The sequence below is a fragment of the Miscanthus floridulus genome, chromosome 17 (assembly GCF_019320115.1).
Source record: "Miscanthus floridulus cultivar M001 chromosome 17, ASM1932011v1, whole genome shotgun sequence".
Classification (NCBI taxonomy): Eukaryota; Viridiplantae; Streptophyta; class Magnoliopsida; order Poales; family Poaceae; genus Miscanthus; species Miscanthus floridulus.
Genome location: NC_089596.1, coordinates 95445764 through 95506711, shown reverse-complemented (window position 1 = coordinate 95506711; position 60948 = coordinate 95445764). Strand labels below are relative to the sequence as shown.

Sequence of the window (60948 nt, the reverse complement as noted above, 5' to 3'; positions counted from 1 at the left end):
GGGCGACGCTGCTGGCACGGCGTGCGAGCGTGACACGTCCGATGGTGGCGTGCGGGACGCGGCACGGGCAGCGCAAAGCCGAGGGCGTGGGCGCGCTCGGGTGCGAGGAGGAGCTAGGCATCAGTGCCCACGCTGAGACCCAGCGAGGGAAAAGGGGTGAGTGCCCGTGCATGCGGTCGGTGGCAAAGAAAAGCAGAGCGAGCAGCAACTCGCTGTCATCAAGAAGCAAGGTAGGCAGCAGCAGCGGCATGGAGTGGCCTGGCCTGCTCGGTATGGTCACGTCGGCGAAATTGACACGAGTTGACTCGGAAGCAGGACCACTTGGAAAATCAATCGGAGACAGAGACAAATAGAGCAGAGAAGGACGGGGAGGATTTGGCACTCACCCGGAGAGGAACACAGGACACTGCAGAGGTACAGCATGCAGACAGGGACAAGCCGAGGCAGGCACGACGTGGTTGCATGTGAGGCAGCGGGGCCAGCACAAACGGGCACAGGCGTGCGCGGGCAAGCGGCAGCGCGCCAGTGACCAGCAGCGCCACCCCACTCAAGTTCGCAGGAGCTGCCTGTGGCCGGACCAAATAGGCAGCTGGAGTGCACGGCTACTGGTGGTGTGCATGTGTTCTACCAAAATATATAAATAATTATGTAATTACAAATATGTCATTATTTCTTTATCACTAACATCCATACACATATGTATATATATTTATTGTATATCTAAACGTATACTTATCTATAGAGATACACCCGGAAAGAAATAAGTTTGTATACTACTTTTAATTAATATAGCAAAATGCTTATCAAAACGAAATACATGTGTACATATACCCATGTATATATATATTGTTCTATTTGATAATGTATTCTATTTCATTTATAAAAGTTAGATTTTCATGCTTAATCTAACCGAAACAAACCGTTCGCTATTTATTTGCTAGAATCGTTATCGGACACTCTAAATATTTCTACGCACTACGTAATTTAACTTGAGCGTTGATTTGAGTCCACGAACTAAGTCGCACAGGATTCGCTTATCGCCTCAAGTACGTTTTAAATTAAAAATCTGAGAAACTCGTTTCGAAAGTTTTACTTAGGTCTAAATCGCGGTGCTAAACAAGCTTGTAATACCAGGGGTGTTACACTGCGGCGGAGCCCTACCAAACGTTTTCCTGGAGGAGCCGTTTTTTAGTAAAAAAAGGCTCTGGCTCCTCTAGAGGAGCCTCTCAAGAGGAGCAGTGCCAAACATCCCTTTAGGCCTTGTTTGGATGCGCATGTATTCACCTCAATCCACATATGTTGAAGTGGAATTAAATTAAGTTCAATTCCAATCCACTTCAACACGTGTGGATTAAAGTGAATACACATACATTCAAACAAGGCCTTGGTATTGTCCAGAATGGTAGAAACTTTTAAACTTACCGATTGGAGTATAAAATGGTAAACCGGATCCTTGACCAACACTACGGGAATCATGAGATTTGTCGAGTGCCCTTGGCACTCGGCAAAGCCTAAAAGACACTCGGCAAAGGGTTTGCCGAGTGTCACACTCGGCAAAAGACACTCGGCAAATTTTTATCGACAAACAGACTTTGCCGAGTGTTTTTGTCAGACACTCGGTAAATACTTCGCCGAGTGCCCAAAATACACTCAGCAAACATTTTTTTCAAAAAATAAAAAAAAAGACACCACAAAAAAAGCCACAAAAAAGCCACCTGGATCCGACGGCCATGAGCCACCACCGGCCAGCACCACCATGCCACCACCGGCCACCACCACCACGCCACCGCCACCCACCACCTGCCACCACTACCACGCCAACGCCGCCCACCACCACCACGCCACCACTAGCCACGCCGGGGAAGAGAGGGAGAGGAGGGCGCGACCGCTGGATCCGGGGAAGAGAGGGGGGGAGGGGGTGGCCTGGCCGGATCTGCCACCGGAAAAGAGAGAGGAGGGAGAGGAGGGGGAGGGGCGTCGGCGGTGGGAAGAGAGGGAGAGGATGGGGCGGCCATGCTGGGGATGGATACGGGGAAGAAAGAGGAGGGGGCGGCCGCGCTAGATCTGCCGCCGGGGAAGAGAGAGGAGGGAGAGGAGGGGGAGGGGCGCCGGCGGTGGGAAGAGAGGGAGGGGAGGGGGCGGCCGTGCCAGGGCCGGATCCAGCCTCCTCGTGCGCCACCGTCGCCGGATCCGCCCGTGCGGGGGCCGGATCTGGTGGATGCGGTGGAGGAGGGAGGGTGGTGCGCCGGCGAGGGAGGAGGGGAGGGCAGGCCGCGTCGACGCCGAAGATGGAGGAGGAGAGGGCGGGGCCACGCCGGGGCCGAGAGGGAGGAGGGGGCGGCGTGAGGGAGGTGCGCGGAGAAGGGGAGAGGGCGTGCAGACGGCGCGGGGAGAAGGGGAGCCCGCGGCGCTAGGGTTAAAAAAGAATTTTTTTTTGTTTGCCGAGTGTCCCAGATGTGGGCACTCGGTAAAGATTTTTATTTTTTTCTTCTCTTTCTTTCCCAAGAAAAAATATTTTTTTTACTTTGCCGAGTGTCCTAGATCTGGGCACTCGGCAAAGTTTTTTTTCATTTTTTTTCTTCTCTTTCTTTCCTTGAAAAAAATATTGTTTTACTTTGCCGAGTGTCCTAGATCTGGGCACTTGGCAAAAAAAAATTCATTTTTTTTCTTCTCTTTCTTTCCCAGAAAAAATATATTTTTTTACTTTGCCGAGTGTAAAAAAAAACACTCGGCAAACCCCATCTTTGCCGAGTGTTTTTTTGACACTCGGCAAACCACATCTTTACCGAGTGTTTTTTTGCCGAGTGTTTTTATGGCAGCACTCGGCAAAGAACTTGTTTGCCGAGTGCCCCAGAGAAAACATTCGGCAAACACAAAAACACTCGGCAAATTTGACGTTTCCGGTAGTGCAAACTGTCGATTTTCCGATCCCAGACTAGTTGAACATACAATAAATCTCTCAATTGTTTGTTTGTAACTTTTCAGTTTGCACACAACAAAAGAACGCCCAAACTCTTTCATGTGTCCAAAGACAGGATCGACTAATAAGAAACGGTTGCACAGACGAGCAAATTAACCACTCCAGACTCAACAAACAGCAACAGTTAACAGATCAGATACTCCATCGAGCATCGACTAAAACGATGACACGATTCGTGACAACAATCACTACATACTACTTCTCCTTATTTTTTTGCCTCTGACAACGTCCGGCCTCTTGACCAACGAGCATCCATCCACGCTGCCCATGCATGCACCAGTGAACACCCCCCGGCCCGATGCGTCCATGTCCATAGCTCATGACGCCGCTCCGATCCCGACCACGTACACCATCGGTCATCAGTACGGCGGGCACTTGCCGGCGGTGTCCGGCGCGTACATGAGTGGGGTCTTGGGGTGGAAGATGCCGCGCGCGCCCCTGGGCGCCGTGGCCGCCCGGTCCCTCACGAGGGTGAGCCCCACTCCCCAGCTTGGGGTTGGACGGGACGAAGGGCGCGGCGCAGAGCGGCGTCGGCGACGAGCGGAGGTACAGCCTGCAGCTGTGCCGGTCGAACATGTCCACGTCGTACACCATCACGAGGAAGTAGCCGTTCTTGTCCGTGGCCGTGCTCGTCTGGTTCAGCACCCGGTACTTGCTCTCCTCGTCGCCGTAGCACACCAGGCTCGCCGTCGCATCTGCCACACGGTATATATTTGCAATTGATGTCAGCTTCAGTTCTGTCAGCGAGTGGAAACGAATAATGAACTACAGTTTTTTCAGGACTCACTGGGGAGAGGGGACGCGTCCATGCCGCTGTTGTAGCCCCTGAGCTTGCAGGACTTGCAGTAGATGACACCTTGGACGACGATCACCGGCTGCACCACCGGCCGCGGCGGCGGCGGCGAGGCGTGCGATACAGGGGACGGTGCCGGCGCCGTGGGCTTATACTTAGCCGGCTCATCGACCGCCGTCGACGCATGAGAAGGGAGGACGGTGGCGAGGAAGACCACCGCTACCATTGCCACCACGGCACCATGGTCCTTGAAAGAGGCCATCGATCGATCCTTACCGTTGAAATTGGAAAGCAATGAGTGTGATGATGCGTTGTACGAACAAGCATGCGCTATTTTATAGAGAGAGAGAGAGCTAGGGTTTCTCTCCCGGCCGTTTGCTTTCTCATCAAACAAACTGAACCAGCTAGAGATAGCTAGTGCAGTCAGATAGATTCCGTTTGAAGTTAATGCAATTTTTGTCTGGCATACATACTGGCAACAGATTGCGTTAATTACACTACTACATAAAAGAAGGTTTGTAGGACGGCTCAAAACCATTTGTAAGGATGGTTTGACCAGCTGCCCCTACCAAACCGTCTCTATAAATCATGTATTTGTATGAGCGGTTCTCAGACCGCTTCTATAAATCGATTTATAGGCGGCTCAGCCGCCCTATAATATCTGTTTGTAGGGGCAGTTCAATCTAGAACCGCCCCTACGGTACATTTTCTTGCAAAAAAAAATTCAAATTTACAATTCAAATTCGACCAGAACATACATATGGCCCTGTTTGTTTCCGCGTATTCCCGCGTTCGCGTTGCGAGTGAGCGAGGAAAGCGAGATAATCCCGCCGAACGCCCCGCGACCAACGTTCCGAACCACGTTCGCTCAAGAGTATTATATAAACTACAAGCACAAGAGTATTATATAAACTACAATTACAAGTCTAATTCACAAGAATATAACAATCCATCATTAAATAGACATAATTCATAAGGTAAAACCAATGTCAAATTCCATATACATTGTTATCAACGTCCTAGAGCTAGCCTTTCAGTCTCAAGAAGGTGTTGGTACTGAGGATTTCTACCTAAGTCAGACTCTCGGTCATGGTAGGTGCCTTTGACATGTACAATCTGGTCCAATATGAAGTTGCAAAGGTCGCCGACGAGTTCTAAGAGTTGGTCATCCTTGTATGGGTCTCTTTTCATTTCTTTCTCTTTTTTTCACTATAAAAGAACAAGTGTCGGTTTAGTATTTCATATCATGTACGAAGTTTTTATACTACGGGTGAAGAGGTTCAAACTTACCCTTAAGGGGTGTCTTCTGTAGGCACCGGTGTTACTCATCATAGAACATACATTGTATCCACAATGTACACTCCTAGGTTTCTGCTTGGGGCACTGTGTGTTTTGCATATGGAAATGTTAAGTAATGTTTTTGACAGTTATGTAATGGAGTGCTGAAGAAGTAAGTTACACTTACCGCATATACTGTTTTTATAGCCAGCTTTTTCTTCCTTACTGGATAATGCCTTCCGTGATGTTTAGTGACATAGAACCTAAATGTCATGTTCGAATTATTTTTGCAAATACAACTTGTTAGTATCCAAAAGTGAACGTTACAAGTATATATACAAACATATAAGCTAATGAGGATTGTCGATATGTATACGTCTTGAGAATCGATATGAAGTCTTTGTATGTCACCGGGTCCCTATCTATTGAATCAAAGACCCATGCCATGCTCCTCCCGACATCGACGCCTATACAAATTCAGTGGTTGTTGCATGGATTTAATCATAGAACTAGATAAAGTTCTTTTGCATCGATTAAAATATATCGAACAAAGCTTTAAGTATAGAGTTGAACTTACTCGAAGTTGTATGGTAGCCATATAGTAGAGTGCTGTTGGAGAATTTTAAAAGCTAGTGCAATGTATGCAGAAACCTTAAGGGACTCTTCCCTTAGTTTCTTCGTATGGATGTGCTCTTTCTCCCAAAGGATCTTTTCAGCAGCTAGCTTTTTGTCATCCAGTTTCTACTGTTTAGGGTAATTAAAATTTGTTTGTGCTATAGTTTGAGGGTCTATATACTCGGCTTTCACACTTGGCATTTGTTTTACAATGTGCACTTGCATTCTATAAATCACGGCGTGGGTTAGTTACAACAAAATTCAAAGATTACATTCATATCATATCGAGAGGACAAGGACTTATAGGCACCATGTGCGAATTAGATTCATCTCCATTGCTCCGAGGTGAAAGCATGTCTGCATGTCATTGAAGTCAAAGATAATTTTCCTGGCTGGGCTTCCAAATGTGCCAGTGGGGAAGCATCCTTGTACGAGGTCTATGCTCGTTGGGAGAACACGCAAGAACCAATCATGGAACCTTCTCATTCTAAGTGGTAGGCGCTGGATGTTCCGGTTTGGTAGGAAGGGCTTGCCTCTTTCATATATATTTCGGGTAATCCTTTGACCATTTGATGGCATCAACATTTTATACTACTTTGTTGTTTGGTGAAGTTTGCTAGTGACGGCCTCCTCAGAAGCCCGTGATGTGACTTTTTAAACTTGATTCTCAGGGTTGAACTGGTCATGGGAATACCACTTGTGCACCAACGAGACGTCTTTCGTCAGAACATAAATTGGTCTTATGGTGATTGGATGCTTCTTTTGAAGTTTCCATTTAGGCATGTCCTCTTCTTCTTGTGCATCACCTTCTTCAGGAGGCACTCATTGTTCATATATCGGCTGTGCTTATTGAGAAGACTGTGGCATCTCATCATGCACTTGCTCGGTACGAGTTGGAGAAGGTTGTGGCTTATCAGGCACATGCTCGCTAGGAGGCGAGGAAGAATGTGGCATCTCAGGAATGTGGTGGTCACGAGATAGTGAAAATATCTCCCTGGCCTCAACAACTCACTCCAAATTTGGGAGAGGGGGATGCAGCGAAGAAGCAGTCAATATAATGTCCCATTTGTGCCAGAGGATGAACTGCCCCATCACGTCTCCGAGTAACACCAGCCCCTTGGGAGTTGCGTAGTCTATTCTCCACTGCATGAACTCGGGCTTCACGGTATGCACCTCGACCCTAGTGTAATCTGGCGGTATCTTATTATTATGGTGTAAGCCACCGAGAGGATGTGCCACACCCGTTGCCACCTCCATTATAATGTTCTGTCGGCTACTGAGAAACACCAAGGTGCAACTAGTTGGTTCCCATATGCGATCGATGGGGGTTGTAGCTGCAGCGGAACCTTGGTTGCTAGGAACTTTCGTAGGGCTGCCAACTAATGCCAGTTCTCTTGGCGGCGTCATTAATATCCATGGCTCCGTAGACAGTCCTTGCTCCTCCAGCGCCTTCGCAACTGGAGCCTTCACTTAAAGCTCAAGATTAGTCTCCCTATCTCTGCTATGTTTTTTGTACATGTGCCTGTCCTCTTTGAATCCTTGCTTCCAAGTCATCCTTTTCCCTAGCCCCCTGGTGCGGCCTATGTGCTCCTTGTTTTCCAAGCCAAGGCTAAGCTCATCCCTCTCTCTAGAAGGATTGAATGAGCCCTTCTCATTGTCTTCAACATATTTCAGTATCCTTGATACTGTCTCTTGGGTCTCCGGCTTATCAAACTTAAGATTACTGCCGGATGATTCTGTACTCCTCACATATATCTAATTCCTTGAGCGTACCTACAAATTCGTCACATCGATATTTCCAGCAGTTGTGGCCTCTTCGTCCATCTTCCACAACTGCTCTTCCTTGGCATAGTAGCCACCGAGGCCTAGATGATGGTGGTGTTTGTTCCTCTTCGCCAGCTCGGTGTTACGAGCACTGAGCTCCAATGTCTCCAGTGAAGTCTTCTGAGCCACGAGCTCCTCCCATTGACTAGGAGTTATGTTGCCGAACTTGTTGAAGTGAGTTAACCCCTTTTTGATATACTTCTTGTTGAGCTCCGACCTCCAACGTCGGAATGACTCTCCCATCATCCTAAAAGCATTTTTTTACCAGTTCATGCTTACCCTCCGAAAATCTAAAATTAAGCTTTAGCTGCCTATCCCATAGTTCATCATTTTTCTTCTCTGTTACCTCTTTTTAGTTAGGGATTGCTAGGTTTAATTTATCTCTTACTAGGGCCCTGATCGCATTACAGAATCATCCTCTTAATTCCTTTGGCTCAAGGATCTCCCCTGCTGGCCCGACCTCCGTTATCACATAGCATGCCTTATCTGGATATTGATTTGCTTTTCTATCCCCTCATTTTCTCTTAGGCTTGGTAGTCATGGTTGTGTCTTGAGGTTGTGGAGCAGAGGCCTCAATGTCCATCTCTGTGGCTGTTGCCTCTGCTCTCCTTTCCTCTACCCCGTCTTGTCCAGCGAGATGTCGCGGACATCGACGTCGTCTTTTCCGAGTTTCAGGAGGGACTTGTATATATGATAGGTCAAAGTGTTAGCAGAGGTAACACAGCCAAAGCTTTAGCAAAATTTACAAGCTAAGGCTTTTTTCCTACCTCCTCGTTCGAATCAAAATCCTTGTCTAAATCTTCCTCCGTTGGCCTCCTTCTGGCTTCACATGGGAAAGGATCCTCAGGACTTACATATCCCTCTTCTGAGTCCTCATCATCATCATCATCATCTTCTTCTTCTTCGCCTTTAACAGCCTCTCCTGCTCTTCCTTCTGCTCCCCTTCCTCCTCGCCACACTACTCCTAAGTAAGCATCACTTCTAGATCATTTTCTAACTCATTATCGAACTACTCCTGAGTAAGCTAGTCCTCTAGTGCTTGCTCCTCATAGGTTGGCTGCTCATCATGCTCGGGGCATCAGGCTGCACTGTCTGGTGTCCGTCACATTATTTCGTGCTTTGTTCTAATAGATGCAAGAAAATATGCTTTAGGTACACGAGAAGGTATAAGAAATCAAAAAGGTCTATAAACCAAAGTAGTCTTATAAAACAACAATTTATCAAAAAATGAGTAGTAGCAGTAGTAGAGGCCTTAGAAACATGTCAATCATCATCTGATCATGAACTTGGAGCATCAAGGCATCATAATAGAGAAGAGAGGAGAAGGTAATATAGGGGCAGCTGCTAATGATGCCAAGTTCCTCACAAGTTCTTGATCATCAGCTCATATTTCATATAATGTATGGACTTGGACAATTTCATCATCGGCAAAACAAAGGAGAGGAGAGATTTGGCAAAAAAAGCAACAGCTGCTTAGCAAACATAGAGCAGCAGCTGATGGCAAAAGACAGGACAAGTCCTGGGCGAGTCCTGGGAGATTTAGCAAAAAAAGCAACAGCTGCTTAGCAAACATAGAGCAAGTAAATACATAGGGAATAGTAATGCATAGTACCAAGGATTTAACACTGGAAAAATAGCAACCAGTAGTACTAGTAGTAGGACAATAGTAGTATTAGTAGTAGGACAACAATAGTAAGTAGTAGAAGTAGTTGGAGTAGTAGTAAGACAACAATAGTACTAGCAGTAGTACCAACAGTAAGCCAGTAACTTGCAAGTAATTGGAACTGAGTAGGAATTGAAAGTAATTGCCAAAGAATAGCTACTAATGATGAAATGTGTTTTTCACAGCTACTAACATGGAACAGTGAAAACTTCCTAATAATAATATTGTAGGAATCACTTGATAGATGAAGCCAACTACATGATGTTTTATGAAAATGACAAAGCTGGTGTACAGCTTTTAAAGTGCTCAAACCCTAAGGCTATCAAACAAGCATCCATTATTCTTCATTTCATTTTATCCGAGAACTACAACCAAAAAATAGTTGAGCTGATAGTGGTGCTGCAAAATTTGAATTTGAGCAATGGGCCCGGGAGTGCAAACGGTAGAAGCAGAAATTTAGAACAATTTACAGTTCATGTAAACCACAATTTAGAACAAACATTATAATATCTATTTTGGAACTACTCAATGCATTTCTGGAGGACCTAAGCAATGTGTCAACTTCAAAAATTCTAAAAATCATAGAGCAGATCAGACAGTGTGCTCTTCACAGGTATTTTCCAGGCAAGCATGTGAGGTGGTGATTTGGTCAAGGAGTATAATGTTTGGAATTTAGTCCCAAGTTGTAGCTTAACAATTGCATACAAAACTAATTGTGTCATCAGATTACTAAGCACTGGTAAAATTTCATATCCAGAACTAGAATACCCTAATATTACTACAGCACTGCAAGCCATTGGTTGTTACCTTCTATCATCATAGGATAGAGGTATTGTCAGCAAAAGTATGTAAAACAAAGTGGTCAACTCTAGTCATGATATTAAGGTCAACTGCAAGGTTATCGAACAAGCCATGTCTCACATATGACAGACACCAAATGAGGCAATTGGCTATACAACAACGCAAGTTATCACCTTAGAATGAAGCATAGCAATAGAAAGGTAAATCATTTCTCCAGCTCATGCAATATAAATAGATACACTACTTTGAACTGTCCTAAAGCAAGCTTATTCCAGCAATTGTATTGCTTTAAACTAGGATTTGCTTCTATAGTATTAAGGTAAAGTGCAGCTGGTAATGAGCCAGTTCCATCGCCTGATTGGACTTGTGCCCGGACGGTCACTAAAAACCAATAGCATGCACGTTGCATCAAAATAATTGGATCGGACTAGTATAGTGCCAGGCAAGTACAGAAATAGCTGAGGAGGATTATTGGCCTTATTGTTTAGCTTTCATGACATTCCACAAAGCATGCAAATATTTAACTTCGATACTATATCACCTGTGTGCCCGTATTTGTTCCCTACTATTTATCAAACAATTGTGTTTTGATGTAGTAATGCACTTGCTGCTTGTAATTCTAATTCTGGCATAACAAGCGAACTAACACATACCTCAAATGCTAAAGCAAAATCGCTGGTCTCAGGGATAAAAAGCCTAATTCTTAGCAGGTATATGTCTTACATGTAAGAATGCATGCACCATGAGAAAACTGCCAAAACAATAGTCACATTGCATCAACAAAAAATGGCCACCAATATATATAGTGTTGTTGGTGTTACAAGAAATTAAAAAAAATGCCAGCTCACCAGTAGTCAGTAGACTAGAGGAACCAGGGCACTATGGAATGATGTGGCTGAAACATGGCTTCACTATTGAATAGGAGGCAAAAAAGGAAGTCCCAATTTGATATTCTTGAAATGAAGGAACAAAACATTACAGTAGCACAATCCATTGGTAGGGGTGGCAGCTATAGCTAACTCCATGAACACTTTCTGGTCATGTTTGAAATTTTTTGCCATAGTAGGCAAAAATGACATATGCTCAGTTGAAACATAATAGAGGCATCATAGGCAGTAACAATCATAGAAAATGACATATGCTCAGTGTTTAGGTTAAAAAATGGCATCATAGGCAGTGGTACATGCTGCTAGGGTACATCACAAGCATCATAGGCAGCTAGGGTGGTTCATCATAGGCAGCACAGATAACAAGAAGATGGGACACAAAAAACTATTGTAGGCATCACACGAAGTTGCTGTGAAATATCTCTCAATGCAAGGGCTGGCCTGTAGGCTAGCTGCATCTGTGGGCTAGATGGATGGATTGAAGATAGATAGATAGATGCAAATCGATGAAAGCAAGTATAAGATGTTGATAAGATAAGGGTTAGTTTAATCAATTTGCCTCAGATTTAATTATCTTTTCATTTGACCTTGAACTTGGAGCTTAAGAAACATAGACAGCAACAAACCTCAAACAGATAGTAGAAAACCAAGATCATAACAGGCATGAAACCATGAGAGACATCCAGCTAGCCATCAGATTATCACAACCACCCAGTTGTTGCTTGGGCATGGATGTCTCACATGGTTTGATGATAGCCATGAGAAGCATAAGCAGAAGGTAGAAGAAATAATGCTCTAGTACCTCACAAGTCCAAGGTCATCAATGTGCATAATCTATTACTCAACTAGCACTGTTATCTTCATAGGCATGAAAAGGATCTCACAATTGTATCAGCCTCAGTCAAAAAAATAGTGGACATCATAGGCATAAAAAAATACAGGCCTCAGCTAACTACAAACTAACTTATGATCATCTTGCAAGCTAACTGCAATCATCCCAGGTGGCAAATAAGAACATAAATTGCTGAGGTAAGTTCATGGCTCCCATGGAAGCGTGGGACACGTCCATCCTAGCCATTAGGTAGGCATGCCTACAACAGTTACCTGGGAATGGACGTATCCCATGGTTTGATGAAAGACATGAGATAACATAAGAAGACAAAAAAGCACCAATAGGAAGAATACCCACAACCACCTTAGATTGCTATAGTTTGCATCATCGGCCGACGGAACCAGAGAAGCAACAGCGGAGGACGAACCAAATGGGTGTGTGGAAGCAAGTGATCATACCAATCTAGAAAGCAATTTAAGACTGAAGCACCATAATAATATAGTGTTGGTGATGCAGAAACAATGGTAGAAGTAAAAAAATCTTTGTTGTGGAATGACATTTTCTATCTAAAGGATGAAGTTAATCTAAATTTCTTGGTTGTCACTTTGTCAGGTCCAGAACAATGAAGAGCTAGTAAATTTTTGGCATTCTATTGTCATCATATCTTTTTGCTGGTAGTATGCACTGATTTCTGTCATTGTGCTAAGGGAAAAGACCATCTCATTAATCATTATATAGTAGTGTACTTGTGTGCCTACATTCATTAGTAAACAGTGCTCCTTTGTGGTTACCAGTGGCATGAAATCATTTCTTCTCTGTGTTTTGTGCTAGACAATTATCTATATAATTATCGGATAGTCAATGCTTTTCTATTATTTATATTAAGTTCACCTTTTGTACATATCAGTGAGCTTTGTTCATTGCATTTCCTCATTAAGTTTACAATTAGGGGTCATGGTTCTTACCTTAAACTGGTTTTGGTGAATACAGGTTTCATGTTGATAAGATGTCATATGCATATGTATATGTGAAATTGAATAAAGGTCAAACAATGGATGACATGAGTGAGGGTTTGCTGGAAGACTGTGCATAGCTTGTCAAAGCTAATTCCATTCAAGGTTGGACAAACTACAAAGAGACAATATTATATCATAGATTTTGGCATTATCTTTTCTTGTAAGAATGTGGAATATTATACAAGCTATAGTCTGACACATGTAATGATTTCTTTATTTTGGTGTAGGTAATAAAGTCAATAACATTGATGTAGTTTATACTCCATGGTACAATTCGAAGAAGACCTCTTCAATGGATGTGGGTCAAGTTTGTTTTCACAACCCTAAATTGGTGAGAGCTCATCAACTTTTTTTCTGTTCACTATTTTTACAGTAGGATTATGTGCATATGCTTTTGGCTGTGGATCAAAATGTGTAATACATGCTTCTGATAAGGTTCCTTAGTCTAATCTTATGTACTAAAATAGTACCGCTGCATCGTCGAATTCAATTTCTCATCAGCCGTTTATATTTAATCATGGACAGTGCATTAGAACTTAAGAAATTAAACACCGTTCTAAACAAACAACTAAAGTGGTGGATAATAAACACTAAACATCCCATGCACAATAGCATGTTGTTCTCCTCCTCTAAATTGCTACGAGCATACACTACTCACTCCATCAAAACAAATCTCATTTGTTCTATGAATCTAAACAAAACATGCAAAAGTGTGGAGCATGGATCGAGCGAAGGTCTAAGTCGAGTTATTAAAATTCAAAATGGTTGCCATAAATCTAAACAAATAGTAGGAAAGCATAGACCATGGATCGAGTCAGGTCGAGTTATTAAAATTGAAAACGAAATTGAGGAGCATGACGTGGTATGTATGATACGAAAGCGAGGAGCAGTACATACCAGATCCGATGAGGACTCGACTCAAGAGAGAAGACGCAAGCCGAGACCAGGACAGAGTTCCTTCCCTTCCCTTGCTGCTGCCACCGGCAAAAGATGTCGATGAAGGCAAAGACGGTGGCAGGAGTCGGTGCTGCAGGCTGACAAACAGTGGGCGCTCACGACGGCGATGAGGCTGAGATCCAAAAGCAGAGCTGTTGTGGTGGGTGTGGACCTCTCCTCGATTGCTCAGTTGGAGGTGGATCAGGGGAGGTATGGCATGACGGAGGTAGGGCATGGAGGCGGTAGAGGTAGGGTACAGAGGCAACGGAGGGAGAGCGCATGGGCACCAGGGCACTAGGGCCGTCGGGTGGAGAGAGCACGTGCACTGACAACGGAAACTCTAGTTGTCGTGGGAAGGGGAATGACGGTGGAAACCCTAGCTGCCGGGGGGAACGGTGGCACGTAGGGCAGGAGACGGACTGGGGGTTGGAGGTGGATCGGGGGAGGTACGGTGCGATGGAGGTAGGGCACGGAAGCGGTGGAGGTAGGGCACAGAGGCGGCGGTGGTAGGGCACAGAGCCGGCAGCCTGCTGGTGTCATGGAGGAGAAGAGCGTCCAGACTTAAAAAAAATTCTACCTGCTTGCGGGCTCTGGTTTATATATCGGAGTTCATTTGTAGGGGCGGCTCCTGAGTTAGCTGCCCCTACAAATCGATTCGTAGGGGTGGCTCCTGAGTTAGCCGCCCCTACAAATATTTTTCAATTTATTTTAATTACTAATTCAGTAATTCATTCATATATAAATAACACAATGTAAATTTATATATTAGTTTTTTTATTATTCTATATATATAAATATATGTATATATAAATAATTTTATTATATATATAGATATAATTCTATATTTTCTTCATTACAAAAACAGTGTTTTAAAAATTGAAATTTTGAATTTCAAAACTACTAATAGAATTTTAGCACATGAAATGACCTCAAATGAAAATTTTGTAAACATCAAAGTTGTAGAACCCATCAAGATGTACAACTTATATTTTGGTCATATTTTCATTTGACAAAATTTAAAAAGTTTAAATTTTGAATTTCAATAAATGGCAACTTCAAACAAGATTTTAAAACCTTAAATGATTTTAAATAAGAAAGTCATGAACATAAAAGTTGTTTAACACAACACTATCTACAACTTTTATTTTGATCATCTTTTCATTTGACTAAATTTAAATAGTTCAAATTTTGAATTTTAATAAATGATAACTTCAAATAAGATTTTGAAACCTTAAATGATTTCAACTAGAAAAGTCATGAACATAAAGTTGTTAAACTCATCACTATCTACAACTTTTATTTTGATCATTTCTTCATTTAACAAAGTGTTAGTAAACATTGTTCACAAATCCGCATATAACTCATAATTTCATAAACTATACGAGAGACATGTTAATTTGTGAATAATGTTTACTATCACTTTGTCAGATAAAAAAATAACCAAAATAAAAGTTGTAGATCTTGATGAGTTATACAACTTTGATATTCATCACTTTTTCAGCTGAAATCATTTGGTGTTTCAAATCTTGTTAGAACTTGTTATTTTTTTAAATTTGAAAATTTAAATTGTTCAAACTTTGTCAAACGAAAAGAATGACCAAATCAACACAGTAACTTGATAGGGCATGATTTTAAAAAAAAATTAAGAAAAAACCATCACATTTAGAGTTAGTATGACGGAGAAAGACTTGTTATAAATTTTACCTAGAGATTAAAAAATCACAACTGTTCATGATGATCAATGATGAAAAAGTATGATTTCTCTTTTTAATCTGTGGCTAAAACTTGTAACTAATTTTTCTTCCTCATACTAACTCCAAATGTGATGGTTTTTTTAAAAAAAATTCTAAAATCATGCTCTATCATTTTAGTCTAGTCATCTATCTTTGTCACTAATTTCGAACAATTCAAATTTTGAATTTCATAAAATGATATCTTCAAACCTGATTTTGAACGAATAAATGATTCCAGCTGTAAAGGTGATGAATATAAAAGTTGTTGAACACATCACTATCTACAACTTTTACTTTGGTCATCTTTTTATTTGATAAAATTTGAACAGTTCAAATTTTAAATTTCAGAAAATAACAGTTTCAAATCTAATTTTCAACCACTAAATGATTTCAGGTATAAAGGTGATGAATATAAAAGTTGTTGAACACGTCACTATCTACAACTTTTATTTTGGTCATATTTTTATTTGATAAATTTTGAATAGTTCAAATTTTGAATTTTAGAAAATGACAGCTTCAAACCTGATTTTCAACCACTAAATAATTTCAGCTGTAAAGATGATGAATATAAAAGTTGCATAACTCATCAAGATTTTCTATTTTTATTTTAGCCATTTCTTCATTTCATAAAGTGTTAAGTGATTTCATAAAATTTTAGTAGTACTAGAGTGGATGTTGAAATAAATTCATCTGGATATTGCAAAGGGTAGTCTCACACACATGTATAAATGTAGTCTCACACACATACATAAATATATAGTCTTAAACATATACATAAATATATAATCTCACACGCATACATAAATGAAGTCTTACAAACGCACACTTACACAAACACTCCACGTTTAACAAATAGCTAGCCCGCTGTAACGACTTTTCCCTTGACACCTTTTTGTTTCCATGGCAATATGTCTTTGGACATGTTCTTTTCCACAACACTGATCATCTTAGTAAAATCTGTGAATAGCAACATCTCATATTAGTTATTGTAAGCTTCAACATCATCCACGCCATCAACTCCGATAATGTGTTGTTTCTCGGAGGCAACCACGTGTTTTGTCTTCTTCTTCGGGGGGGAGGTTACTTTGTGGGCTAGACATATAGAAAACTTATGTGACACGTGAAGCGAGCACCCAAGGGTCATCTTGGTAGCCTAGATTCTCAAGGTCAATGACTCTCAATCTGATCTCGTTCAGTTGGTGTTGTTTGATCCAGCGGCATCGAAATAGGGCCACCATTATATCCCTTCCATAGTCAAATTTTCATATCTCTTCGATGATGCCAAAGTATTGGATCTTTTACCCCAATCCATCAAGAGCCTCTATTTGAATGTTGTTGTTTTGGTTTACATATTTACTATCCTTTGTGTGGGTATAGTATGTATACCCATTGATGTCATAAGTATTCCAAGATGTCACTTGTCTCGATGGCCCCTCTGTCAACCTACTGATGGTAATAGAGTCTATGGTTTCTCTAGACGGTATGTTTTGGTCATTCAACCATGTAGTTAGTCGTTGCTTGTGCTGTTTCATGACCCAATCATCCGAACGACCATTCTCTCCGCCATAATGATAACCAAGTGTTCATCAATGTACGGTTGCATCAGTTGTGTATTCTACAAGACACTATAATGTGTCTAACTTATTTCTTTGTAATCATGGTCGATGAACACTTTTCTACCACCGGTGCCCTTCCTAGCCAGCCTACCTTTGTGATGAGAATCGGGTCTACCAATCTCTTTTTGTACTTTTAGGTACTCTTGATAGCACTCGACGACTTCTTCAGTACTATAACCCTCTATCATGGAGCCCTTTGGGTATGCTTGATTATGCACGTATCGACTTAGAACCGATATGAAATGCTCGTAGGACCATATTTCATGCAAGTAGCAAGGGCCCAATGCCTGTATCTGATGAACCATGTGAATCATGAGATATGGCATTATATTAAAAAAGCAGGAGGTAAACATATCTCTAGTTGGTTTTGTGTCTCCACCATAAATTCATGTAGGTCACTCAGCTCTTGCTTGCCAATCGTCTTCTATGAGATCTTCGAAAAGAAGTAGCACATGCGGGTGATGGTCATTTTCAAGAACTCTGGCTTTATAGCCCTAATTGCAATAGGTAGAAACACAGTCAGCATCACATGACAATCGTGAGCCTTGCAGTACGTTGTTGACAAGTCCTTCATTGACACTAGCTTCTTCACATTCGCTAAAAACCCAATCGGAACTTTGACCCCCTCAGGAAAGTGCATATAGCTCTCTTCTCGTCTGGTGTTAGCTTGAAGCATGCCATGGGTAGAGTGTATTTTCCATTAGCCTCACGTACTGGGTGAAGCTGTGGCATCATGTTTAGCTGCACCATGTATTTTCGTGATTTCAGACTATCCTTTGACTTGCCTATGTCCATCAAGGTAGCAATGAGACTCTCAAAGACATTCTTCTGCACGTGCATAGCATCAATGGCCTGAGGGACCTCCAAGTCTAGCCAATAAGGCAGATACTGAAAGAAGATCGATTGTTTCTTAAAAGGTACACCTTCGATAGGAAGTGTGCTTCTATCTCTGTTCGTCTCATCCGGATTCTTCTTTCCATAAACGACGTGTATGTTTTTCACCATTCTGTACACGTGTTCTTCGTTATAACGTCTCTTCGGAGGGGATTCAATCTCTGGGGTGTTGTTATAAAATCTAAAGAATAATTTGATATGGTACTTGTGACTTGTCTTTAAGAAGCATCGGTTCCTTAGGTAAACTATCTTTTTGGATGCATCCTGGTACACCCATGTAGTATCATCCAATCCAAACCTAGTTGTTTAGGGCCAGAAATAAGAATAGTGAGGAGAATGTACTTTCTCTTCTAACACAACCACGTTGGGATATTGTACATGGTCAAGATCACTGGTCAAGTGCTGTGGTCGCTCATCCTTTTATTGAAGGGATTCATTCCATCGGTGATCAAGCCAAACCGTATATTCCTTGGGTCATTGTTGAATTCTTTGTGCTTCCCATCGAACCTTTGTCACTGACTACAATCAGTTGGGTGTGTAATATTATCATCATCTGCCTTGCGCTCATCATCCCACCATGTCTTGACTATGGCTTCTTTAGGGTTTAGGAAGATACGTCTCAAGCGGGCGGTCACTGGCAGGTACCACATTACCAAGGCAGGAATTCTTCTCTGCTTTATATCGTTGCCTAATGGAGTGTCCTCTAGGGGCTGAGATTCTTGTACCACCTTTTTTGTACCCTTCTTATTCCTCTTTTTCCCTGTGGCGGCTTTGTCCCCACTGTAAAGGTCATTGTTCTTGTACCGGCTAGCCCCACACCGGGGACATTTATCCAGTGACTTGAACATTTTGCCATGAAAAAGTATACAGTGATTGGGGCATGTTTGGATTTTTTCAACCCACATTGTCAATGGACTTATGACCTTCTTCGTTTGGTATGTGTTGGCAGGAACTGAGTTTGGTTGTGGCAGCACCCATGATAGGAGACGTAATAGATCATTGAAACTACAGTCTGAGCAGCCGTACTTAGCCTTTAGGATGAGTAGCTCAAGCACAAAACATAGCAATGTCCAATGTGTCGGACAACCCTTTTCAACACCATACACAGTCTTCTTCGATGCTTTTGTCACCCTTTTCTAAATTTTCTAGACATTTCGGACTCTTTAGTAAAATCTGTGGTTCAAGGGCTCGAATCATGTCCTCCAAATCATCTTTATCCCTGACACGTGCTCCACCATCATTATTGGCACCACCTTCGTTGTTACCATCCCAACCACCAGTATCACCACCTTATTCATTACCAAACTCAGGATCCATTCGTGCATCAAGCTCTGCTGAATATTAGGACAAGGATTCTAGGGTTTCGTCGTTGTATTCCTCCTCATCCTCATCGTTAACAATAACCGTTTCACCATGATAAATCCACACTATGTAGTCCTCAATAAATCCTCGCATAATCAAATGTGATCTGATGATATTCACATCTGTCCATGCCATACGGTTCTTGTAATCTTTATAAAGACAAATAATTATATCCTTATTCTCTATCAACGTCGTTGCATGTTTCTTTGTGGCTTCAGTAAATTTATCCACCTCTTCACGGAAACCTGCCTTGAACCTTAACGAACCATACATCCAAGAGTTCATGTACTCCATCTTTTACAACAACAACAAAACAAATATTAAAGGACTACTTATTCATATATATATAAATGAATCAAATTAATTATTACTTGAGAATAATTGTATATACTTCAGATATATATATATATGAATATAAATCAAATATAATTACATGAAGCATACAAACACACCATGGTAGAGGAAAATTAATTAATGCCCTATTTATCCATAAATAATTAAAATACATATTTGTTGATTACAATAAACAATTTCAAAGACAATAATTAGCAACAATTATATTTTACCCAATATCTTTCATGCAAACCCTAGTCCAATTTCATCAAACATAAATTTACAAAAACAAAATTAATAAAAAAAACAAACCCTAGATCTAGATCTACATGCACATAAAATATCCATAAAACTAACTAATTGTTCACTAAAATCAAGAAACATGGATCAAATAAGGGTATGATCTTGTTCCCCTACCTAATTTATCCAAGTACATTCAAAACTTGAGTCTAATTTGTTTTATAAGTAGCTCAAGCACCATAGAAGAGAGAGAAAAGCAAAACTCTAATTACTCACTAATCAACTATTAAAACTTTAAAAAAATGTGGAATAACATTTTCTTATCTTCTACAACCTCTCCATTAAAGAATTTGAGACCAAACCTTTCTCCCTTAGTAGAGTAATTTTTTAGAGATGCCCAAGGTCTCTCCACCTTTCTTTTATGGACTGGAGTGATTGACCCGAGAAAAAAGAAGGTGCTGCAGTTTGTTTTATATGTGGATCATTTATAGGGACGGCTGGTGATTGAGCCGCCCTATAAATCGCAGATATTTATATGCATGGCATTTGTAGGGGCGACTCAATCACCAGCCGTCCCTACAAATAGCAACACTGGAGGTGGCTGGTGAGTGAGCAGTCCCTATAAATCCAACTCATTTGTAGGGGCGGCTCGTATCACCAGTCGCCCCTGCTGTTTTATTTGTAGGGACGGCTGGTCTCGTGGCTCCCGAGCACGTCACTGTAGGGGCGGCTCCATCATCAAACGCCCCTACAAAGAATTTCTTCCGTTGCTACAAATCATTTTTCACGTACTGTTAGGCTTGTATGGCCCTGTTCGGCTTACCTTAAAGCCCGCTTGTTCGGCTTTTTTTTTAGCCGGAACAATATTTTTCTCTCACAACAATTCAATCAGAACAGTGTTTTTTAACCAGTTTCAATCAAGTTTCAATAAGCCGAACTGGGCCTATATTTAAAGAAACGTAGGGCAGGAAGCTGCATGTTATTTTCAGAAGCATGTCTTTGACGACTGCTTCAAAATATACAGTGAACAAAGGAACAATGACTGCGTACCAGAACTGGATCCATGCATTTGTTGCCATCTATGATCTATCGCCACAGTCTGCAGCATCCGAGCACCAGCGGAGGGACAAAAGGGCAGTAGACCTGTCTGAAAGTTTACTCCCAGCACATTCAGGACTTTTAACCATCTGAGTTTAATCTTAACGCCCATGTGCATGTAATTAACCGTTTTGTTTTTACGGTGCCGTAGTAGTAGTCGTCATATAGTAGCACTACTCGGCTGGACATGTTTTTTACCCTGAAATTGAACGGTAGAACTACTATTGAGAGATGGTAGCTGAGTCTGAAAGTTTTGGGGGCATCGGGGAGCGTGGCTGGGAGATTTGTCCGGAACGGCGACCGTTGTTGCTCTAATTCGGTTGGCGGGGAAAACGGTTGATACTGATTTATTATGAGAAAAAAATATTATTATTTTACTGAAACGGTATAACTGATAAGTTTAACCGAACACGGCCAACAACTCATCCAGACAGACGACATGGGATTAATTTCTGCAGTGGTATGTGTGCGGCGTTACCGCTACGACAAGCAAGCCGGTCGCCCTGGCTCCCTGGATTTCCGGCCTCGGAAGCGTCCGTCCATCAATTGTTTTTTGGCAAAGCAATCCATTTTGCATTAATTAATCGGTATGTTCAGTTTTTTCCCCTCTTCTCTCCGTGGGGGATATCGCTTTTGTTTCAGTTTTCTTCACGGACCTGCAGTGGAGCAACGCGCGAGCGCGGGAAGTGGTATTTTGTTTCAGTGTTCTTCACTTCTGGCAAAGTGGGCTAGGCCCAGCACTCGCAATAAAGGCCATGCGGCCACGTAACTTCAACATTGGCCACGTCCTGGGCCTAGCCCACGATGCCGCAGGCCGATGACCGCCCAAATTTGCATGGGAATGTTACCGATTTTTTTTTTATTTTTAGCCCTTATTTTGAAAAATATTCACAATTAAACCCCTGAGGATTTTAATTCTATTTTTGGGTCCACAGGTTCTGCGCCATGACCCACGGCGCCGAGATAACATGTTTCGGCGTCATGACCTTTGGCGCCGAGGTTCGAACCAGTTGTGACGTGGCAACAGATATGGCGCTGACGTGGCTGAATCTCGACGCCAGAACACATGGCGCCGAGGCGGATCAGATACGGATGGATATCACTTATATTACATTTATTTTTCATATTTTTGTCCGGATTCAGATTCGAATACGGATAGTGTCAACCATGGCGGATAGGATATCATTGGATATCGACATAATAAATATGTGATTTGAGTATTCGGATACGTATACGGTATCGGATGTTGAATAATCGGACTTAGATACGGACAGATCTGAACTCCTCTAAATGAATTCGGTCTCGAATACAGTCAGAAAATATCCGTAACATTTTCACCGGTTCCAAAAATAATAAACGCACCCAGTAATAAAGCCTCTGCTCTAGCATACTCCTATATGCTATGCGACTCTAGCTAAGTACTCTTGATGGCCTCCATGCAGCGGCACAGTGCGCCAGCGAGAGGAGGGCCGACGCCTGCTGCCTCGGTGATCCTCCCTGCGCGCAGTGTGAGCCAGTGACTCATTTTGTTGGTGGACCAACTGCCAACTGTATGCATGCATACTCCAACTAAATAGGCCTTATTTAGTTGGCAAAATTTTCTGGAAAACGGTACTGTAGTACTTTCATTGTTATTTAACAATTAGTGTCTAATTATAGTCTAATTAGGCTTAAAAGATTCGTCTCGTGAATTTCGTCTAAACTGTGTAATTAGTTTTATTTTTTATTTATATTTAATGCTTCATGCATGCGTCCAAAGATTCGATGTGACGGAAAATCTTGAAAAAATTTGCAAAATGGGAAGAACTAAACAGGCACATAGTGCATTTACTCCTACAACATACACTCATCTTTTCATTCTTTAGAGTATTATTAATTTACATTGCAAAAATAAAATATACTATCTCCATCCAAAATAAATATATAATTTTAGTCTTAAAAGTTTATAAGGTATTTTGTATATAATTTACAGAGGAATAGTTTATAAGGTATTTTGTATATAGCAATAATCATTTTTTTTAATTTTTTATCAATAATTTGACCAATATTTTTTAACTAAATAAACCTTTTGATGCAACCGCATTCATGGTGATCAATTGTATACCAACATTTTGTAAATTGACTTGAATGTTGACCAGGACTATATAGTGCACAACTATAGATGAATGTGAAAGATTTCTACTCACTTTAATCAACCTCGGGTGAAAAAGCATGCACTTCTTTTAAAGATGGAGGCAGGAGACATGCATGCTGCCTGCGTGTCAGGTTGCGTGCATGCTAGGAGGGTAGCTGCCAAAATGCTAGTGTTTGATGCATGCCTACGCTAGGGGTTAACGATGTACACTGCAAATGTGTAAACTTGATCAATTACATAACATACTCCTGGTATCTAGTGACAACTACTTTAACATAACCTAAAGCTATAATTTATTTATGTTTTTACCCTTTTATCGAATTTATAAAGCTATAAATTTTTTTTGAGATTTTTTTCTTTCTGCTGTAAAGCACAACAGTATTACTCACAAATGCTAAGTGGTTGTACGGGTCTATAAAAACAGCCTTTTAACAACTTTCTCCGTTCCTTTTTTTAGTATCGTATTATATATCAAGGGATCAAACATACTTGGACTTTAATAAAATATACAAGAGATTATCTCTGTCTCAAAAAGAATACAACTACATGTTGCATGGCAATTAAAGTGGTTCACGTTTGATCAAGTTTCTAGTGAATATTATTCTATTCACGACTCTAAATCGATATATTATAAAAATATATTTTGTAATTGATCTGATACTATTTATTTAATATCATAAATATCGGTATTTATTTATTTATATTTAGTTAAATTTAAGATAATAAAATATAATATTATATTAGAACTGTATTCTTTAATAAACGGACAAACACTTTGTGCTAGTAGGCCATCAGAGCTAGCTATTGCATGCACGCTGTTCTTAGGCTACGAGCTAGTGCTCGAACTAGCATCTACGGATGAGGCTTTTGACTCCTTGGGGTTCGTTCGCAGAGAGGATGAGAGCCCACGAAAACATGCTATGACATGTCTTTTTCCTCATATGTTACGTGCCGGACTTCGGCGTCAAGATCTACCGCTACCAGGCTGTTCGCCTGGTGCTCGTAGAATTGTATACAAATGTGGATTATTATTGTTGTCTGATTTGATATGAGAGAAAAATAATGTTTTGATTGAAAATTTACGATTATTTACGACCAAACGAACAGGCTGTATAGCGTCGAGGCCGGCGTCATAATTGGTGACGCCGAGGTGCCACGTCTGCGTCCCGCCATCTGCCACGGCAACCCGGAGTTTGATGCTCGGCGCCATGGCTCGGGGTGCCGAAACATGTTACCTCGGCGCCCTTAAGTCACGGCGCAGAGCTCTGGGTCTACAAACGAAGATAAAGGCTCGGGAGCCTAGATGTGAATATTTTTCAAAAAAAAAAGACTAAAAAACAAAAAAATCTGATTACCATGTTGCTGCGTGTGCGTGTAACAGCAGCTCGTGTGTGTGAGTGTGACAGCAGCTCGTACAATTCTGTTTAAAAAGATTAAGCCTTATTCCAAAAAAGAAAGGAAAAAAAACTCATGCATCCGTACGAGTTCATGGCGTGATGACATCTACAAATTCCCATTCCTATGGAAGCGCATGCGTGGCCGGTTGCTATCGGAGCCCTGACCTTTTCCTCCGGGCTCGCGGAAATGCATTCCTTCAATCCATCCATCACTGGTGCCTCTTGGACACGCAAGCTGCCTAGCTTGGCTGCCCAAGTGCCCAAAGACCAAGAGAGACCCCCAAATTATCAGCCAACCGCAAATTGGAGAGAAGGGATTGCTGGAAAGGAATTGCACGTTTGTTGTTGTTGCACGTCTGATGACTACCTCCTCCGTCTTGAGATACAATGATTTTTTCGGTCATCCGCAATCAAACCATCTAAGCTTAACCAAATTTGCTGAAAAAGTCTCAACATCTATCAGATAATAAAAGTGGTAAATTAAACTTGGTCAAGCTTAGAATAATTTGGCTTAGGAGTTAGGACAACTGCAAAAAACCGAGTATATTCTAGGTTAGAGGGAGTAGCTGTGCAGATACTCTAAGCAGGAAATTTTCTAGCGTAAGAATTATAAGAGGCCATTCATTAACTAAAATATCTTAAGTTATCAGTACACTTTGTATCTTCTCATTTTGGATATCAACCCGGTTCACAAATACTAGTTTTACTACTAATATTTTGTTATGATATATTTGTAATCAATGTATTAAATATCAGGCTAAACTATATATAAACTATAGCAGGATATAACGACGTCTATTTTATTTAACTGTTTTTACATAAAACATGAAGATTCTTAATTAAAAATTAATTATGAAGACATGGAACTAATTAATTTCATGAAAATAAATACTCAAATCAATGGCGGAACCAGCGATTTTGATTAGGGGGGGCTGGACAAATATGATGACATCTTTAAGTGTGATAAAATATACACAAGTGTATCTCTCAACAACTTTTTATATATTTTTACACTATTTTAATAAAAATGAGTGAATAGTTACTTTGTTGTGCTGTAAATTCAAATATCTATAGGGGTATTAAACAAAATCTACTGTGCTAGGGGGGCGGCAGGGCCCTGCTGGCCCCTCCCTGGTTCCGCCACTGACTCAAATACATGTTTAGGTCCTATTCATCACTTCACATTTGTTCAGTCAATCAACATACTCGTGAATATAACCAACACTCAACAGTAAACAAACTAATTAACTATTCAATGTTTCAATACACCATGCGTTAAGTAAAAAACACAATGGATAGGCATATAATGTAGTTATCTATTGTAGTGAGTGAATATTTGTCTCGGTCATAGAGGCGCTAAATAAATTCATGGCTAAATAGCAGTGTTTAGCAATGCTAAAGTTTTCTTAGCTATAATAGTGAAAACAATTGGCAATATTGGCATGCCTTTAAAGAAGGTACAGGGACCTATTCAGATCCACATCTGAAACAAATGTATTTGTATTAGTTTTAGCAACCCGCTCGAAAAGAAGACTCAAAATCTTGAATTCGAAACTGTTGACTTAATTAAGACCACAAAAATGAAATGATTTATGTAGGAGGGAGTAGCCAATCAAGCGTAGCTGTGCCATTTGAGTGTAGCTCAACTGGCTAGATTTTTTGTGGTGGAACTACGTACATGTTCACCCGGATTCAAGTGCCTGACTTGATGCAGGAGTTCGTATTTTTCTATATTTATTGTAGAATATAACACTACTTTTTTTCACATGTAGAAGTCGTGCTCGTTGGCACCGATGTTTATATATATGATGACTTCGTCAATCTTAAAATCTTCCGGCACCTTTTTTTGGAGGCGCTTACTGAAGTGAAGTGTGTGTATGCGTTCATATGAATAAGGGTGCGTATATACGTGTGAGCATATGTATTGTGTTTTGGGAAAAAAAAAAGATCATGCCTAGGTCCCGTTCGGCTGGCAGAATCTTGGTTGAAACTGGCAAGTTACTGTGAGAGAAATACTATAGCGGCTGAAACTGACTGAATCTCCGAAGGAGAACCAGCCGTCTGATTCGCTGGAACCAGACCAGCAAACAAGACCAGCCGGCTAGTTCGCTGGAACCAGACCAGAGAACTGGCTGGTTCGCTGGAACCAGACCAGAGGAGAACCAGCCGGCTAGTTGTTTGCCACTTTGCCTTTCGGGCAAATGCTTTTATTGGACTAGGGTCTAAGGACCAATAATACTGTACTACAGAGTTCAAACAGTTCATGGAAAGTGAAACCAGCTGCTTACGTGTTTTCACGCAGCTCATTTTTTTTTCCTCGTCTTATGATTAGCCGAAATGCTAACAAACTTACAGCGCTACAATATACAACATTGATGCAGTACAATAGCAGCTGGCATTTTAATTATTCTTTTCAACTTTCACCCCCTCATCAGTTTCTTAGCTAGCTATGTACAATTGTACATTAAATTTTACATTTTACATGAGCTAGCAAATTATCACACGAATCAACCGAGTGAACAGTTCGTCATCTTCTTCTACCCTTCTGGCTTCTGCTACGGGTGCTTGGCTTGCTGCAAACTTGTTGATCCATGCGACGCCAAACATATACTGCATGTTCATTCCTCGATGAATCTGGTCATCTTGAGCACGAGGTTCCTGACATCGCGGAGGTCCCGCCCTTTGAGCGTCCTTCCTTTGCCGGCGCACATGGAGTACGCCGCCGTCCGGCCACCCACCACCAGCCTCCTCCGTGCAAGAAGAACGTGCGGCGGCACGATCACCAAACCGTCGCTAGTAGTCCCTTTCGCATCGTCGGTACGACGACCTTCTTCTTCGTCGGCGGCGGCGTCGGTTTCTTGATCTAACGTGGTGGTGTAATACTCCGACGCCGGCCAGGGGCGGCACCGCCGCTTCCGGCGAGAGATCTCGACCGGAGCGGTGGCTGCTGGCCGCGGCGCGGCCGACTCGGGACGAACTGAACAAGGAATAGGCTCCGCCTCGCCGCCGTTGCCACGGTCGTCGGAGCCGGCTGCAGGCCATAGGATTTCATCTTCTTCGAATTCCTCCATGATATGATACGATACGATGATGGCCTCGCCGTCGAGGACGGGCAGGGATGGACGTCCATGGCTGGCTGAATATATAGCGGTGTGCTTTGGAAGGAGACGGTGGCGTGTCTTGGCGAGCAAGCACTCTTCCTTGGGTGGGAAGACTACTGCAATGGCATTAGCGGGCACTGTGTTGGGTATACGCGACAAGCGGCCTGTTCGCTGGTTGGTTTCTGAGCTGGTTTAGGCTGGCTGGTGCTGGTTTGTTGTGAGAGGAAAACACTGTTGACTAGCTGGTTTGGGCTGGCTGAAACCAACAAGCGAACAGGCTGAAGGAAGGAAGGAGCGAAGGGGCCGGTTGATTTGGAGTGCGGTGCACCCCCTCTCGTGAGCTGCCACCTGGTATCTGCGGATGCTCCTCTCTGCCAGTTGGTTTGATGCTCGTGTAGTGTGAAGAAGAGAGATCAAAATATTGGCCCCCATTCTTTTCGCTGAAAAAAATAAGTCGAAATACTGTTCTGGCTGATTTGTTGTGAAAGAAAAACACTGTTTTAGTAAAAAAACAAGTTGAAAAGACGGATTACAAGAGAACCGAACAGGGCCGTCGTGCAGAACTTTGATTAGCAGCAGCACACAGTATCAACTCAGCTTGACAGAATTGTCACACGGCACTACTACTATTTATTGCTAGTATTTACAGATGATTAATTGTGTGCCGGAGCCGTCAAGAGAAAGGTAATAAGAGTCGTCTGGTTCAAATAATCCAACGCCCAAATCGGTAGCCTCCCATGTACTGATTTCCATTTAAATTGACCGTGAGTACAAATCGAGCTAGGTACACGGTACACCACAAATCCACCGTGCACGTGCGGCTACGTCACCCTTCAATGAAGCCGGTCATCCGGAGCACGTAGTCGCGGAGGTGGCGCAGGTCGCGTGCCCGCTTGCACGGCGGGCCGACGGACGCCCGCACCGTCCACGCCGCCGCCTCTGCCTCCTCCTCCCGCCGCCAGCCGCCGGCCGACAGCAGCAAGTGTGGCGGAACGATCGCGCTGCCGTTGTCGTCGTCATGGTCACCGCTGTCGTCCCTCGGCCTGCTACAGCGCCAGGAGCGGGCAGCCTTGGGGCCGGGAACGTCCACGGGCCGAGAGCGCGCTGCAGACGCGTCGGATGGCTGCGCCGGCTGCACTGGCAAAGGTGACAGGCTCGGCGGCGGCGGCGGCGGCTCGTGCGTGTGGCAGGTCTCCGGCTCCGGCCACAGCACCTCGAACTCGTCGAGCTCTTCCATTGCCATGGCAGAGATGGCGGAAGGGCAGAGGCCGAGAGCACCGAGCGAGTGCGGCAAGAGCCGTACTTATACCGCGAAATTAAACCCCCAACGGGGTGGATCGGCGACTGCTAATTTGCTAGTCGTGTCTCGCGTCTTAAGCTCGGAATCGTGACGGATTTCGGCGAGAGCGACCGTGATGCTGGCAGGGTGAACTCCGCACGCCTAGCCAAAGGGACGGCGGCGAGTGGGGGGTGATCCCGTTGGCGCCATATCCCCGCGGACGCCGGACGCGGCGCCGGGAGAACACGCGTTTCCCAGCGACGCAGGCTACACGGCAACGCGCAACGGTGCTGACGATGCGCACAGCGCACGCCGTGTTGCCGCGTCGGAAAGGAACCCATCCTATTTGGTGGTTTGCGTATGCAAAGCACTGCGGCCACGTCTGAGATGCATGCAACAACGGTTCCATCAGGTGTTTTGGGCGAAAATTGGGAAGACCGGGTTTCCTATGAAATTTGCGTATTGCTAATGGTTGATTGCGTGGGCAAGTGGTGGTAATATGGCTTCGCATATAGCATGTTTGGTTCGCTACTTAGGGGAGCTTGGCTCGCATATACCAGCCAAGCTGCACAGGGACGGGCTCAAGACATGCAACAACTTGTTGTTTCGTTCATTAAATCTGGAGAACCAGGCTGGAATATCATTTTATTTGGTTCACTGCACTAGAATACGTCATTAAATTGAAATGAAAATAGTACCAAGAGAATATTTACTTTGTTTAAATCGACTGCATACTAATTAATTTTATCACATTAAGTCTTAATCTATTTCGAAATATACTAATATACCATAAAACATACTAATTGTTGGTTGATATCATATTTGCTTGCTAATATATTGCATCCCTAGAACCTAGTAGCTATGAGAAATGTTTCATTTTTGTTTCCCAAAAGCCAGACTCAGGGCTGCTTTTGTATGGCGAGACATTAACGGCTTGTTTGGTTTGACCTTGCCTGAGGTGCTCCGAGCAGGTACGCCCAGGCGTTGAAAACGAGACACCTGGGATGGATGTCTGAGTCAGACAACTTTATCGGTCCTTGAACCCGTTCGGCTGGGCTGCTCCTACTGCTACAGTAACCGAAATCAGCCGAGCAAGCAGCCCATCAGCCAGCAGCAGCCGAAGCAGTTAATCCAATTCAAATTTCTGACCGCAACCAATTCAATTCAAATTCCGGCGGGAATCAACAAATGGTGCCACAACTTGTGTGCAGATATCAAACTGATAAAAGAAAACCGACATCTGCAATCTTCATCTAGCCAACTGCCCATTACAATGGTTAATTAGTCATCACCAAATATTTCCAAATGTCTACAGTCCTCTACCTCTACAGTAGCCATTACAACAACATTACAACAGTCTACAGTCTACAACCTCTCAAATACCACAATATTACAACACATTGAGTACTCTACTAATGGCACAGCTACAACATATTGCAAATTGGCATAAATGGAGACTTTACAAAATCTGTAGCCAGACATCACGAAGGCAGCCAGACATGCATTCCAAAGATAGCAGTAGTGAACAACAGCAGCAATCAAATGCATGCAAAGGCCTTGTTTAGATTGGGGTTAGGAATCAGTATTTGGCACTGTAGCACTTTCGTTTGTATTTGACAATTATTGTCCAATCATGGCCTAACTAGGCTCAAAAGATTCATCTCGTAATTTACAATCAAACTGTGTAATTAATTATTTTTTTTATCTACATTTAATACTCCATGCATGTGTTCAAAGATTTGATGTGATGGAGAGAGAGTGAAAAAACTTGCAATCTAAACAACGCCAAAGTCTCCAGGACGTAGAAGAGGCTCACCTCTCTAGGCATCAAGGATTTTGGGATGACCCTGCAGTCAAGAAAAGAGGGGAAACAGAAAGGCACATCAGTTTATTTGTAGCATAAGCAGTCGAGCAGGTGAAAACAGCATACCATGGCCTTTCCCATTGCAGGAAACTGGGAAGCCAGGGCTAGCTCAGGCTAGGCACGCCACAGCAAGAGCCTCAGGCCATCTAGAGAGAAGCAGACTAGGAATTCATGGTAGATATATTTCCCAGCCCGGTCTGTAACCATGCTGAGCTACATAGGCAAACTGACTGTCTCCATTGAAAAATAAAGCTTTTGTTTTAATTCTACCAAGAATACGCTTCTGCTACAGTCGATACTTGTTTTAACAAGAGCTGGATCTACGAGTTTCAGATGTGTGCTAACAGACACTTAGTTTGCCCACATTATTAACAACAAAGAAATGGTATTGCGGTTACCTGCAACCAGAAGAAAAGCCCACGCAAAAGAGCGAATTGCTCAGCAAGATCTGAAATTCAACAAACAAAGAGGTGTCAGTTAGTACTGTAATCACATGCGTGCGTCTCAGGCCACTTAGAGACAACATAGCATAATAGGTAAGTTAAACATAAACCGACTGAGAAGCCAACACAACTCATCATCGATATAAGTGGTACAACAGCCTCAGTGTACATACCTGTGCACTACATAGCCCATAGTCCCATGGCGATCCAATCTCGCACTTCTGGCATGTCTTCACTTTCAACTGATGCCGCCCATGTTGAGAGGTTGTAATTTACACCCCTATGAATATTCCTCACCGCAACCCTTCGTTCGTTTTCACCCTCCACAAAATTGTGTAGAGCAAAACATGCAATTACCACCTTCACTTGCTTAGGTCTCACGTAATTTGGGACCTCGGACAGAATGTGCCACTGAGCTTTCAGCTTTCCGAACGACTGTTCCACAACATTGCGAAGCGTTGAATGCTGGTAGTTGAATTTCTCCATATATCCATCCGCCTCTCTGGCTCTGAAGTCATCCAGATGGTATCTTGTATTCCGATATGGCCCCAAATATCCTGTGCGCACGGCGTATCCAGAGTCCACCAGGTAGTATCTTCCTACAATTCATCAAGTCATTTCGCCCATTACTCACAAACGTACTCTTACAAACTGACAACGTAGTCAACGATAATGCAATATTACCTGCTGGGGGATGCGGGTAATCTGGTCGCCCCATATAATACATCAGAACCGACATGTCATGAGAAGACCCCGCCGATCCCACACCAACATATGTGAAAAGCCCGTCCATGTCCACTATCCCTAACACATTCATGGTTACTTCTCCTTTTCTATTCATGAAGTCCAACCGTGACTTGCGACTAACTCGCACTTTGATGTGTGTTCCATCCAAAGCCCCTATGCACCCATCAAAGTAGGGTCTGAATTCGTCGAACCTAGGATGGATTTTTTATACTCCGGATCCTTTACCGCAACAACCGTCTGGGCAAAGGAGTACATGGCGTCTGCAACCTCACCCATCTTCTGACTAACTGTGCCCATACCCCTCCTAAATCTTTGGGTTATCTGTTTAGTTGCCTGCTTTGTCGCACACACCCACAGGAACATAGCTAGTGACTCATACGACTCCATGTCTTGTGAACTACCCAGCCCATGATACTGCACTAACTCATTGTGCAACTTCATGAAAGAGTGAGGATACATCCGAAAGTTGTCGAAGAACTTACGTTCGTTCTGCAAATTTGCTTCCACCCATTGTCGCCCGGTCATGTCTTCGAATGGGCACTGAGGATTCGGCACAGGACTTTGCCTGGAACAAGCCACAGCAGCAAGCGCAGCTCCAAGACCCGCCAACTTGACTATTTTTGCCTTGAGTTTCTTCTTGGGGCCATCACTGGATGTTATGCTCTCGCTGGACTGTTCGTCGGAATGTTCAGTGCTGCTCATTCTACAAGACATTTATGCAACATCGGTCACCGACACTAATAACATTACTATCATAATATGTCCGCTACAGCCGGAATTATTCCAGCCAGAATTATCCCAGTTTAGTTAAGCCAGTCTGGTTGAAGTTCATTTTGTTCTTCTCAGCAATGCAAAGGTCTAGAAAAATTTTCGTCTCCTCATAGCCCCAATGGGCTTGGTCGCTGGAGGTCTGTCCATGATTCCTTGACATCTGTACCCAGGTGTAGTTACTATGGTGTTGTACTTACGCTAGATGTATGTGGGGATACAATAAAGAAATGGGCATGATGCACGAAACATACAGGCGAGATAAGTAAGGAATAAACATGAGTACACTAGTCTCTTAAGTCGTGCTAGTTTTGAAGGAACTAATGTCCTATTTTTTTTAGTTTTGTATCTATTACAGTTTGCATTTATATTTCTTGTATAACATTTTGAAAGCATAATCTGTCTACGACAGGGATGTTGGATATGTGCAGGTTTGTGTTAAGTCTAGTGACCTAATTTTTTGATACAAAGATCTATCTTGAATAATATTCTGTTGTTTATACAATTCATTTAACAGGGAATGGGATTTATAGCTGGGTTGCTGCTTCTTTATATGAGGACCGCCTTTGATCTGCCTGGGCTTATGGCGTCCGCGTCCGTGCAACCCTTTTTTGCTTGCGCGTGGCGCAGAATGCCGCGCCACGTCTTCGTGACACTGGTACCGAACAAAGCTTTACTCCCGGTGGGGAACCCCCTCTAGTCCCGGTTCCCCACCCGGGAGTAAGCATCCGGGACTAAAGGGGGTCCTTTAGTCCCGGGTCAAGAACCGGGACTAAAGGGGGACCTTTAGCCCCGGTGGGTAACACCAACCGGGACTAAAGGTCCTCCTAGCTTTAAAAAAAATAATGCCTCCCACCGCTGCGTCCCGTGAGATTCGAACCCAAGACCTCATGCATTGCCTCGCGCGAAGCTTACCACTCCACCTACACAACACATCTGACAAAGGATGGGATGCTTCCCTTTTGAACTAACCCATCGGGGGACCTTTAGTCCCGGTTGGTGTTACCAACCGGGACTAAAGGGTCCTTTAGTCCGGGTTGGTGTTACCAACCGGGACTAAAGGTCTAAAGGTTGAGGACTTTTACTCCCGGTTGGTGGCTCCAACCGGTAGTAAAGGTCCACCTTTAGTCCCGGTTGGTGTCTCCAACCGGGACTAAAGGTCCCCTGCCACTGTGCCGAGCGCAGTAGCCGTTGGGCAGGGACCTTTAGTCCCGGTTGGAGACACCAACCGGGACTAAAGGTCTCTCTAGTCCCGGGCGCAAAAAATGCCGGGACTAGAGCTCATTTTGACCTCGGATGAAAGGTCTGTTCTCTACTAGTGTGAACACCTTTTTCGTGGAAGTTGTTCCTTGGTTGTTTGGTGGTATACCTAGTTCTTTTCAAACTTCTGAGACCATCAATTTGACAATATTTAGAGGCAGGGAGCGCACCATCTCATATTCAGACGTTGAGGCGGGGTTTACAATCCCATAGAATCATAGGTCTTGTTTAGTTCTAAAAAGTTTTTCCAAAAAGTGCTACAGTAGTCATCACATCGAATCTTGCGATACGTGCATGGAGCATTAAATGTAGACGGAAAAAAAAACTAATTGCACAGTTTGGTTGGAAATCGCGAGACGAACGTTTTGAGCCTAATTAGTCCATGATTAAATACTAATTGCCAAATAAAAACGAAAGTGCTACAGTAGCCAAATTCCTAAATTTCGCCTACCTAAACAAGGCCATAATCTTTGTGCTTCGATCTTCCCAATGTATCGTATCATACGAAATTACGAATAGGATGATCTATGTTCTATACATGGAAAGCAAGTGTGCGAATGGGATGATCTGTGTTCTATACATTGGTGGTTCGGCGTAGAGTAGAGACAAACGCGAATTGTATCTCTGCGCACGATCAGATCAGTTGCCAATTGGGTGCCATCCCTGCGACTCTTTTTCTGCCGTGCCTTCATTTGCTCTTTTGTGGGATATATACTTACTATACATAGAGTTGGGATTTAGACAGTGCCATTTGAGAGGAGGCCGTGGTACTGGTATGGTCTCTTGCATTGGCACGGACTAAAATACCACACGAAACGTTTTAGGTCGTGCCGGGCTGGCACAAATGTGAGGACCGTGTCGTGTCTAGGGTCTCAGCACAATGGGTTGTATGGTCTTGTCTGAAATTTGGACTGCGCTTGGACTGACACGCTAATAAAATGGCACATAAGTAAATCTACAACGGTACAATCTATTTTTCTAGTCTTTATTATGCTACTTCAATTCATATGATCTTTGAGTAGATAATGAAAATCATTAAAACTTTCACGAAAATGGTAGTGTCGGGGTTGTGACCCCAGGTATCTCGGGGCACCGACAAGTTAGCAGGCCCATGCGGCCCACAACTCGCCGGTCAGCGAAGGCCCGAACGACCGAGGCCCAACTAAGCCGAATGCATCAAGGCTAAGGTCGACCACGACCCCTCCTCTAGCCTTCACCGCACGACGCTCACACACGACCTCACCCTCGTCGCGACCCCCAGGAGGGACGGGAGAGGTCGAGCCTAGCCCGGCGCACCCAATCTGACAGGAGCAAGCATGCCATGCTGACCCCGCAAGGACCAAGATGACAACAGTCACCTCGGCCCGGTCCAACACCACCCCTGCTCCATGCCGCACCGATGAGACAACACCAAACCACGGTGGCAACGGATACGATACCCACCATCCAAATACGGACCGACTAGACACTTGTACGATGCCACCCACTACGGGATGGGATCCATGACAAGGGACTCGACGAAAAGGCCATCCAGACTGGCAGAGTGCCTTGACCCCGACGATCAGGGTCGTGGCTCTCAATCTCGTAAAGCCATTAGGCGAACGACGACCCGAGGTGGTTACCTACTTCGGGTACAACGCCCCTAGGAACTAGGAGACGATGACGAAGACCACGATAGACACCACGTTGCGCAGGACAGCTGACGAACCGCCATCGAGGCTACTGTGCCGCCACGGCCGGCACAGTAGCACCACGTCACATCCTGCCGCAACGAGGCCAGAAGACGATGACGATAGCCATGACCGAACGATCACCAGGAGACGGCGTAGCTTGCAAGTTAGTTAGGCTCTTCCTCAGACTCTCGACCCTTCGATCGGGAGAACCTCCTATTTGTATAAGCCCTGGCCCGGACTCTCTATAAGGGCAGCCAGGGCACCCATCTCGAGAGGATATTCACATCCTCTACCATTTCATGCATTTGTCATTGTAGTAGGGCTCCTGTAGCTTCTCTTCGGGGAGCCCTTCGCCTATCATAGGTCCTTCCACCTCTTCCACCTTTCTTGTACCCCATATTATAAGAACTTCAGAGCATTCAAGCGAGGAACACGTACTCGATCATCTCTGTGACTGGACGTAGGGCTCTGGCCTGAACCAGTATAAATCCTCGTGTCTATTGGATGCTACCATCGTCTTCCTTGAGCAGCGCGATAATCGTATAAGTTTATTACTCCGGTTTACAAAACACTTACAGGTAGATACATAATATTATATGTCACAAGTGACTAAAAAACCTAGCAAAGATACTTTAAGGGCAATGCTTGACTAGCACGGTAGGATCGGAAGGAGTGCTGGCGTGCCATTGGCCATACTTGACCGTAGCAAGGACTTGTCTCGTGTCATAGCGGCACGGCTTGACTGCCTCGTGTGGCTAGAGCGAGGTCACATTTCAAAACTGCACGACTCGGTGATGCTGCTAACGACCTGGAACTTATGGAAGGAGCGCAACGGAAGGGTGTTTGACGGGATGTCTCTCCTGTCGCACCAGCTCTTCCGGCAAAATCGTGGGGGATTCGTGGATCGGCGCCGAGTTCGCGGCGTTGTCGCCAATGTTTGCTAGTATCGCATAGAGACTAGCCGGTTGCCGCACTTTAGTCGCTAAACTTGTTTTGAAAATCAAACTCTTGCGCCTTCCGTGGACCGCCTTGCGGTCTTTGCTCCTGGGTTCCAGTGACATCTCGCCGTACGGTTCTCTAGGAGTTGTATCACTCTATTTTTCTCCTTAATCTCGAAAAAAAAGAGCCTACAGCATGGACTAAGTTCCACCCTCTATATAAGAAACTGTTTTGTCGTCTTTCAAATATGTTGGCGTTATTTTTTTTGAGCAAAAAATATGTTGGCGTTAACCTTATGCATCATCCTAAACATAGACTGTTCACCGCACAGTCCACAGAAAATAATGTTGACAATAATGCCTAGAGCACAGGTGGATGGATGGCCAAGTCCACACTCCACTACATCTTTTGTTCCCGCTACAGTTTCAGCTATCGACTTGTCACCGGGCCTTATCTTCTTTGCTGATGCGGCTCCTTTCACGTTCCATTCCGGTGAAACTTCCTTTCTCCCTGACGATAGGCTGATATCCTGATACTGTATCACGCTCACGCGTTCGACATTTCCCCAATCCAAGCAATCTCTCCATCTCGTAGAGTGGGGTTCTTTCTTCACAGATGGCAAATATAAAGCGCAGGCGTGTATTACATAGAGTAGCATGTTCACATTCTGACTGTCTGCATCATTGGCTCATTGCTGGTGTATTGTATGTGCAGCAGATAACCCCGAGCTCTGCTTTACCTGTCGAGAAAGAACTGTGTAGTATCTGTTCATTCAGTGGAGGCCTTTGGTGGTTTCGTGTAAAAAGGCTGAGCTGGTCTGGCTGCTCACCTCAGTTGTCCGAGTCACGTACACACATGACGCGCCATGCACGCTGCTCGCGGTCGCCGCCCAACAGTCCCTGGTTCAGCAGCGAGCGGGCGGATCGATCGGAGCGTCGGAGCAAGACGCGCAACATTCTCGCTCGGGGTTCAGTTCAGGCTTCAGAGTTCAGACGATGGATGGAGATCGATCGCTGCAGTCCAGGTCCAGTCCAGTCCATTAGAGTAGCGCCACACACGGCCGGCCGGAACGCGGCGTGGAGGCGGCGGCAGAAGCGTCGTAGGAGCGGTGCCAAGCTGTTCCCCGCGGCAGCTGGCATCTACTAGCCCCCAATACACTGTAAGCGAGTCTGGTTCTTTTTATAGTCGCAGCGTGTCTTACTCCGGGTCGTGCATGCCTCAGAGTAGTGGGGCTGGTCCGTCAGGATTTGTTTTCTGAAGAAAAGAATCAGGGGTAGGGCAAGCGCACTGCCGCACAGGGTTTGCTTTGCTTTCAGCTTTCTGATCTGAGAGGAAAAGTTCAGAGTGGGGGTAGACGATTCACTAGCTGCTGGCAATTCCGATGCCGCCACCGGCAGGCAGCTGCAGGAGCTACTGTACGTAGCTAAGTCCAAGCCGCCCATGGCGCCTTGTCCCTCCGGCGCACATGCATGGCGCTTGGAGCATGCCTTTGCGACGCGAGGCGAGACGAGCCTGCATGCCACGGCACGCCAGGCCATGCCGCAGCTGGGCGCGTGAGGCGACGGGTCATCTCAGCAGCGGTGCTTTCCGGTCAACTTTTACAGCTCGCTCCATGTCCATTCTCCCGTACTGCCAGCAGCAGCACCACCACGCCCGCCCAATGCCGGAGGGGGTATGGCCTGCTGTCAGGTATCTTTCGTCACATCACCTGGGACTGGGAGATGGTGTCGCCACTCGCCACCACCTGCAGACCTGATGGAGTACTTGGACGGATCCACGCACGCATGCATGCATGATGGTGCCATGATGCGCTCTCGTCGAGCTCCTCTGGCGCTCGCTCGGTGGCACGAGGGCTCGTCGTCACTCCTGTAGTCCTCGTCCTCTCTGAAGACTTGGGCGAGTGCCGATCAGTGGTGTGTCCTGTGGCCAGCACTGTGCGCCGTCTCCTGTGCAGACGGGAGCCGCATGTGCACTGACCTGTCTCGGCAAAAGCCTCATTGGCCGCTGCCTCTCCTGAGCGAGAGGCTGCCTCTGAGCCCTGATCCTCTCTCCGACTCTCCGCCCATGGGGTTTTTAAATCTGTTTTGGAAACTTTTCACTCTGCCTGCAGTGCTGTAGATCATGCCGCTGCCGCTGCTGTCTGCGTCATTCTACATGAGTAGCAATACTCCTCCGTGTATGTATCTCTTCCGCTCCATGGTCCATAGACGTTATCCAGTACCATGTCTTCTTTCTGCCGTAGGTGTTTTGAGTTATCACCTACGAGTAAATTTATAGTATTGTACAAAGATGGTGTATTTAGAGAACACGAGATTTGTACTGGTTTGGGTAAAAAAGTCTCTACGTCCAATTCGTCACTGATGCTCATATTACTAGCACTGAAAATTTGTAGTAGGAGGTACAAACAGGCGAGAGAGGGAAATGATTTCAAGTCTCTGGTGGAAGAAGTAAACGAGTGCTGAGAGCTCGATCGCTGCTCAACCATGTGTTCGTGTCGTGTTCTTGTGTGTTTATCTCGTGTTCTAATCTCGTGCGGATCCGGATAGATCGGCCCCCCTCATAGAGCGCCCTGTTTTCCCTTTTATAAGCCAAGAGAAACCACAGGATACAGCGGAGGAAAAAGAAAAGAACGAGAGAGAGGAAGGCTTTCAGGATCCTCGGGTTCTTCTTCTCTTTCATGCGTGTCACTGACGCCATGCGCAGGCGTCGTCTATCGGTTATGGCGCTCCATTGCGTCCCGACGGACGACGTGGTGAACTGACGCGTCTGTCATCGTTCGTACGATGGTTAGGCAGAACAGCATCGGGACACCCGACGCTGTTCTTGATGTGAATCCTCAGGTATGGCCCATCATGGCCACGGGTTACATCGAGTCGTGCCAGTCTCTTCCTTGGTGTCAGAGTTTTGATCCCAAGCTCATACGCTTAGACCTGGAGTGGTTGACAGCCGTATGGGTCTCCGTCGGGCGACACGGAGCATAAACCCAAGGGTCGGGCGAGGCGGAGCCAGCGGCCTTGGGGTCGAGCGAGACGAAGCCAGCCACCAGAGGTCGGGCGAGGCGGAGCCCGCGGCCTTGGGGTCGGGCGAGACGGAGCCCACGTACCTGGGGTTGGGCGAGACGGAGGACAAACCCAAGGGCCAGGCGAGGCGGAGCCCGTGGCCTCAGGGTCGGACGAGACGGAGCCCCCGACCCAGAGGTCGGGCGAGGCGGGGTCCCCGACCCAGTGGTCTATCGAGACGGAGCCCACCCCCAGAGGTCGGGCGAGGCGGAGTCCGTGCACCTGGGGGATGGTTGGAGTTGTAGTCGCGCTCTTGACTGCTCGGATGAATCAATATTGATAACGATTAGCTCCTCCTCTTTGGGTACCCTAGTAGTTATCCCCGACAGTAGCCCCGTAGCCTGCGAAGGAGTAGAATACTCCTTCAGAGGCTTTTTCGAATAGAAGGACTCTAAGGGCCTTGGCTTTCTTTTGTCGCCCACGACATGTCCTGGGGACGGCGATTCCCTTTCATCGTGATCGGGCCCCTCAGGGGTATAGCCGTGAGATTGGGTGGGTCAAAAAAGGTCTTTCCTGATTCTGACCCCTACGGGGGTCTATTGTTCTGCGACCGCGCGTTTGGTCTCCTTGTGAGTTCAACTTTCCTCGAGCCCCCTCCAGTAGCAAGGGTCCGGTCGAGGGTCGGCTCGTCTTTGTAATCGTCTTCCATCAAGCGTTTTTTCTGATAAAAACGAAGAGGCTGAGCGGTGCCATGGTTTTCCTCTATGGACGAATCATGGTGCTCGATGAGCTATTAACGGGCTAGTCTGAGTGGGCCCCCGGCGTCGCGTTCACGGTGGTCCGGCTTGGGTCAGCTGGTGACCGACTTCAGATTCCCAGCGGTCAATCCATATAGTTCTCGGATCCGTTCGACCGGTCTCGAGGGCTCTCTGCCTTTTTCGAGAGAAAATCATGGATCGTATTCGGCTGAGACTCGAACGTGGGCCAGGATGCCCACAGCGCTAATGCGCCTGGGTATTGGCTGCTAGCGAGCCTATCCCTTTCCACCCCTCACTCTAAAGATGCCCGGAGCGGTTGTCGAACCCATCGGTGGGCCAACCTTCGAACTCCTGGGCATCCCACTTACCTGTGTGTTGTGGCCTGTTCGGGGAGGCAAAACATCCGGCGTGTTTTTCAAAGGGATGGCCAAAGGTTGTGTGCGCACGCCCCGTGACGAGGCGTGGTGACCGGTCGTGGCAGGCACGGAGATCTTGACGGACGGTGGGTTTCCTTGCACCCGTCGCCCATATAAAACCAAAGGGTTAGCCCTCCATGTTTCATATGCACACCTGCATCCTCACCTCCGTAGCCATGCCGCCACAGCCAACGCTTAGGTTTCCTGGCTTCGCATCTCCATCGTTGTTGAGCTCGTATTCATCCGCCCCCACCTCCAATGGATCCATGGTGTCGTTCTGACATCACCTTCCAACGCATGGAAGGCCTCATCCGTCGCGGTCTTCTTCGTGCGCGGACCTCGGCCGAGGAGTGGTTGCTGCCCGACGACGAGGATTCGCCGTCGTCGCCCGATGGCTATGTGGTGTCGTTCGCCCACTTCCATGAGCGTGGGCTCGCGACTCCCACCCACAAATTCCTCTGAAGGCTGCTGCACTTCTACAAGATTGAGCTGCAGCATCTCAATCCCAACAGGATCCAGCACATGGCGACGTTCATCGTGCTATGCGAAGGATTCCTAGGGATCAACCCACACTTTGACTTGTGGAGGTATTTCTTCTTCGTCAACCTCCAGAAGAAGAGGGAGAAGGGCGGCAGGCAGGAGCTGCATATGCCGATGGGGTGTGTCAGCATCCAACTTTAGAACAATCGGGTCGACAAGTACCCGTCCATATGGCTCAAGACGTTTAACAAGGGGTGGTACTCACAGTGGTTCTACCTCAAGAATGACACTGCCGCCACTCTACCGGAGTTCACCGGACGCCTAATCAAAGAGGCCCCGGAGCAGTGGAGGAAGTGGGGCATCTCGGAGAAGGACAAAGAAGAAGATATAAGACTACATCGCCGCCATCCACATCCTAAAGGAGAATGTCCTAAAAGGGTCAGGCGTCATCGAGGCTTACCACGCAAGGAGGGTGGCGCCGTTGATGACGCGCGTGCTCCCACTATACGTGATGGCGCCCGAGGCGTCGTTCGACGGAATAGCGCAAGCCGAGGGAACGCTCCCTAACTCTAAGATCATGCAACGCATCAAGGAGGCGATGGAGCCTTTGCAGGACGATGCGGGTGTCGCCCTCGACTTCATCTACCCGGTGCCGAGGCATCCTCCGATCCGATCCGATCATGCAACACATCTATTAATGATATGATGAAGTATTGATATATAAACTACTACAACAGATTATGAAACTTTCATTTATAAAAAACATTTGGTGAGAGTTATAAATAAAAACTACGATCGCGACATAAAGAAATCCTCGCTGAGCTCACCAGGAGGAATCCACACACAAGGGTCAGCTCTAGCATCAACCTGTCACCTGCAACAGGGGAGATAAAACCCTGAGTACTCAATTGTACTCAGCAAGACTTACCCGACAGGAGGAAAGAAAAGACTCCAAGGATATGCAAGGCTATCTGGCTTGTGGGTTGCATTTGCAGGAAGCATTACTAAGCGTGTGTCCTTATATTCGATTTTTTATTAATAGCCGCATTGGTTCATTAACTAACCATTCTATGTAAGCACCTGTGCTACTTTCAAGCAGGTGGTAAGCAATCAGATTTCCTTTTCCATCTTTCATCTTTCATCTTCAGTTCTTACTACGATGCTAAACCATAGACAAGCCGTACCGGATTTCCCGGCGATTCGCGAATCAATGCCCCCAGCTGGGTACCCCGAAAACACACGCCCCGCTTGTACCCAAGGCACAAGCAGGACCAACCCATCACTCTCCTGTCCTGGGTGTCCAGGTCCCCGTCCAAACTTGGACTCCAAGCCCCCGCCCCTGAGTCCTGGACTCAGAGCGGTGCAAGGACCTCCACCATCCCCGCCTCCAATCAGTCGGTCCGGAAAGAGCTGGATCCGCGACAAGAGAGCAACGCGTCTTCCAAGCGCCCATACACAAGTATGTGCTCGGGATAATAAGTCTGTGACCTGCCTAGAGCCTTATGCAACGATCGGTCCTTAACCGACCAGACAGGGAAAGCAGTGTAACCAAGCTATGCCCTGCGTCCACAGCGACACAACCTCTTACACCCACCAATACCCAAACCATATCCCTGCCCGGTCACCATTTTTCCTTTCCACCATTTATATTTTTCAAGTGACAATAATCAAATAATATATTTCCTATCTCTCACGAGTGACAGGCAATCACTCGACTTCTACCGGAGTCCTGTAGCATAGCATTTTACACGATCCTGTCATACTAGTAAGACTCATAGGATAAAGATATATATGCAAGTGGGTTTCATTCAACTCCTTAAAACTTAATGCACAAATATAATTTAAACTATAGAAAAGTAGGGGTTATGCACCGGGGCTTGCCTGGGTAAAATATAATCAAAAGTTAGCATTCCATCTTCGTGATATGATCACCATAGCATCATCTTTCAGCTACTCCAGTTGATATCATCGATCCACCATCGTTCCTATTATGATATGTATTGATGCAAATGCATAGATGTAAATAATCAACGACAGTCAAAATTCTTAGAAATCCAATCATGCTTCCAAAAGTGCCATTTCTCCAGCAACTCCTAATGACTCCGCGATCCATCGACGTCCCTCCGTCGGCGTCGAACTCGCGGTACTCGGCAAACAGACACAAATAAATACTCACATAAATTCAACTGCGTTCCAAAATTTATGAAACTTTATGGATAGGTGGGGTTTTATTTTAGATGAATTTAGGAAGAAGAAGTGATGGAATCAGAGTTAGCATAGTGGAGATATTAATTGTGCAAGGTGGCCGCTAATTAATCATGAGGAGAGAAAATGAAACGTGATTAGTGGCCACGAGCTGCCGCTGGTTATTAGAAAGGGAAAAGGAATAAAGAAATGGGTGGAGTGGATTAATGGCTCATGACTCTTGACTTTACGTGTATAGGAGCTGAGTTGGTTCTCGGCTTTGCTACTAGCACAGGGCATAGGACAAGCTGCTGTTGTGGACTTAAACAAAGAGCAGAGTGGGTATACGGCTAGGATTCTTCGAGAGAGACACAGAGAGCACCGGGCGTTTGTGCTCCTCAGCTCGTCCACCATGGACAGCTGCTGGACTTTCGCCTGATGGCGATTCTGGCCATGACTTCCAAATCTAAGGGCATGGGGAGGTAGAAGGGAGGTAGGGGATGTATGGGGACTATCTACCTTGGTCTATTGCAACTCGAGGAAGGAGATCAACAGAGCGTAGCCTTTCCAGGCAAGAACAGAGAAACTCGATTTAGAGAGTAAGATGGTGAGCGACGGAGTGGGATGTCTCGGTAGGCTTGGCGTGTCCTTTATAGGCAAGAGATGCGGGGCTGGAGGTGGAGCTGGCATTTGGCTAGCTAGTCATGTGAATTGGATTTCACGTGATGAACTTGGAGTGGGTCTTTGGTCATGAGTGCATTAATTCAAATGATAGACTTTGAGTGGTCTTTGGACTTGACGAGCACATCAGGACTAGAGTGTGCTTTGGGCTAAACGTGCTTGGTGGTGAGGTGCTGATTCATTCATGTAGGTCAAGGAATTAATGGGGAAGGAGACCACAGGTCAAGGAAACATTAGAGAATGAGAAGATCAATTACAGATTAGCTACCTCAGCTGATTATTGCAGCTCGGGAGAAATCGATAGACGCAGCTTTCACGAACAAGAACAGAGAAACTTGATTTGAGAGAAGCAAGTGAGCAGTGGAGCGGAACGGCTCGGCGTAACCTTTTAATGGCAGGCGACGCAAAGGCGCGACAGCGACGCGTCGTAAGGTTAGCGGCTAACTAGCTTGCTTAAAGATAATAAAGCGATGCTGCGCACGGCCGTGATGTTTTGGATGAACAGTGTTTCCACACGCTATAGGTTTTTCCACGCCGCTACAGTGTTCCTGTGTGCTACAGTACTCCGTGTGGAAAGGGTGCCTGAGAAGTGGAGTGCTCGAAGGGCAAGTCTTGACTACAAAGGTGACCATGACCAAAGTCTGAGCCATCATTATACTATGGCCGACCGGGTATACCTTTTGAACACAACAGTGTGGTCATGATTGGTAGGCCAGCTTAGTCTAATCACTGTCATCACCTTCTAGTCCTTTGTATGCTTCGAAAGTTAGATTTTCTATTGGTTGCACCTGGTTCTGGTTGCGGTGACTCAGTGGTTGTACAGCCGGAATCAATCCCAGGAAGATGTTGACTGCCTGTAGTCACAGTACATGGGAAGGATCCAGATTGTTATTAGTCGTGCATTACTTACGAGCATCCTGACTGTTAGTGGTAGATTTGTGAATTGTGATATTTACAGTCGGCGTCGGCAATGTAGACAAAAGTAATCAAGTTAGAGAGAAGCAAAGCAAAAGCCAGGGAGCATGGATGTGGATAGATGAGGAGACTTTGCAATGCAGCGATACAGGGCCACGATGAGAACGAGACAGTAATCAAAAGTAATGCTAGGCGAGTACGTTGCACGCCGGAAAAATAAACGAAGCCGGTGCGCTCTCTTTCTCATCCGTTCGTGCTTAACAAAATAAACATGTGAGTTTATATATATGTATCGTTCTATTTATTAATAGATTTTATTTTATTTATAAAAGTTGATTTTCATGCTTAATCTAACCGAACAAACCGTTTGCTAGAATCGTCGTTCGACATTGCTAAATATCTTTACGCACTGAGTAATTTAACTTGGGCGTTTATCTAAGTCCACAAAACTAGGTCACACGGGATTCACTTGTCGCAGCAAGTACGTTTTAAATTAAAAACCCGAGAAACTCGTTTCGAAAATTTTTCTTAGGCATAAATCGCGGTGCTAAATAAACTTGTAACACCAGGGGTGTTACAACCAACCCTCCTTAAAAAGAATCTCGTCCCGAGATTCGAAGCTAGAACTAGAAGGGAAAAAACATGATTATATTTCATAGATCATAGATTACACGAAAAATTACACGACTTCGAATACTCAACCACACGGGGATCTAGGGATACATGGTTAAGAGCAACTTGGTACAACCGAGACTTAATCCAGAAGTCGAGATAGATGAGGACAATGGAGAAACAACAAGATAACGATTATCCAAAACATGGCATAGCACCAACAGATCCAAAAACAGTCGACTGAGAAGTAAAACATAGCGAATCCTAAAATCGAACTATCCAAAGGAACTTGAACTTCTTCGGCGAACCAGATCCTTTCTTCTCTTCAGGTTACACCATCACCTTAGACTGACGAACCTAGCTTCACAAGGTCAACTGGATTTCGTAGCTCTGCTTCGTATGCGAGGAGAATGGGGATGAAGAAGAAGAGCAAGGACCAAGGGTATCTTATAGTGGCGAACAGAGGTGGAGCGCAAATCACCGGCAGTGGAGGCAGAGTGGATGGGATACACAGACGGTTCATGCTGTGAAGATAAGATCGGACATGGTGCGCTTCCTGCGTGAGCGGTAGAGGGGGAAATAAAGGAGAGGAGAGGGGGTCAGCTCGAGGAGACAGGCGTGCGGGCGGTCGTGTCACCAAAAGAAGAGAGAAAGGAGAGGGAAGGGGAAATGAGGGGGGGTCTGGTACGGGGAACGATGGTGCGGGGTAGAGAGCCGACCGGACACCAGGAAAAGGAAAAGTGCATAGTGCACAAGGACGGCGAGTGCGGCACAATGCTGCGGCCACGCGAGAAAGGGAAGCTAAAGGGCCCAACACAGACGGTGTTCGCAGGGCATGCTACGAAATAACCCAGCATTCATAGCGTGGTCAACTAAACACAGGGCTTGGGACATGATATCCACTCAGGCTTTTACAAGCACTCCCTACTACTCGACCACGTCCGTCTTTCATGTAGACTAAGACCATGTCATACGTTCTTCCTCCAAAACCACCTCTTGTTTACCTTGAGAGAACACTTCTGCATCAACCCGTTGTGGACTTCCCGTTTGAACACCTAAACATTTCCAAGGAAAATTTTTTTTGTAGCAAAACGGTATGGCGGTGTAACTTGGTAAAGGTACTTGGTCAAAAACCTCGATACCAGCGCGTGCCAAGCAACGTCACCATGTGGCAGCTGTTCCACAGGGAGCCCTTGGTTTCGTCGCGGCACCATAAGCTTTTAACCAGGCAACTATTACCAACTTACACGCCATGAAGGCGGTGGGGTCATAGACCACAGAGTAAGGGGAGTATTGCAAGGGAAAAATTTAAACTACAAAGGTTCCCTCCACAACAAGGGACAAGGAATACAAATCCAACGACGGATTTGTTTCAAAGAGATTCAAGTGTTCTGCTGAGACATCCACAATTAGTCGATACAGTGTCCTATATTCATGGCTGATCTGCTGGCATCTGAATGTCAACTTCTCTTGTAACCCGCTTAAAATCGCCCATGAAACTCTTAAGCACATCTAACGAACTTAAGGTAGATGAACGCAATAAACACAGCGAAAAAAATAAAATGCATGTTCCAATAGTCCGATATGGGTACATCTTACAGGCATTCAGGCTCCCATTCACGATACAGCATTCACCTTCCCTACTGGCGGATGATCTCAACAACTACGGACGAACAACAACAGCACGAACACAATACCGGAGGACAGCAACAAAAAACACTACTACTATGGGTACAGCATCCCAAGGCAACTAATCTACATCTTCTCGTGGCAGTGACTGACTGAGAGCAACCAAGGGTTCTACTTCTAACACTTCCGAAGGTGGAGGTGCTGGCGGTTCTACATCTCCGGTTCTCCTTCCTTCTGGCGTGTGGATAGGGATCCCTTCCAAGATCAGGGCATCCTGCCTTTCAGCAGCCAGCGTCCTCCGCTTGGCCCTAGTGACAAGATAGGCCTCACGCAGCTGATGGACATGCCGATCTTCAGCCTCCTTTAGAGCTTCCGACATGATAGTCTCCCGGCTCTCAGCAGCTGCAGCACTAGTATGCGCTTCAGCGAGCTGCACCTCGAGCATCCGGGTGAAGATCTCAGCTTCCTCAGCTCGACAGAAGCAGATCCTCAGTTCCAAGGCTTGCCGGTCATACTGCTCATCCAGAGCAAGCAGGTACGTGGTCAAGTGCATCATGGTAGGACTATCTTCTTGCGCATCTCGCCCTTGCAAGGCCTCCATGTGAGCCCTCCATGCCTGCCGATTCCTATCTAAAGGTAGGAAGAATCTCATGGGGGTACGGGTAATGGGCTCTTCATAGATCTGGCAGAGGTACCGCAAGGCTTTGCGGGCCACAACTTGGTAGGTGTCGATGAAGCTAAACCTGGTTGTGGTCACACTCCAGGCTTTAGTGAGGTTGGGGAACTCCTGACTCTTCCCGATGTAGACGGTAACCTCACACCGCTCGGTGCCACGCTCCTCATACTCATGGCCCTCAGACTCAGGACGATCTTTGACTCTGAGTTTTTGTAGGGTGACATGCAGGATTCTAGGAAACCCTCAACATTCAGGTAGTAACTACTAACCTAGGCTCCTGCCATTTCTGACGATGGTGGTGAGGAAGGCTGAGCAAAAAGCTGGCTCAAATGAAAAGCTAAGCGAGCTAAAGTGCATCGAGTGGTGATACCAATGGCTAAGCCAGGCTCTACTTATAAAGGCGGAGTGTTTAGTGGTTCGGGTGCGGTTCACCAGAGTTCCCACGTGAAATCAATATGAAGAGTCGACCAAATTTCTGTGTGTTCGAGGCGAGCGACGTACGATGTCATTACTGACTAGTACGACTGTAGGGCAAGGGCCCGACAAGAGCGCAGAAAAGGGGTACGGGGAGAACGCGGGTCACGACAGGCGTGAACCATGGGCGAACGTGGAGCATGAAGCCATAGTGCGGACCTAACTCTAGAATAAGAACGAGTCAGTCGTGCACAATACGACATGCGTAACACCTATGGATGGCATATCTACAAGCAATATGACACTATAATGCACAAACAGGATATGCATGAATGCACGTCCTATACGTCCTTTCCCTGTTGCCAACATATAGGGCAATCGTTCTCATATTTTTGGCACATCGTTCTCTCCCTATAACTAGTCGATACTATCGAACTATGCTCGGGGTTAGTGTACCTGTAGAAATTGATTAAGTCTACCTAAGTTAGTAGGGGACCTTCTATCCTGGATACATAACCATAGTAATAGAGCTACTTATATACCTTCGTAGTTGAACGCCTTAGCTTTTTACAAAAATAGGTTGTCAAATTTTAGTTAATAAAAGGTTTTCAAAGCTTTATTTTCTCATTTATGCTCTGATACTATCTGTGGTAGAACCGTCTAATCTAATGCCTTCCAGGAGTGCTCGTCTTCCATTAGACACTAAACACCCAAGGGAGAACACTAAATTACTCGGTTCCGTCGGGCACACCCCAGGAGAGAACCCGAGAATCCACATTTTTCCAAGAGGAACACAAATGAGAGAATAAAGCTTACATCAATCTTAACCATTTCTTACATCACTTTTAATACAACATCAGAGTATAATCTTTATTGTTATACAGCAGAATGAAATGATATTATCAGAGTTATGAACAATTAATTAAACAACGGAATATCAACATGTGAACAGAGTTACATCAGAAATAATGATCTATTTATTGCATGAGGAAGCAATGGTATGTAAACTATGACAATAGATTATAAACTTTCATTTATAAAAATATTTAGTGAGAGTTATAAATAACAACTATGATCGCAGCGTAAAGAAAATCCTCTCTGAGCCCACCAGGAGGAATCCACACATAAGGGTCAGCTCTAGCATCCACCTGTCACCTGCAACAGTAGAAATAAAACCCTAAGTACTCAATTGTACTCAGCAAGACTTACCCAACAGGAGAAAAGAAAAGACTCCAAGGATATGCAAGGCTATCTGGCTTGTGGGTTTATTGCATTTGCAGGAAGCATTACTAAGCGTGCGTCCTTATATTCGATTTTTATTAATAACTGCATTGGTTCATTAACTAACCATTCTATATAAGCACCTGTGCTACTTTCAAGCAGGTGGTAAGCAATCAGATTTTCTTTTTCCATCTTTCATCTTCAGTTCTTACTATGGTGCTAGGCACGAAACAAGTCATACTAGATTGTCCGGTGATTCGTGAATCAATGCCCCCAGCTGGGTACCCCAAAAACACACGCCCTGCTTGTACCCAAAGCACAAGTAGGACCAATCCATCACCCTCCTGTCCTGGGTGTCTAGGTCCCTATCCAAACTAGGACTCCAAGCCCACGCCCCTGAGTCCTGGACTCAGTGCGGTGCAAAGACCTCCTCCACAAAAAAAACCCTGACAGTCGGTCTAGAAAGAGCTAGATCCACAACAAGAGAGCAACAAGTCTTCCAAGTGCTTATACCCAAGTATGTGCTTGGGATAATAAGTGTATAACTTGCCTCGATGGCTTATGCAACGATCGGTCCTTAACCGACACAGACAGGGAAAGCAGTGTAACCATGCCATGCCCCACATCCACGGCGACACAACCTCTTACACACACCAATACCCAAACCATATCCCTACTCGGTCACTATTTTCCTTTCTACCATTTTTATATTTTCCAAGTGATAATAATCCAATAATATATTTCCTATCTCTCGCGAGTGACAACCATCACTCGTCTTCTATCGGAGTCCTGTGACATAGCAATCTACACGATCCTGTCATACTAGTAAGACTCATAGGATAAATATATATATGCAAGTGGGTTTCATTCAACTCCTTAAAACTTAATGCACAAATATAATTTAAACTGCAGAAAAGTAGGGGTTATGCATCGAGGCTTGCCTGGGTAAGATCTATATTAAAAATTTAGTATCTACATCTTCAGATCATCCACCATCATCTGAATAGAAAGCCCATTGCATCATCTCCTGGAGAGAATACCATTACACAATCTTTGGATCCCCAATCATCCTTCAATTGATCCGTTGATCCATCATCGTACCTATATGATATGCATTGATGCAAAAGCTTAGATGTAAATATCCAACGATAATCGAAACGCTTGGAAATACGATCACGCCTCATAAGCTAACAAGATAGCTCTAACGCTGGTCTACATATCCATGTAGTCAAATAAGGCGTTACTTCCCAATCAATGTTTTAGTTATACCAAACCAAAGGTGTTTCTTTATCCCAATCTATCGATTTAATCCTTGTTCAAAATAGAGCATCATTATGTACCTAGCAAACTAATTATTATTGAGCTACAAAAATTACAGTGAGTACCTAATATTGCTAGGAGCCTACTATACAAATTTAAGATTCAATAATACTACCAATTTATCACAACAATTCCTATAGTTTTATATTTTTACAATATTAAGTATCTTAAATTAATTATATAGCTTCCAAGAATATCATCAAACTATGTGAACAAAATATACTAATAGGTAGATCATGATTTTAGGAGATTAACAAAATTAGTTTTATAATTTTTAGTCACCTACAAAATTTTATATTGATTTTATAAGTTTATTTCCAAAACTAATTAACAATTACTTTAGAAAACTAAAAGGATCGGCGCTTGGCTCGGCCCGCGGACACACGCTCGCCCTGTTGGCCAGATGCGGCCCAACGACAAAGCAGCTTAGGCAGACGGACGAGCGGCGGCGTAGGCAGAGACGGGCTCGCGCGTGGCCCAATGGGAGCCGGTGGCCCACGCAGACGCGCAGCGCGTGGCCTAGGCACGGAGGCATAGGACCGGCCCAGGCACGCGGGCGCGAACGGCCCAATGCGGTGGGCGCAAGCAGACCAGCCAGGACAGCCGATGGCCTATGCGCGGCGTAGGCACGACGGCGGTAGGCCAGCCCAGCACGGCTGAGCCCACAGGCGCAATGCGCATTTTTGCAGAAAGAACCCCGCACTTTTCCCTATTCGCTCTAAGATCCACAAGCACTATTCATCCGAGCCACGTATTTTACAGTAAGCACCATGTACAAAAGTTTGGCTTGGATTCATACCCTTCACCTCATCTGCTACATATAGAGGAGCAGAGGAGACCATCCGCCGGCCAAGGAAGCGGCTCGCCGGCGGCGGTGCGGTCGTGGGGCGGTGCGTAGGAGCACCAGTGACTCCGGCCACACCCGAGGGCGGCGACAGTATGGCCGGGCGGGGCTGGAGTGGCACTCACCACGAGCACCGTGGTAGGGACGGCTACAACGTGGACGACGGTGGACGAGTGGCGCGGCACGGCGCTGGCAGAGCGGCTCCTCGGCACCGGGTGACCTAGCGCGCTCGCGCGTGTGGTGGCGGCATCACGGACACCGGGGGCAGAGCGCAGACGTCAGGGTGAAGGAGGAGGGGCAGCGCTGTTGGGTAGGGCCAGCACTGGCGGACGATGGCGGGGTGGAAACTGTGGTAATGCGGCACGCTCACGTGGGAGACCGAATGACAGCGGGGCGTGGTGGCGCCTAGGAGGGCAGCGTCGATGGACGGCGGTCCAGCGTGGACCGAGGCGGGCACGGCGGCCATGCTCGGCCATGGTAGAGGAGGAAAAGGGGGGCGCCATGGAGCAGCAGGGCCACGTTGTGGGCATAGATGCACGGGAGGAGCGGCGCTACGACTGTAGTCCAGTGCGGGGCTGAGGGCACAACAGCCTGGCGTGTGCGCTCACGCGCGATGGGAAAAGGGAGGCTATGGTGGACTGGAGCAGAGACGCCTCCTCTCTGCTATAGAAAAAGAAAGGGAGAGAAAGAGAGGGGGCACAGGCGTGCGAGATAGCAACGACAGCGGGTCATAGCGACGTCAAGGATAGGGCATAGGATATGGGCGCATGACACAACGTGGCCGGTGTCGGTGGACGTACAGGCTGGGAGTGGACATGGAGTGGCAGGAGCAGGGCCACGTGCTCTCCTGGGGAAATTTCAAGCGAAGTAGTACATGGTAGCAGCAGTCCAGCCCACTTTCATTAAGGCGCTCTCTGAGAAAGGACATGAGGGAGATGGAGCAGCGGCACGACGACGGGACTCGACGACGCGGCGCGACGCGAATGTAAACAAAGATACGTCATCGGCACTCTAAAAGATTTAAATCCTATCGACCACCATCCCTAAACATTTCACGCGATAGCTCCTACTCCATACCCAGCCATAGAACAAAATATTAGGTGTTATGTAATTATTTTGCGCAAAACAATTCGCCACAAATAGCGATTTAAAATATAATTTCTGATTTTTCCCGTTGACACGAAAAGCTGGTTTTAAATTCGATGAACTCATTTACGAAATTTTTTCTTAGGCCTAAATCTCAGTGATAAACAAGCTCGTAACACCAGGGGTGTTACATGGGACCCTTCCTGTTCCATGGAGGGAAGGGCATGTCTAGGGAGTCGACGAAGACGGGCCTTTCTAACGATGCCCCCTAGGAACCGATGGAGGCAGGACATACCGTCGGACTGCCCTAGGAGCCAACAGAGGCGGGTGGCTCTGGCGTCGTTGTCGAGGTGCCAGCAGAGGTGGGCGGCTCCGCTGTCGAGCCCCAAGAGCCAAGGGGAGCGGGGCGTTCCACCAATGTGCCCCAGGAGCTGCCAGGGGCGAGCCCCTCTGCCTAGGAGCAGGGGCGGGCTCGCAATGGCCTTGTTTCGACGAGGCGGAGCAAAGCTCAGGGGGTTTGTCCCCTAAACGCATCTACCGCCCGACGGTGCTGAGGTGAGTTATCAATTCCTCTGTTTTTTCCTATTTTAGTGGGATTTCATCGTGACTTATGTTTTTTGTCCCTTGCAGCGTCGATAGGCAGTGGAATCCTTTGGTGCTGGCGCTGAAGAAGAGCATCGCCCTTTAATTGAGGCGGTTGCTATCGGCTGGTGTCGTGCCCGTTTCGGGCGGGAGCGACGCTAGTGTGACCGTGTCGCTAGCCTGTCAGGCACCGCCCACGGTGGTGCCTATGCCCTCGATGGGATGGGCGGACACGGGCATTCAAGGGGCGCCTTTGGAGGTCGCTGAGCAGCCAGTGATGGCCACGATACGACTGCCGATGGCAGGGTGGACAGGGCTACCGACCGCGCTCGTGGCGCCGACCGTGGTGGGCGCGACGTAGTCGGTCGTGATCCCATCGATATAGGTGGCGGTGGCGTTGACCGTGATAGATGAGTTATAGCCTAACGCAGCCACAGCGTCGCCTGAGGCATCGGCGCGACATGTGCCATCGATGGGCCAAGCGATGGCTCCTGGCATGGTGCAGGGAGAGTGGTTCATGTTCGCACTGCTGACCCCTTCTGTCATCGGAGGGGGTGTCCCGGTGGAGACATCATGGCAAGAGGGGTCGACGACGCTTGGGGCTGGCAAGGAGTCATCCCTGACCCTGACGTCGCTGGGCAGTGGCTGGCCCGTGCGGGGCGAGCCCCTGCTCTAGTGGACGGATCCATAGGATCCGGCGTCGATGCTTTTTACCCTTGACGCCGCCATAGAGAGCATGAAGCGGGAGAGCCTCGATGTAGGGATCGCGTTCGTGCTCGAGGCCCTGGACCACGCCACAGGTGCATCGCGTGACGTTGTCATTCCCTCCGGCCGGGTATTGCTTGATCCTGCTTCTTGCCCTTTTCTTCCTCTATATACTTTTTGTATTCTGACCATCGTCTTTCTACAGTCCCTTATAGCTCATAGCCAGGGGAAATCTCGGTTCCTTCATCAACAGAAGGAAACCTGGGACCGCCTCGTCGAGGAGGCAGGGCTACGCGGGAGGTGACAACTTTTTCGTGGAGAATAGAAATAGCTTTTCATTTGTATTTCTGAGCTGATCTTTGGTAAATCATATAAAATTATGTAGGTATCCAAAAATTATGAAACAAATTTTGTTAGGTTTCTAAAATGGTGCTCTATCTGTTAGTGTATTTAGTTCATATATGTGCTTATTGATACCAGGAGCTATTAAATCATTTGAGAGTGCTCAATATTATTAATTTAATTATTGTAGGAATTTTGGTGGTAGATTCGTGTTAGCAAAAACACTGAAATTTTTATAGTAGCTTCATTGTATTATTATGTGCTCACTGTAATTTTTGTAGCTTGAAAATAGACTATTTAATATGGTAACTAAATACCCATTAAGGCAAAATGAATAATGGTATGATATTGGTTTACAGAAATTAAGAACTTGCAGGGTGAGGTTGGAATCTATTTGGTAAAGATGATAGTTAGCTTAGTGCCTTAGTCATTAGAGCTAGCTTAGTAGCTTAGCATGTGTATTCTTATTTTAAGAGTTGTTGTTGCCTAAATGCTAAGGGTTGCATCATCATCGCAAGCATATAGAGAACGAGTTAGCAGAGATCGTGACCATCGGAGATCACGAGTTCGAGGAGGTGATTGAGGAGTATGAGGAGGAGATCCTCGTGCAGGAGGAGATTTCGGAGCCGCCACTGACTGACTGAGCTGACACTGCGTCTGCCCAAGGCAAGCCCCGGTGTATAACCCTTATTTTAAATAATAATTGGATATATATATGTGATGTGCATTTACGTCACAAGCTTATTGTTGAAACTACATGCATAGATATACCTACCTATGAGTCCTACTAGCATAGGTCGAGTAGCTGCTATGCTTAGGCTATCGGTAGCATGAGTAACCTGTCGTTACTCACAATAGGTGGTTATTATTATCACTCTCATGATAAAATGGTGAAAAAATAGAGACCGGGCAGGGATATGGTACGAGTATTGGTGGGTGGAATAGGTTGTGTCCCGCGGTCAACGGGGCATAGCTTGGTTACACTATTTTCCCTATCCGTGTCGGTTAAGGACCGGCTGTTGCATTGTATTCTAGTCAGGGCACAAACTTATTATCCTGAGCACATACTTGCTTATGGTAGCGAGAAGACTTGTTGCTCTCTTATCGTGGGTTTTGCGTCTTTCTGGTTAAACTGATTGGAGGCGGAGATGCTAGAGGTCTAAGCACCACACTGAGTCCAGGACTTAGGTATGGGGGCTCGGAGTCTAGGTTTTGATGGGGACCTAGACCCCTTGACAGGAGAGTGATGTATTGGTCATGCTTGTGCCTAGGGTATAAACGAGACGTGTGTTTCGAGGTACCCAGCTGGACTACATTGGTTCGCGAATCGCCGTGTAATACGGTACGACTTGTCTGCGATCTAGCACCGTTGTAAGAAATGGAAGATGAAAGATGGTGAAATGGATCTGATGGCTCAACTCTTGCTTGAAAGTAGAACAAGTGCTTACATAGAATGGTTAGCTAATGAACTAATCAGGACTGCTAATAAGAAACATACATAAGGATTCACTACTATTAATGCTTTTTACAAAAAAGAAACCCAGCAAACCACAAAGCATATCATATCCTTTGGAGTCGGAAAATTATTTCCACTAGTCGGGTAAATCTTACGAGTACATTGTGTACTCAGAGTTTATTTATCCCTGTTGCAGGTGCAGCTTGAGGAGTAGCTGTTGTGTGGAGGATTCTTCTGGTGGGCACAGACAGATCCTTATATCTTATCGTTAGCTGTTTATTTTAATTCCGCTGGTTAAATTCCGTACTCTAAACTTGGTATTGTAATAATGTATTTCTAAGAACTCTTATTGTTTGAAATAGACTAAGTATTGTAAACTCTTTTTCATTATTGGATCCTGGAGGGAAAACATGGATTATTCGAGTTCTCCCTTGGGATGTGCTCGATGGAACCGTTCGATTTAGCTTATTTTCGGGGTGCTTAGTATCTGGTGGAAGACGAGCACCTCAGAAAGCGTGCTATGTCGGGTGGTTCTGCCACAGATTGGTCCCCCTCATGGGGTGCCTTGCTTTCTCTTTTATAGGCCAAGGGAAAACGCGGGTTACAGCGGAGGGAAAGAAAAGAACGAGAGAGAGAAAGGCTTCTAGGATCGTCTGGTTTTTCTTCTCCTTCAAGCAGGTCCCGCCGACCCTGTAGATGTCAACAGGGATGGCTCCATGTTGCGGCCCTGTTCGTCACTGACGGCATGCGCATGCGTCGTCTGCTGGTCATGACGCTCCATTCCGTCCCAGCGGACGTCGTGGTGAATTAACGCGCCTGTCATCGTTCGTACGAGGGTTAGGCAGAACAGCACCGGCACGTCCAATGTTGTTCTTGATGTGAATTCTCAGGTATGGCCCATCATGGCCACGGGTTACATCGAGTCGTGTCAGTCTCTTCCTTGGTGTCGGAGTTTTGACCCAGGCCCATACGGTTGGACCTGGAGTGGTTGACGACGGTATGGATCTCCGTCGGGCGAGATGGAGCACAAACCCAAGGGTCGGACGAGGCGGTGCCCGTGACCTCGGGGTCGGGCGAGACAGAGCCCGTCCCCAAAGGTCGGGCGAGGCGGAGCCTGTGCACCTAGGGTCGGTCGAGACGGAGCACAAACCCAAGAGCCAGGTGAGACGAACCTCTGGCCTCGGGGTCGGACGAGATGGAGCCCCTGACCCAGAGGTCGGGCGAGCGCGGAGCCCGCCCCCAGAGGTCGGGCAAGGCGGAGTCCGCGCACTTAGGAGTCGGTTGGAGATGTAGTCACGCTCTTGACTGCTCGTATTAATCAATGATAACAATTAGCTCATGCTCTTCAGGGAGCTTAGTATTGATCATCCGACAAGTAGTGCGTGCATTGCAGTAACCGGTCCACAGCTAGAGCTAGGCCATTGCCTGGAGCCCTGGACTGGAGCTCCAAGACTGCAAAACACTCCTTGCAAATCATTACTGGAACTCAAGTGATCCAAGACTAACACTCACCCGCAAGCTAAGCAAATCGAAGCAAAGCATAGCACAGCATATAGTAGTCAGCACTGCAGAAGGTCACTCACCCACGCACTGCACCGGGAATAATCTGGGATTCCCATACAATTCCAAAAGGTTTCCGTGGAGGAGGCGTGGAGCCGATCACGGATCGGCGATCGCCTACAGAGAAGGAACCCTCTTCCTGCGCCCTCTCGGCTCGGGACCAATAATTCAGATTGAGAGAGCAGGTACCCAGGTGAGGTCCCAGGAGGCAGGACACGCAGGTCGTCCGGCTATCTAGCAGCACCCTAGCCGGCTACAACCCTAGCTCTTGCTCCCCACATGCATGCGTGCGCGATCAACGAGCGCCATGCGCGGTGGAGCCAGTGTCTGGGCCGTGAACAACTCGGGGTGCCACAGTGCTCGCTGTACTGCTGTGTAGGGGCGTTGCTCGTGCTCCGTCTTGATGGTGTCCAGAGGCCACACGACACAGGGTCAAAGGAAAGACCACACGAGTCCTAAGGTACCGTTTAGATGGCAAAATTTTTTGACGAAATATCACCGTATCATTTTCGTTGTTATTTGATAATTAGTGTCCGATCATAGTCTAATTAGGCTTAAAAGATTCGTCTCGTGAATTTCGTCTAAACTGTATAATTAGTTTTATTTTTTATTTATATTTAATGCTTTATGCATGCGTCCAAAGATTCGATGTGATGGAGAATCTTGAAAAATTTGGCATTTTGGAGAGAAACTAAAAAGGACATAAGGTACCAACGCACTGTTATAGTAGTACATGTACCATGCAGTGCGCGGAGCTGTGAGGCTCCGGACTATGCAGGGCTGCAGTGGCGAGACCCTAACGTCACACCGAGTGCCACCGTAGGCGCGCCACCGTAGGCCTGCCACCGTAGGCGCGCAAACGGAGCAGTGTTTCCAGGTGAAATGCTGCGATGCGAGGCTCCGGATGGGTTTTTGGTTTGAGGTGGCCGTCAGTACGTGATTGATCCCAAGGATTACTGCAATCAGCCAGACAAAAACTCTGAATAACAGTGACATGGAAAAGGGTTTTGATACAGGGATGTTTCGATTATAGCCACACTCGACCACACCAACTGAGCCGGCGCCACACTTCTCTGGCGTGTTATTGGACGCCACAGTTGTGGCAGAATCTCTAGTTGGCGATTTTTTTTTTGAAACGACACTGTAGCACTTTCGTTATTATTTGGTAATTAGTATCCAATCATAGTCTAATTAGGCTTAAAAGATTCGTCTCGTGAATTTCGTCTCAACTGTATAATTAATTTTATTTTTTATTTATATTTAATGCTTCATGTATGTGTTCCAAGATTCGATGTGACAGAAAATCTTGAAAAAATTTACAAAATTTTAGAAACTAAACACTACTGTGGCAGCCATAAAGTGTGGCGTGGGGCGCGATGGCTGGAAACCAAACGCACCAGTTGGCAGAAGAACAGAGCATGTGGTTGTTCGTCAGCTCCACTGTATCGTATCAGCGAGGTTTATCGGTCATTATACAATATTTTTCTATCTTACTAAATCAGCATCAACGCCTTATAAACTACACAATGGATCAAGCGAACAGGCGCACGCACGCACACACTGTATTTCTCCCCTCTGTACGGACAGGTAGGCCCTCCTCGGTCTCGTCACGTCAGATGCCCCTGTAGGCTGTAGGTGTAGGCCACCCCACACGACCCGCATTTCGACATATAAACGCTGCCTCCCTCGATCCCGCGCCCCGCTCAAACCATCGACGGCCCCCAAAAGCGAAACCCGAGACCGCCACCACCTGGCAGCCGCAGCAGAGAGCGCAGAGCCACACGCGCGCGCGCGCGGCCATCATGGCGCCGGCACCGTCCTCCTCCTCCTCCAGGATCCTCCCCCTCCCCCCCGCCGTCCAGTACTTCCTCCTCCTCCTCTTGTCCATGCAGGTCGCCGCGGCCGCCGCGGCCATGGATCCCGCCGAGCGGGAGACGCTGCTCCGCGTCATGGAGTCCCTCTCCGCTGACCGCGACTGGCGCGAGGCCGCCGGCGACGATCCCTGCGCCTCGCCGTGGCCGGGGCTCGAGTGCAGGCCCGGGACCACTACTCCCGGCGCCAACAACGGCAGCGGCGCGGCGCGGATGCACGTCGCGCGCCTCGACTTCGGGGTGCCACCGAACCCGACGTGCAAGGACACGGCCACGTTCCCTCTCGCCGCGTTCGCGCTGCCGGAGCTCCGGGCGCTGTTCCTCGTCGGCTGCTTCAAGAACCCCGACGCCGTGGCCGCCTTCGCGCTGCCGCCGGCGACCAACCTCTCGTCGTCGCGCCTGCAGCAGCTCAGCGTCCGCGCCAACCCGTCGCTGTCCGGCACGCTGCCGCCGCAGCTGGCCATCCTGCGGTCGCTGCAGGTGCTCACCGTGTCGCAGAACGCGCTGGTCCGGGGCGCCGTCCCGCGGGGCATCGGCGCGCTCGCGGGCCTCGTGCACCTCGACCTCAGCTACAACTCCCTCACGGGACCGATCCCGAGCGCGCTCGGCGACCTGCGCGGCCTCGTCGGCCTCGACCTCAGCTACAACTCCTTCTCTGGCCCCATCCCGAGCCGCCTCGGGGACCTCGCCCAGCTGCAGAAGCTGGACCTCAGCTCCAACAACCTCACCGGCGGCGTCCCGGCCGCGCTCACCCGCCTCAAGGCGCTCACCTTCCTCGCGCTCAGCAACAATGGGCTGCGCGGCCGCCTCCCGGCGGGACTCTCCGGCCTCCGCGACCTGCAGTACCTGATCATGGAGAACAACCCGATGGGCGTCCCGCTGCCGCCCGAGCTGGGCAACATCGCGCGGCTGCAGGAGCTCCGGCTCGCCAACTCCGGCTACTCGGGCTCCATACCGGACACGTTCGGCCTCCTGTCCAGCCTCACCACGTTGTCGCTGGAGAACAACAACCTCACCGGGCGGATCCCCGCGGGGCTCAGCCGGCTGAAGCGCATGTACCACCTCAACCTCAGCAAGAACGGGCTGGACGGCGTCGTCCCGTTCGACGGCGCGTTCCTCAGGCAGCTCGGCCGGAACCTGGACCTGAGCGGCAACCCGGGCCTGTGCGTCGCCGACCGGGCCGTCGTGCCGGACGTGGGCGTCGGAGTCTGCGGCGACGACGTCGCCTGCGAAACGTCCGCCGCCGCGGAGAGCTCGGTCGTCGGGAGAGTGGTCAGGGGAGAGGTGACGAGGGGTCGCTGGCCGGCCGGGCTGCTCAGGCCCGCCGTTGTAGCGCTGTGCAGCTGCCTTCTGCTCTGAACTTCTGATCATCCAGCGTGGCCGCGTGGGTGCATTCCATGCAATTCTTTGGCATGAGCTTGCATTGTTTGCACCGGTTGATCTCTGATTCTTTGTACGTAGTAGTTGTGTTGCTGTAACTTGCGATGTTGATTGTGTGAGGACCGAGACCGTCTCCAATGGATGACCATACGGAGACCCAATTCTAAAATGGGTCATGGAGGTCTTTAATAAAATATCTATATACAAGACCTAAATCTAAAATAGGCCGTGAGGGTACTGTATCAGTCTTCAATAGAACGTGCGTGGCCTATTTTGGCTTAGAGTAGAGACCTAACTTAAATATAAGTATC

The 60948-nt window shown here is 46.4% G+C and overlaps 3 protein-coding genes and 1 pseudogene across 3 annotated transcripts; 1 reads left to right on the top strand and 3 right to left on the bottom strand.

Moving 5' to 3' along the window:
* Nucleotides 1-3051: 3051 nt before the first annotated feature.
* On the bottom strand, nucleotides 3052-4035 carry LOC136515061 (non-classical arabinogalactan protein 31-like; annotated as a pseudogene).
* A 22691-nt stretch (nucleotides 4036-26726) lies between these two features.
* LOC136518935 (protein S40-1-like) lies at nucleotides 26727-27655 on the bottom strand. Its single transcript, XM_066512619.1, has one exon. It carries the CDS (start codon nucleotides 27501-27503, stop codon nucleotides 27051-27053), a length of 453 nt encoding a protein of 150 aa, XP_066368716.1. The 5' UTR covers nucleotides 27504-27655; the 3' UTR covers nucleotides 26727-27050.
* A 704-nt stretch (nucleotides 27656-28359) lies between these two features.
* LOC136516025 (uncharacterized) lies at nucleotides 28360-28776 on the bottom strand. Its single transcript, XM_066509444.1, has one exon. The coding sequence runs from the start codon at nucleotides 28774-28776 to the stop codon at nucleotides 28360-28362; it is 417 nt and encodes a 138-aa protein (XP_066365541.1).
* Nucleotides 28777-59114: 30338 nt separating this feature from the next.
* LOC136518752 (receptor like protein 29-like) lies at nucleotides 59115-60758 on the top strand. The gene has a single exon (XM_066512440.1). The coding sequence runs from the start codon at nucleotides 59189-59191 to the stop codon at nucleotides 60614-60616; it is 1428 nt and encodes a 475-aa protein (XP_066368537.1). The 5' UTR covers nucleotides 59115-59188; the 3' UTR covers nucleotides 60617-60758.
* The last annotated feature ends 190 nt before the right edge of the window (nucleotides 60759-60948 follow it).

Bases quoted from the DNA above. Each gene is read 5' to 3' on its own strand.
- LOC136518935 (XM_066512619.1), bottom strand. From the start codon at position 27,503: ATGGAGGAATTCGAAGAAGATGAAATCCTATGGCCTGCAGCCGGCTCC.
- LOC136516025 (XM_066509444.1), bottom strand. From the start codon at position 28,776: ATGGCAATGGAAGAGCTCGACGAGTTCGAGGTGCTGTGGCCGGAGCCG.
- LOC136518752 (XM_066512440.1), top strand. From the start codon at position 59,189: ATGGCGCCGGCACCGTCCTCCTCCTCCTCCAGGATCCTCCCCCTCCCC.